General features: G+C 46.7%; 3 protein-coding genes and 1 long non-coding RNA gene across 5 annotated transcripts; 2 read left to right on the forward strand and 2 right to left on the reverse strand.

Moving 5' to 3' along the window:
• Positions 1-13,552: 13,552 nt before the first annotated feature.
• LOC127305550 (uncharacterized) lies at positions 13,553-14,416 on the reverse strand. Its single transcript, XM_051336021.2, has 2 exons — positions 14,278-14,416; positions 13,553-14,182 (listed from the first exon to the last, which is right to left on the reverse strand). The coding sequence occupies exons 1-2, from the start codon at positions 14,404-14,406 to the stop codon at positions 13,568-13,570; spliced, it is 744 nt and encodes a 247-aa protein (XP_051191981.2). The 5' UTR covers positions 14,407-14,416; the 3' UTR covers positions 13,553-13,567.
• Positions 14,417-18,565: 4,149 nt separating this feature from the next.
• LOC127309215 (uncharacterized) lies at positions 18,566-19,737 on the forward strand. 2 transcript variants are annotated; one of them, XR_007857025.2, is made up of 4 exons: positions 18,566-18,675; positions 19,056-19,155; positions 19,253-19,362; positions 19,554-19,737. It is a non-coding gene; the product is annotated as an uncharacterized lncRNA (long non-coding RNA). The 2 variants fall into 2 exon arrangements; XR_011746939.1 differs by having other exon boundaries at positions 19,056-19,362.
• A 4,572-nt stretch (positions 19,738-24,309) lies between these two features.
• LOC127305551 (F-box/FBD/LRR-repeat protein At5g56420-like) lies at positions 24,310-26,996 on the forward strand. Its single transcript, XM_051336022.2, has 5 exons — positions 24,310-24,678; positions 24,822-25,046; positions 25,291-26,181; positions 26,283-26,435; positions 26,601-26,996. The coding sequence occupies exons 2-5, from the start codon at positions 24,945-24,947 to the stop codon at positions 26,961-26,963; spliced, it is 1,509 nt and encodes a 502-aa protein (XP_051191982.1). The 5' UTR covers positions 24,310-24,678; positions 24,822-24,944; the 3' UTR covers positions 26,964-26,996.
• Positions 26,997-51,836: 24,840 nt separating this feature from the next.
• Positions 51,837-54,305, reverse strand: LOC127305552 (uncharacterized). Its single transcript, XM_051336023.2, has 5 exons — positions 53,128-54,305; positions 52,997-53,050; positions 52,777-52,895; positions 52,100-52,224; positions 51,837-52,012 (listed from the first exon to the last, which is right to left on the reverse strand). Exons 1-4 carry the CDS (start codon positions 53,301-53,303, stop codon positions 52,100-52,102), a joined length of 474 nt encoding a protein of 157 aa, XP_051191983.1. The 5' UTR covers positions 53,304-54,305; the 3' UTR covers positions 51,837-52,012.
• Positions 54,306-71,446: the final 17,141 nt, after the last annotated feature.

Here is a 71,446-nt window from a genome sequence, read left to right on the forward strand (position 1 = left end):
AAGGACGTAGTTGTTGATTACATTACGCACCATACTTAATGCAATTGTCTGTTGCTTTGCAACTTAATCTTGGAGGGGTTCGGATGATAACCTGAAGGTGGACTTTTTAGGCATAGATGCAGTTGGATGGCGGTCTATGTACTTTGTCGTAATGCCCAATTAAATCTCACTATACTCATCATGATATGTATGTGCATTGTCATGCTCTCTTTATTTGTCAATTGCCCAACTGTAATTTGTTCACCCAACATGCTGTTCGTCTTATGGGAGAGACACCTCTAGTGAACTGTGGACCCCGGTCCAATTCTCTTTCTTGAAATACAATCTTGCCAATACTTGTTCTACTGTTTTCTGCAAACAATCATCTTCCACACAATACGGTTAATCCTTTGTTACAGCAAGCCGGTGAGATTGACAACCTCACTGTTTCATTGGGGCAAAGTACTTTGGTTGTGTTGTGCAGGTTCCACGTTGGCGCCGGAATCCCTGGTGTTGCGCCGCACTACATCTCGCCGCCATCAACCTTCAACGTGCTTCTTGGCTCCTCCTGGTTCGATAAACCTTGGTTTCTTTCTGAGGGAAAACTTGCTGCTGTGCGCATCATACCTTCCTCTTGGGGTTGCCCAACGAACGTGTGAAATACACGCCATCACAATCTCACCGGCCTGCTATAACAAAGGATTAGATGTATAGTGTGGATGATGATTGTTTGCAGAAAACAGTAGAACAAGTATTGCAGTAGATTGTATTTGATTAAAAGAATGGACCGGGGTCCACAGTTTACTAGAGGTGTCTCTCCCATAAGATAAATAGCATGTTGGGTGAACAAATTACAGTTGGGCAATTGACAAATAGAGAGGGCATGACCATGCACATACATGATATGATGAGTATTGTGAGATTTAATTGGGCATTACAACAAAGTACATAGACCGCTATCGAGCATGCATCTATGCCTAAAAAGTCCACCTTCAGGTTATCATCCGAACCCCTTCCAGTATTAAGTTGCAAACAACAGACAATTGCATTAAGTATGGTGCGTAATGTAATCAATAACTACATCCTCGGACATAGCATCAATGTTTTATCCCTAGTGGCAACAGCACATCCACAACCTTAGAACTTTCTGTCACTGTCCCAGATTTAATGGAGGCATGAACCCACTATCGAGCATAAATACTCCCTCTTAGAGTTAAGAGTAAAAACTTGGCCAGAGCCTCTACGCTGACAGACAAAGAAAAGGTTTTTTTCTACTAGTCTGCAAGATCATAAACAACACATAGGTAATAAATTGATAATCAACATAACATAGTATTCTCTATCCATCGGATCCCAACAAACACAACATATAGCATTACAGATAGATGATCTTGATCATGTTAGGCAGCTCACAAGACCCGACAATGAAGCACAATTAGGAGAAGACGACCATCTAGCTACTGCTATGGACCCATAGTCCAGGGGTGAACTACTCACTCATCACTCCGGAGGCGACCATGGCGGTGAAGAGTCCTCCAGGAGATGATTCCCCTCTCCGGCAGGGTGCCGGAGGCGATCTCCTGAATCCCCCGCGATGGGATTGGCGGCGGCGGCGTCTCTGGAAGGTTTTCCGTATCGTGGCTCTCGGTACTGGGGGTTTCGCGACGAAGACTATGTGTAGGCGGAAGGGCATGTCAGGAGGCATCACGGGGGCCCCACACGCTAGGGCCGCGCGGGCCCCCTCTGGGCCGCGCCGTCCTAGTGTGGCGGCGCCCCGTGGCCCCACTTCGTCTCCTCTTCGGTCTTCTGGAAGCTTCGTGGCAAAATAGGCCCCTGGGCGTTGATTTCGTCCAATTCCGAGAATATTTCCTTACTAGGATTTCTGAAACCAAAAACAGCAGAAAACAAAGAATCGGCTCTTCGGCATCTCGTTAATAGGTTAGTGCCAGAAAATGCATAAATATGACATAAAGTATGCATAAAACATGTAGGTATCATCAATAATGTGGCATGGAACATAAGAAATTATCGATACGTCGGAGACGTATCAAGGGCGCGATTCGATGCAGCGGCGGGAGGCCACCAGCGACGTACACGCCTCTGAAGGCGCGTCGGAGGCCGGTGGCGCGGACCAAAGGCGGCGACGCTGCGACCCGAAGGGAAACGCAGCGGCAGCCCGTAGCTCGATCGGTGGTAGGCGCGTGCTCGGGGACGTGCTTGGTGGAGACGTGTGCGCGGTCGGTTGATCAGACCGACGGCGGTGCTGCACGCGCCATGGCGTGGACGGTGGCGCAGATCGAAATCGATGTGCTGTTTGTCGATGTTGTACCAGGCGATTGCGGCGAAGACGGACCTGCGATGGAGACCGTGCAAACGTAGGCAGCCGGTTGCGACGAAGAAGGCGTCCCATGTGCGCCGCGTGCAACCGTGCCGCACAGTTGTTGGAGACGGACCGGCCGAGGCAGTGACGACGCGGGCGAGCCGGTCGCGGCAGCCTACCAAGGCAGGCGCTGCAGCCAGCCAGCGAGTCGACCGAAGTGGCCGGCGTAGGGCGGAGGATGGAGGAGAGCCAGTGCAAAGTCGACGCCGAGGTTGGAGTAGAGGCGCGTGATGACGGCGGCGGTGGGCGACTCAATCCGATCTATGATCGGCAAAACCAAAAAAGAAAACGTCGGTCGAGCGACCGGCGGAGCAAAAATAAAACCAATCTACGGATTGGAAAAAAAACGACTCGAGGGCAGCGGATCAACGGGCCGGCGGACGAATCCTCATACGGATTGCGCGGCCCCCGGAGTAGATCATGGAGATCGACCTCCCCGGGGGCGGCGCGGCGCGGAAGCTTTGCGGCGGCTAGGTCAAGGAGCGTGCCGCTCTGATACCATGTTGAAGGATAGAGAGATATGCGGAATATGTTGGATGATGTATTGCGCCTCATGGGTGAGTATATATAGTGGTACAAGATTTGGAGGTTAAGATAGCTCTCCTAGAGATATGGTAGGTAGAGATTATAAATCCTAGACTATCTAATATACTTATACCAAATATATCTCTAACACTTCACATCGCCAACCTTGATATCCATGTCACCCAACTTTTTCTTGCTCCAAACACTTTTTTCGCAACGTTCTTCAGCAGGTTAGCTCATAAATTTAGCCGTAACGTCCTCCTTCACATGTAAAAAACTCCAACAGTTAATATAACAGCAAATCTTAAAAATCACTATACAAAGTTAATCAGACCATTTTCCCTCAAAACATGCTAAGTTTCTCGTTTTTCGAATGCTCCATATTACAACAGCTACCCCCACAGCAAGAATTTCCCTTTTTTTCCCAAACTCTTCAAGCCAATTCGAAATACAATGTTCAGCTGAATCAAAACGGAAATTTAAAGCAGAAGTACAGCTAAACACATTCCAAATGTATCTAGCTAGAGGGCGTCGAAAAAAGACAGCCTATATTTATTTAGATGTATATACATCTTATATTTAGCCACCTCTACTACCAAAACAAGCGTCGATGCAGGAGTGAAAAACTGACTATTTTCCGCAATGAATTGTGCGTCGAGCAATTCTTTCAAAACATTGAACTAGCAAGACATCAAAAGAAACATTTTATCAACCATAGAAAACTATCAAATGTCAAAATGCACATGTCTAGCTAAATTCCACTAAGCTTGAGAGTGACTCCAATGACAATGACAGAAATGATGCTTCTTCTAGTGATTGGTAGTTCTTTCAAAAGAAATAAACAAATATTGCTGAGGTATAGATGGCATAACTCACCAGGGCATACTCTACTCTCCATTATGTCAACACAATGACATGTAGGACCAGTTGTCCTCTACTTGGGGCCAAAGAAGGTAGTGGTGTATGCCATCTCACCTATCAATAAGAGCTGCTCTTATTGGCTATGTTGTACTCCATCCGTCCTCAAATAAGTGGATTTTTGAGTTTAAAATTTGTCCATAAAAAGTGTACTCCTATCTTTATAATACACCTTAAAATAATAAAAAATATTTTTCTCTCATCGCATTTAAGTCAAATCTAATTATATTCAACACATATTATATTTATATTCTACATACGCTTAGCTCACTAAAGGTGAAAGAATTAAAGAGACAAAAGATGTGGGTTTACATATTTTCAATGCAAATTTCTATCTACTTGATAATGACACTTGCCACCTCATTGATCCGCGATATCATCTCTTAGTGCATTTTTGATTCATAGAACATGGTAATTTTTTTCTTTGAGTTAGGTTTCACGGGAAAATTAAAGAAATTCGACAACCCAGTCTAACCTCTTTTTCAATTCCTATGCACAAAGAGCGAGACAGAGATCATCAGTTGCATGATAATGATTTAATCTTACGTTTACGTTTATTTTAATTATGCTTTAATTAAGGATTTAAGGATTTCTGTGTTTTTCCTATTCCTACGAATCAAACACGCAAGTTCGCGAATTCCTGTGCTTTTACAACCATATATGATTACGCATAGATTTCTATCGTATTCCTGTATTTTTCTTATATTCCTGCATTTGTGAAATACTCTGAATCAAACATGCCCTGATTGGGTGAGCTTTTGGAAAATATATATCTAAGAATCTGAGATTTCATCGGACGCAAACACTAGCCTCCTTAGAAAATTTCGTTAAACAAATTGAGTTAGGCTATGACATTGCGGAAATGCCTCAGGTACGATATTTTGGGTACGATTTTAGTACGACTAGACTCAGAGGTGATTTGGTCCCGCATACTGACTGCACCTAATTTCAGTCTGGTCGTACCAAAACTATCGTACAATTCAGTCGTACGTATAGCATTGCTCATGACATTGTTGGTGCTTATTCAGCCTTCCAAAACCTAGTTTTTGACAAATTTTTGTGAGATTTCAGTTGTTTTTGGGTGTATATATGTTTCCCGTGTGGATGGCCATGAAGTCCTTAATACCTCCATATTTGGTTAGATAAACTACTGTAATATAAGAACAAATATGCCTTGTACTTTATACTTTATTAGAGGAAATATAACAGTCTCTTTAGAAAAACGTTTGAACTATAACAATCTATTACTACTAGTATTTTAGAGTTTCAGGTGCAAAAATAACTACGGGGAACTTATTAAAAGACTTGAACAACATATTTTTACGTTGCAACGTATAATTTGTGGACATGTAAATCTTACGACCGATACACCGATATGTATGATGCATTGTATCACCCATAGCTTGGTTTTGTGGGGTAAAATGCCATCTTCATTTTCCCCTCACAAGGGGCCCGGTGGTCGTGCCGCCGCTCTGGATCTTCTCTCCCCTCCCATCACCGAACATGTGGACTTCACCCTCGCCAAGACATTGTTCGCTCCTTGCGCCTGACCGCGATGTGGGGTCAGGTGGCATGCACCAACCCCTCTGTTGGCTTCATGCGACGACCTCGCGCCATGTGATTTGTGAGGCCTTCTACGAAGCGGGTGTGGATCTTCCCGAGCGAATGTGATCTATGTGTGCACGGAATTGAGAGGTGATGCCTCAGGGGCACCCCCAACGCACAAACATATACGCGGTCGAATTCAACCATTTGGACCAATGCAAACGGATGATGGCGGTCAATTTAGGCGTTCGTTTTACGTCATCCCGTTGAAGATGCCCAGATGGCAGTGGTGGTGGTGGTGGTGGGGGGGGGGGGGGGGGAGGTGCGATTGCCAACGGCCCTCGTGGGACAAAGTAGGACAAACATAGAGAACGCGGACACACCCTCCGGCTCGCGAGATCAAGGAGAATATGGAGGAAAAGGGTGGACGTGCCTGAGATTTTAAAAAAAAAGTCAAGACAAAAACGGCAATAGTTTGACAAGTGGTTCCCACATGCTAGAAATGTCTCATCGTTCTAGTTTAAGTGATCCTGAGTTTTGCCTTAAAACCCATCTAAACTGCTCTCAATATCTGAAATTTGTACTACTTCCGATCCATATTATTTATTCCTGAAAGAGTGAACATACACTAAAACATGACTAGATAAATGCAAATCAACGACCACTTGTAATATGGATCAAAGGGAGTGGTATACTCGAAACGGACTTATGGCTCTCGGGTGCAATGCACCCCCATAGACCAAAAAAATTATAATAATTTATATAAGTCAAAAAAAAATTGAATCTTCCTGGAAATAAAAGATGATCAAGTTTGTATTCGTAAAAAAATGTTTGGACACGAAATGATTCCTATGGACGCCAGGGCAAAAAAGACAAAATTGTGACAAAAATAAAGTGAATAGTACCTGGTCATGGGGCATTTCAAGTTTGTTTTTTTTACCTAGGATACAATAAAAGTAATTTCCTAGGAAAATATTTTGTTTTAGGTACAATACCTGATCATCTTTGATTTCCAAAAAAAAATTAAATTTTTTAAAACATTTTTTATTTTTTTTTAATTTTTTTCCAAGTATGGGGGTGTGTTGCACCCGAGAGCTCCTTTGTATTTCCCGTGGTATACTTTGGTTGGGTTCTATAGTTGCTATTTGCACTTGTCGATTTTGCACCCACTCTTGCCCCGACGCATGAGCTCCTATCGTGGTCGTCGTCGGCTCGGGGAGAGTGACTTTGGCACGGTGTGTAGCAGGGCATAGGGCACCAGTGCACCACACTCCATCACTCCATGTCTCCATGTGAGTAGTCCTTTGGCCACATGGGGCATGCGCTGGCGCGGTCTCCTCAAGCTAGTGGCCACGAGCATGGCGAGATGCCATCTCCAGGAAGATGGAATTTATCGATAAAAAAAGGGGAAAAAAGTCTCTGACATTTATCGATCGACACGATAGTTTTCTGACTCAAAGCCGCTTAACATGGGTGCATGCATTCGTGTGCTCCTCGCCTTGTACAGGGGACACAGATCAGCTGACATGCACCTTTTGCATGTATCCATACGGTCTAATCCAAATTTAAATATTGCGAAAAAAATTAAAAAAAATCATGCTGATCAAAATTTGAAACATACATCGAGAAACAAAAAAGAGAAATCTGTCATGAATAGTTCCCGAATTGAAATCTAAGTTTCTCTGTAGACTATTCACATCTGAGTTTCTCTTTTTTATTTCTCGATGTATGTTTCGAATTTTGATCTGAAATTTTTAGAGGTTATCTTAATATGTGCTGTGAACATGCATGATTTTTTTTCAGATTTTTTCGTAATGTTTAAATTTAGATTTAAACCGCATGTCACACGGTGATATGCAAAAGGTGCATGTCTTGTCCTTGTGCAGGGGCATCACTGGCCAGAAATAAATCCATGGACGCTGGCAGCTGGGAGCTAGCCGTTGCACAGTCATGAGCAGAAGGAGAGCTCACGAGAGCTCCTCCCTTCCTTGGATTCTCTCGTGTAGCCATGCTATAGATAGGCCTGGCCGTGAGCCCATGCTACCGTATAGATTTTTTTTAAAATTTTTTTTTGACCTAAATGGCTCTTTACAAACTACAAACATTTATGATCTCTTCCAAAACTTTAAAACATCTATGGGTCTTCTTGGCCACGCCATGTTGAATGGTTTGACATGTTGATTTGATCAGTTTTCGTTTTAGTCTAGCCATTTAAAATGACGTGACCTAGTTGTTTCCTTTTTACCTAAAGGGTCTCCGAATTTTTCACAGGGTTTAACATTCTTGAATGGCGAGACTTAACTGAAGTATCCAAACAAACGGGCATGTCTTACCTGTTTTTACCCACCCTAGGCTAAAAATGCATGTCCAGGCCTAGTGACTTAAAAAGACCAAGGATCTATAGAGTTTTTAAAGTTTTTCAACAAGAGAAAAGTGAATTCCTGTTTGGCAAAGGGCCATTCGAATCAAAGAAGTCACCATGTAGCCATCTTTAGCTTCTTTTCTGGTCGATGCCCATGAACAAGCACGTACGGCTACCCATTTAGTATGTGGGAGCAGTAAACTCTTGGAAAGTTATGTTTTTGCCACTTTAAATCATGGCTTTTTTATTTTACCCCATCTTCCTTAATTGAAGGCAAAAGCAAAATAGCAAACAACAACGAATGGGAAAAAGAAAAGCAAAAATTCACCATTTTGATTTTTTCCCAGAGGTAAAAAGAACTCGTGAGAAAAAAAAAAGATTTAGAATGGAAAAAAGCAAAAAAAAAAGACAATAAACAAACAGAAATTTCTCATAAACCAACTCCTACTCAAATGGTATCTAACATGCATCGTGACACTCTTCGCTTTAAGAGCCAATGAATTGATGTAACTATCTGATAGGTGTCGTGGTCTTTCACAGTGAAACTCGGACAAACAACAACAAGACACAAAGGGAATTTGATCTGATCAAGATCAAAATGTCAACCCTAGAAAACAAGCGTTGAACAGAGCGACCAACTGCACGCAAGGCAGAAACAAACCCAATAATTTGGGGCTATCAAGTAATTGGCCCAATAATCTGGCAAGCACGGAAAGTCGCACAGATGGGGCACCTCAAGGTCTTTAGCGGATTTTCGAGGGCCAGCTATTTTGAAAATGTCTGGGGGAGATAATTTTCAAGGCAGGATATTCTTGCCATAATCCAAAGTAGGTTAATTTTAGCCTCCTCCGAGTTCTGCGATGCCAACAAATATGAATAGGGGTCTCTATGCCCTCAAAAAAAGGGGTCTCTATCACACTTTCATTGCAAAAGGTTGTGGGTGCAAATTTGGTTTCATAAACCTTGTTGAATTTTCCACACCTTTTCACTATCGAACACCTTTTGATAGTACTTGATAGTACGGGTTCCTCACACAAAGAACACTATAAAATCTGCGAACACCTACACTAAGCTTTTCCTCTTTTCCCATTTATGAGGGCTTGTCCACCGTCTTTCTAAATTTCCATACAATACTTAGCACACGATAAAAACTCGCTAGTGTTGTCATCAAACAAAAAAAAAAGACTTAGGATGGAAAATGCACTTTCACCAGCATTGAGTAGAGGCGACCATATATAGGCAAGACAACAACGAACCATCGCGGATCAACAAGCAAACATGCACATGATATTGGTGTCCCATGATATGGGGCCTCTTTTTTTGTATGACCTTAAGTAAAATAGAATTGAACCCCTCAATTACAAGGTCTCATACGGTTTTATATATCCAACCCAACCAGACCCACGAGCAAAAAAAAAAACCCTACTAGGACAAGTAAACCGAACCGATCAGAAATATAAACCAATTAAAGATGAAAATGATCAACACTCCTTTTTCTAAATATAAATCAAACCTATTAAAATCGTACTCTTCTAGTGTGCAACCTTTTCATGTGTGACTGGTGGGGCCCATCCCGTGGCGCACGAAGAGATAACACACCACGGTTGAAACATGATGTTTGCTTGAACCTGTTCTTATGGAAATGATCGCTATTTTTTAAAAAAATAACAGTTGTGGTACGTGCAACGTAATGTGTAACAAGCATATGGCCGCCTGAAGCGGACTTGTGGCTCTCGGATGCAACACACTTCCATAGACCAAAAAAATTATAGTAATTTGAAAAAGTCAAAAAAAATTGAATCTTCCTAGAAATCAAGGATGATCAAGTTTGTACTCGTAAAAAAATATTTGGATACAAAATGATCCCCATGGACTCCAGGGAAAAAGGACAAAATTATGACGAATATAAAGTGAATAGTACCTGGTCACGGGATGTTTCGTGTTTGTTTTTTACCTAGGATACAATAAAAGTAATTTCCTAGGAAAATATTTTATTTCAAGTACAATAACTAATCATCTTTGATTCCCCAAAAAATTGATTTTTTTTATTTTTTTAAATATATTTTTAATTTTTCCAAGTATAGTGGTGTGTGGCACACGAGAGCTCACTTTGGCATCGTATCACATTTTAACGATATGAATGATCAAACTTTATAAGGTTCGACTTTGGCCAAAATTTAGATGCAATGTATTTTGGGCAGAGGTAGTACAAGTTCTCAATTTACTCGTTCGCAACAAAATGAAAAGATCTCGCCTCCAATCAACATTTAATCTTGTGATATCTAGGAGTGTTTTCCATATATTAGTCACGGGGCGCACTGATGACTGCCAGTTATTTTGGCTGAGCTAGTGCTGTGGAGTGAGCTTCATGCAGCTTTGTGTGGGCCAGAGGCATTGATTTCTCAGGCCCGTTGCTTTGCCCACCGTGGGCTCTTTTTACCGCTCACCGTGTTGCCATTCTCCTGAAACACTATTTTCAGCTCATGACCAAAAGTAAAGAAAAGAAGCTCGCTGTGTATGCACTCTTTTATTTGGCTGAGCTCAAGATTCTCCTTTTTTTCTAGGCCCACACGTACTTGTGAACCCGGCCGCAGCCAGCTGACGCGTGGGCCAGGGCTATTAATTTTACTCACGGCACAGGCACCAAGAAGAGCTCGGGTAGATCTAGATGTGGTATCCATCGTTTTAGAGCAAGTACAATAAGATTGAGTTAGCAGGCTATAAAAATTAAAATAGTGTTATTTTGCTTAGGTGGATGAGAGAGAAGTGGAGAGAAGAGAGATGGGCTCTCATGCAACAGCTGGCTCTTGCACGTGCTCCTAGGCATTTTGTGAGTATGTGTGGTGGGCCTTTTACACATAAAGTTATCAATCCTTAAAGCCAACTATTGTACAAGTTAGCTATAAGCTAACTATAGCAGGCCTTATAGCCAGCACCCGGCTATACTACTGGAATTGCTCTTAGGCTCACTGTTTACTCCACACTGACACTGGCAAGCTAGCTCACTGCTAATTTAAAATGGTGGCCACCGAGTGGGTGCGCGTAGACAGCTACACAAGGTGCGACGTGGAAGAACCTACAGAGAAAGCAACAAAGTGCAAATGGGTGACCGAGAGCTCGTTCGGCAGCATGCCAGATTGCTAGAACCGTCGCGACACAGCAACAAAGTGCGAATGGGTGACCGAGAACTTATGTAGGATTTGCATTCTATAAGAAAAAACTGGTACAAAGTTATTTAAATTCGTTTTTTTTTTCTATTAAAGGGGCCACACGGCCCCCAATTTCATTGAAGAAATTAAAGTCTGCCATACAAAATAGTGAAACAAAACGGAGAGTCACAACAGAACCCCCTGCTACTCAACAACACCACTACCACACACGGAATCTAAAACCAGAACTTGAAGCTAAACTTAAATTCGTAGGAACGCATTTCATAGGAAGTAATTCTATAAATATTTCCTAGTGTAAATTTTATAGAAATAGCATTACATCATCCCTTTTGGAGCAAAGCCCACCCGTTGTGCACTTAGGGATGGATCCAAAATAATTATTTCAGGTGTTCAAATTCCGGTAGACACAGAAAATCATGAAAAGATGAAAATGGTCCATACCTTTCATGCCAATAAAAGTACAAATTGAGCATTGTGTCAAAGTATCACAAAAGGTTAAGAAACTTGGAAAATTAAGAAAATCACAATAAAACTACACGATTTTTCATATATGGGAAGCAAGATATGAAAACGTCTTCCTTCACTTCACTTGCAAGAAGAATTTCCAATCAATAGATGTAACTTTGATTTTTTTTTTTCACTCAAGTTGAGATAGGTTTGTCAAGGAACCATGAAGTGGTTAGTTCAGTGCAACCGAAAACTTTGACAGGGGTGAATTGTGTGTTGGTGAAATGAGTATACTTGATGGTTTAGCATGGTGCCAAGTCAATCAAAATGAAGAGGGACGGAAGACAAGTTGGTTCGAATTATATGGACAATTTTAAGGAGGTGGAGAATATTTACAAGGTAGGGGTTGTCAAGTTTTCAGCTGAATATTGTTTCAAGTTAGTTCAAGCCTGAACTTGTTTCTTGTACTGGTGTGCATAAAGTATGGTTATTATTGTTGGAGTCCTACATAGTGTTGCAAAACCACATCGTGTAACGCATGCCGACCACATAGATAAATGTGCAAGTAGCCAGCAACGGGTGTTAGACTATTGGAGGGCACCATCCATAGTGGTGCCTTACAAAGTAAAAGGCATTACTAAACCTCATTAGCAATTCTCAATGTCGGCGTTGTACCGTGATTGCTTGGTCGTGTAAGGCTAGTCATAGTGGGAAGTAACATAGAGTAGTAACATGCACATGTTACTACTCTATGTTACTACCTTCATAGTGGTTAGTAACATCAAAATAGTATCATATATGTCTTCATTAATTAGCTTATAGACTCATTGTATCTTGAGAAGTGTGATGTTACAGTAACTAGCTATGTTACTCCATCCTCCTCTCTCCTTATTAACTCACTGCCACATAAGCAAATTTGCTGAGTTGGACACTTAGTTACTAGTGAAGTTACTCCCACTATGAGTAGTCTAACGAAATATATTTATTCGTCTGGATCTCTTAGGATTCAATTGAAGTCCCCACATATTTGTTGCACTCCAAATCTATTGACAACGAGGATTCCGGGAAAGAATATGGTTATGGCTTCTGAGCTGTGAGAAGATTTGTCGGATCGCTCTTCGCCTCATGTGGATTGAAGACTTGCCGACGACATATGTGTTGCACTGGAATCGTCATGAAGTCGCACACAGCACGACCCCGTAAGAGCATCCCCACTCGTTGGCGCTCCCCACGCCCAAATCCGGCGAAATTTTCGTCCGGATTGGAGGAAGATTTGGCGTGGGGAGGAGTAGTTTCCCAGTCGTGTGCTCCCCAAGCGGCGTTTCTCGGGGAAAAAGAGGATGGCTCGGGGAATCCGGACGAAAGAGGAGACACGTGGGCGTGGGCGGTTGGTTTAGCTTCATCCGGAGTCCCCGGGAGACCCCCGGGAAACCGATGATGGCATGAGGAGTCCGGACGAAAATAGGCTCAAATCCGGACCAAAACGAGGAACCGGGGGCCTGACTGGGCCGTTTTTCGCCGTCCGGATGAAAAAAAGTGGCTGTGGGGGGCTCTGTGGAGAGACGAGTGGAGATGCTCTAACCTGATGACGTTTCTTCTTCTTCTAAATGTGCGCAGTTCTGCTCCATCTTGGCGACTACCAATAACCAATCCCTAGTCCCTACACCTTTCTTATTCTAAAAAAAAAACATTCTTATTCAAAGCCCATCGAAAGCCGGTCTTGAACTTTTGAAAGCAGCCCATCAAAGCCCAACGACCTCGCAGCAAAGCTCATCCTGTCTGAAAAAAAAAGCAAAGCGCAACCTCGTCGCCGATGAGCATCACCGCGCCGGAGCTGCCCCCCTCGTCGGCTCGTCCCCTACTGTACGCCGCCTTACCGCCCCGCCGCTCCCCGTCCCGTCCTCGTCGGCCTCCATCTCCGCAGTCTCATCGAAGGCTAAGCCCGGCCGACTGCCGTCGCCCAAGAGGAAATACTCGCCTCTACTCTCAGAGCATGTCTAACAGGCCCCGTATTTTTTCGCCCCGTAAAACAAGAGAATATTCTGTTTTACGGGGTGGGGATACGGGTTCTGCTAGCTCGTCCGAGTTTTCGGCCCCTCAAAACAGGGTTTTAGACAGCAATTTGCACAACAATTTCACATCAAACATAGCACATCCAAAATATATGATGCATAATTCATAGTTTTAACATCACAACGCGATCATAGGCAATGTTCAAGCCACGGAAGTTTCCAAATGTGATCAACCATCAAGGGATCCATCGCCACCGGAGCCACCGCTCGCCGGAGACTCACCTTGATCACGAGCTTGACGCGCAGCCATCTTCCTCGCAATGATGTCCGCCTTGGTCTCCTTCCACCACGCCAGCTGATCCTCGTCCATGCCGTCCGTGCGCATCATCATGATTTCCCTCTCCTCGGCCAAGAGCTCCTTCATGGCCTTGGCTTCTTTGGCTTTGATCATCTTCATGTCAAGCTCCTTCCTTGCTTGCACCTTGGCAAGCTTCACCTCACTCTTCTTGTCGGTGATGAGGAGCTTGGTCTCCAACGTCTTCATCGTCAATGCCTCCTTGGACTTCATGAGTTGATCCAACTTCTCCCGGAAGCTAGCTGCTTCAAGTTCTACCTTGACCCTCTCCTTGGCCTTCTTGTTGCCCTCGGGCTTGCCGGTGTTTCTCCCCCTCATGTCCTCCGCTTCATCATCCATGGTGATAAGTGCCTCCTTCTTGCACTTTGGCTCGTTGTCCCGCAACTTCCATTTAGGAAGATGTTGAAGGATGGAAAAGCAATGTTCAAATTGAAATTCCTTGTTCTTTGAGCCGGCCATGTCCTTGTACCGTTGTTGAGCATACTTGGGCTGCACAACAATAGTATGAGGAGATGTTTCCACATCATCAACACAATATGGATAGCTTGTGATGTTTGCACATCATGAACACAAGGAAAACTTACATAGTCCTCCGGTATGCATCCACTAGGAGGGTTGTCGGCCACTTGATCCATGGCAGCACTCCAACGAGAACAAGCCGGCTTGATGATGTTCCATCGGCCTTCAAGGGAGCGGTAGGATCTGTCCGCCATGCTCTTCGTGCGAGGCTTCACCGGTGGTACTGATCCTCAATGCGCTGCCAATAGCGCTTGCCGCCTTGGTCCACTCCGGTGCACGCATCCATCCCCACCTTGCTCCAAGCACGGACCAAGATGACGTCCTCGATCTCGCTGTAGTTCGCCGTGCGTGGCTTCGGCGTCGACGAAGAACCGGCGGCAGCCGGATCAACCTCAACCACCTCCTCGTCACCCTCATCCTCCTCCTCATCATCAAAGTCTTCAACATTGCACTCCCCATCGAATGCACCGATACCGGCGTCCAAATTCACCGCGGAATCGTTGAGCATGTCCAAGTACGATGTTGTGGACTCACTTTCCAATCACCTTGTCTACGTCGATGGTGGTTGGCGGCGGCGCGGGCGGCGCGGGCAGCGCAACGGCCGGAACGGACGGAGGAGGGGTCGTGACCTTGGAGGGCGGCGGAGGCGCGAGGCCGATGCGGCTGATTGCCTTTGTCCGCACCTTGGCCGGCGCCACGCCCCTCGGCCCGGCGGCCTTGGTCTTCACCCGGCCCGTCTTCTTGGCAGCCGGCGGCGCTTCGCCCGGTGAATCGGCGGCCGCCGCCGGTGCTTCGAAGAATTGCTTCGGGATCCTCTTCCTCTTCGACGGGATGGTGGAGGCGATCATGGCCGACACGACGCCGGCGGCCGGCGGACCTCCGACGGGGACATCAACCACCGCGCCCGAAGGAGGTGTACCGCCGGCGGTAGGCGGCTCTTGCGGACGGTCCATGGCGGCCGGATCCGGCCGGGAAGGGCGCGGGGGAGGAGATCGGGCGGCGGCGGCGGCAGTTGGCTTCAGCGAAATGCTTCCCGCGCAGTGGAGTGGGTGATAGTGGTTTCGCCCACTATCCCCGCTCCCACCCCGCACAAGTAGGGGGCGAGGACCCGCCCCGTACTCGAAAACAGCAAAAAACGATTCGGGGGCCGTTTTTACGGGGCGTGCTAGACGGCCGGGTAGAGCCGAAACCCTCAAATCGGCGGTTATTATACGGGTTTGCCCCTTTTACGGGGTCTGTTAGACCTGCTCTCACCCCGCCGTAGCGCTATGCGGCGGCAGAGAATCACGGGGAGGAGGTCACCGTGGAAGCCTCCGTGCCTTCCGAGGTGAAGTAATTTCTCGCCTATGGTTGCATTTTCCTAGCAAGAGCCTGTTCAGATTTTCTCTGGTTGATTTATGTGCACTGGTCCAGAAGCATTACATTGTTACACTAAAGATTGCGACAATTTGCAAACTCAGTACTATCCTAATACTCCAAAAGAAGATCAAAAAATAATAATAATCGGGAGAACCTTCTGTAGTGTTAAGTGTTGGATAACTGAACATAGTGCATTTGAACATAGTGTTCACCTTTTCTAGTGTGGTTCCTGTGTACTGACATTTTCTTTTGAATATCTTGCTTGTATTGACACTGTTCTCTATTTTAGTTTTTCGTGCTCTTCCACTTTACCTCAAACAAGTCTGTCTACCATTGGAGATAGTAATGTGAATAAACAAATTTTCCTGCAACTGTATCTGAAAAGGATTTGGCTCCCAAGTGTTCCAAGCTCAATGGCTGAGAGTCGGGGCTCACAGAACCTTGGACTGAGATATCTAGTGCACAGGCAGGTAAGGGGATTGCTACACATGAGTTACTATCTTGCGCATCTGCTGGGCTGTTATTCTATAGTTCTCATGTGTGTTGGGAAGTTAAAAGAATTCTGCTGTTTCTTGTATTCTTCCAGAGAGAGAGACCAGCATGGGTCAAGAAATGCAAAGATCAATTTCCCAGTTTCAGGAAACAAGGACGTAGCTAGCAGTGTAGTCTATCTCTTCTGATAAGAAGTCACTCAATACCAATCAAGTGAACGTGGCTTCCCCATTTGTATCTCCCTCTAGCTCAGCACCAATAACCAACATGATACCTGGAATGCCATTCAGCATTTCTACTGTAATAGTGGTTGTCTGAATGCAATAGGAAGCAAGGGGTCTAGTGAATTAATTTCTTCCTGGTAACCAAACAACAGCAGTTTTGTAAACAGCCCACTTGGTAAGATGGCTTGCATTCAGCCAAACCACCAGGAGAATTTGGGGGAGCTCAGAACACTACAAAGGTGGTGGCACCCTTACTCTTAAATCGTCATTATTCAGCTCTGATGGATCAGTTCCAGTTAAGACTGCAGAAAGGAATGAGGCTACTGATTTTGGAAGCTACTCGGCACAAACGAGCTGCACTACTGTGAGAAAAGTTGTTGGTTCCTCAGCTGGGTTAAGTTCTGCGCCATCATTGCCGATTTCTCCAAATAAACCAGTTGGATACTCATCTGCTGGGTTTGGTGCAGGAAACCCCATAGTACTTCTTACCTCCCGTGGATCACCTCCGCCGCAGAAAACCATTGGAAAAACACATAATAACTGGACTCATACGTCAGCGGATTCAAGAAATTTCAAGTTACGACAGTGTTTGATACCGAGCAAAATCTATCAAAAAAATCGACAGTGTATGATCAACAAAGATGTTTTAGTAAGTTTCTCATTGTTATGCCTTGCTGTGGCCTGATTTTAATGTTTGTTATCTTATCTGACCCATCGTGTTGTTGTATATCTTTCATAAGTATCCTGCGATTGAGTTTTCTAAATTTGTTCACCTTGTCCAACCTATTATAACTCATAATTATCCTATTGGTTGAGTTTTTACATATGTGTACCATGTCCAACCTCTCCAGCATATTTTATCCCCTTAAAATTAAATTAGACTATTTATCTCTCGAAACACACGCCTAGACGTGTGTCTTTGTATATTAGAAGAAGACCGTCAAGATGATGGGAAAGTTACAGCGTTGGTAGCAAGACTACAGCAGAAGGCAAAACAAAAAAAAACAAAAAACAAAGAAAACAAGAGAAGAACACAAGAGAGAACAAAACAAAATATATACAAGGCTAACATTCTGTTAGCCTGCATTGTTTGCTCAGGTAGCATCCGGAGGCCGAGCATGGAGAGGTAGACGACTAAGCTCATTGGCCCCAGCCAACAGCCACAACCCGGCTTCATCAAGAATGGAGAGCGAACTTGTTTAATTTTTTTCCTGCCCTTCGATTGTTTCCTGCTAGGACCATATTCTGCTCGTAACTGTTGATAACTGTAGTATACATGTTATCCTCCAACGTATTGAATAACTAAAATATTGGAATTTGGATCTGCTTCGCAGTTTGCTACCACATTGAGCAACTAGCTTCCAACACATGTGTGCTGCATTTTCTCTGTTTTGACCCCATTACGTTCTATTCTTTCCATTAAGCAGATAAATGATTTGCGCCTCACGCACACCTTCGTCCGTTTCTCTTGTTATATTTGTGCCTCACACACACACACACCTTCCTCCCTTTCTTTTGTGCCTCACACACACACCTTCCTCCCTTTCTCTTGTATAGAAGTTTATGCCAAGACATGAAGCTATATTTATTCTTCTCAAATCTCAATGCAGTACAAGCTTGCAATAGAAATATTTCAGATGGGCCCTGGTAGGCTGGCAGTTGAAGATGTGATCTTGTTCTTCCCAATGCCCTACTCTCCCTCCTTTATTGATCTTCTCTCAGGTGGGATAGCGACCATGGTGACTCGGTGGATTGGTTGAGCACAATCAGAAACGACTGTGTGAGTTCCCGCTTCTCTCTTTTCTTTACGTTCACTCTTTAATTTCCCTCCAGTTTGTGTCCTCCATTGAAGATGTTGTATGTATCGTTTGATTTATATCTTGACATAAACTTCTATACATTTAATTGCATGTCAAAGCTTGAGGTTCTATGAATTGAGCAGTTCTCTTGTCAATGTTCACTGTCCCCTTGCTATTATCTACAGTCATGTTATATTATCTGTGCACACTTTAAACCATTTTCTGCACAATACAGCAATATCAATCTGTGATTTAGTCCACCACAAAGCAATGCATAGTAATCAACTGAAGAAGACTGATATATTGACAAGTCAATTATTCCACCACAAAGCATTGTGTGCTACATTAGTACTCTCACAATTATCTAACTGTTTCTCAAAAAAAAAAAACAATTATCTAACTGAGTCATTCACAAGTGTTCATGCATTACAAGCAACCTTCATCTGACTTGAATATTTCCATTCACAAATAGGTTTTTGCATGATGTACCATTACAATATCACGCATCATGATTCTAGACATGAAAATGCACCGCCTTTGTTATGCATTTTCATGTTTTGAAGATTTAACGAGAAAGCAGATGGGGCAGGTATAGTTCTGCATTTCTTATTTGCACACCAGCTATGCATGAAAAATAGTTTTTACCATTCTTCCTCATAATGGGGAAATTTCTGTCCCACAATAATGATATGATAGCTTTTTGGAAGGTGAATATTCCAGTGCCAAAAGTATGGGCAATTTTACATTTCTGGATGGTTTCTTTACTGCAATATTGCTCCATTTTATCTCAGTTTTCATCATGAAACACTGTCATAATTGATTCGAGAAAAAGCCCATAGTTTTGCCGATTTATTTGTTTGTTGTGTTCTAACCACACTTGTCTATTGTTTCACCTTTTATCTACAGTTTTATTCCAGTTTCATCTATATATGTGAGCTTCTTATCTGATTTCCAGTATTTATTTGACAGCCAGACACTATTGTCTAGTGTGTACAATGCGTTGAATTTGCAACTAACAGCAGTGGAGCAACTATCTGAATACCTTTCAAAACAGATATCTGAACTAAATGTAAGTTCTCCTTCTAAGAAGCGAGGGGCAGTGACCAAAGAGTTGTTTGAGCCCATACGACAGATGCAATCAAATTTTCAGACGGTAATCTTTCCAGGTTAAATCAGAGATTTCCATCCGTGGCAGAATACACGAAGGGCATGCTGGGACCTTCCAAGAGTGCTGAACCCTGAGACTGCACGAAGAAGGAGAGAGTCACTGGATAGGGTAAATTATTGAATCCTGACCAAACTTTGCATTTATATATAGTATGCATGTCGATTTGCAAAGCAGATGTTGATCTTTATTTCCCAATTCCCATTTTTTTTCACTTGTCATATGTTTGCTATGTGTCCTCTTTTTTGTGTTCTATGTGGTTGACTGAAAGCAGATCTAACATTTTTTTTTCCTTTTAATAGAGTTTGGCTAGTTTGAGCCTCAGAAAACTACTGTAAAGAGAATAGCGTGGCAACAACCCTCGAGATCAGTACTGATCTTCCGTTCAGGTCAAACAAGAAAATGTTCGATTCTCAAAATGGCAGTTGTCTCCCAGGAAACTGTTAGTGGTAGCCCCAGTTCATCTTTAGTAGAATCATAAACTAGCAGGCTCATTCTCCAACTGGTAAGTTATTAGCCATAGGCTTCAATCGATAATTTTTTTTTTAGAAACGATACTTTGGTGTTTCAAGGAGATCGCGGTTTATGACTTTCTGCTTGTCTTTTACAGGGATGAACAAAACCGTCAGGACCTCAGCACAACTCTTTGGTCAAATGGGTAAAGGAACTGACTGGGCCACCATCTCAAGGCTTGGAGCGAAAGCATCTTGAGTTACCGGGGTGAGTGAAAAAGTGGTGATCAGTCTTCAAAGTTGGTGCCATCTTGACCTTCACCGGCATCATTCAGAAGGATACGAGGCAATATGATCAGCTCATAAAGCCATGCCTAAGTCAAATACTCTGACCTTCAAAACCTATACAACTCCAACTTGATATTTCACCAAGAGGGGGGGAGGATCCCCACCTGAATTATATTGAGAAAAAGGGGCAGACCCAGATGGTTTACAGCAAGGAGATAGAGAGGAGGGTTTTACACTAGATGAGATTTTTACAAGACAGAAAATGGGGCAGCTGAGCATCAGCTGGCATGAAGACGCCCACATGGGACAGAGCGCCAGAGGAGGGCAGCAGCAGGGCAGTGGAACAGCATATGGCTGCCAGCCTCTTGGATGGAGTTGATGTTCTTGCGTAGAAGGTGATCCCTGGTGTGCACGCGAGATTGGACCAAGAGCCACACGCAGGGTGGCCAGCTCCCGCGCACCAGTGGCCGTGAGACAGGGACCGGTAGAGAGCACCGTTGCCGATCAAGGCCAGTGCCTCGCAGCCCATGGCGTCGGTTTGAGTGTGAAGCCGGTGAAGTAGCTTGACTAGTAGGCAGGCATTGTGGACAGCGTGATAGATTCCCTGGCCAGGATGATCGCCACCGCTGACAGGCTCAGCATCCTGTCTCCCTCTACACCGATGATGTCATGCTGTTTGCGAACCCTGACGAGACTGAGCTTGCCACCATCCAATCCTTGCATGCAAACTTCAGCAACTGCAGCGTCACCCCAATCCACTGCAATGACAACGATATCAAGGCCCTGGCTGCAGCCTGCACCCCTTGGCTGCCCCATTGTGCACTTCCCCTGCCATTACCTCGGAATGCCGTTATCAGACAATCGACTGCAGAAAAATGACCTAGAGTCGGCTCTGGAGAAGCTGCAGAGCAAGGTGAGAGGATGGATTCAGGGTTTCTTCTGCATCGATACAAGATTGGTCCTGGTTAAGCACGTGCTCGAGGCCATGCCGGTTTTCAAGATGTCAGCAATCGCAGTGCCGATCTGGCTGTCAAAGGCCATGGACAAAACTGGCAGACTCTTCCTCTGGGCAGAAGGTGACGTGGCACCGTGAAGAAAATGTCTTGTGAAGTGGATAACTGTGTGCCGGCCCAAGCTCTACGGCATGCTGGACATGCAGGCCACCAGCGAAGCGCTGCGTGTGTGCTGGCTCTGGCAGCCCTAGACTGAGCCTGGCAAGCCCTGGCATGGCTTCCCCATCCCCATCGACAACAAGGTCAAGGACCTGTTCGCGGCATCGGTCAGTTTCCACCTGGGGGATGGCCATCAGCTCATGTTCTGGACTGACGGTTGCCTGAGCATATTGGTGCCAACCCTGTTCCAAGCATGCACCTGGAAGAGGCTTACCGTCGCCCAGGCCCTTGATGATCACGGATGGACAATGCACCTGAAGAGGGAACTTTCGCCTCTGGCGCCTGGCCGAGTGGGTGTTGGTGTTAGATAAGCTGCAGGGAGTGGCCTTGCACCCGGATATAGCAGATTCAGTAACTTGGAGGTGGACAGCTGACGGGAACTTCACCCCAGCCACCGCCTATGCTGCTCAGTTTGCCGGTGCCGCCCACACCAACAACATCGACTACATTTGGCTCATTGATGCGCCTACGCTGCAGGATCTTCGCATGGCTTGCGGTTCAGGGCCATTGCCTGACTGCCGACGCTCTGGCCAATGACTGGTGTGTTCTCTGCGGGGCGTTGCTGTCGCCTGAAACTGCGCAGCACCGGCTCAGCGTTTTCCCTATGACATCTCAGGTCTGGGCGCCCACTTTTCATCTAACTCATGTGCCTCCATGCTTCATGCCGACCCAGAGCCAGCAGCTCATCGAATGGTTGTCAACCACGTCGTTCATGATCCCAAGAACCAAGAAGCCAGGCTGGAACTCTCTCTCTACCAGCAGAATGTGGAAAGAAAGGAATAAACGTATCTTGATGCACAGGCTGGAGCAGGGCAGCAGTTGGATTTGGTCAGTCTGCACAAACTGGAGCTGGTCAGCAGGCCAGGTTTTGGGCAGCTAGCACAAACTCGGTCAGGGTTTGGGTCAACCAAAGCTTCACCTCATGCATTTTCACCAGCATCACAATCGTTTTCATTCTCTTTAGCTGCATCGCCCTTATCAACCATGTATGTATCAGCTGCAAAGTGACTAACGTGATAAGGTCAATCTGGAAGGTGGTTTTGGAGCTTTTGTCAGTAATAGCAGTCAAGGGGATACTGATTCTTTTTCACACTGATGTTGTTTTGTACATATAACACGTCTGAAGAGAAAGAGCTGCCTTGTGTTTTTGCCCAATGGCTCGGTGTACTGCGGCCCTTGGTTGCAACTTTTGTGAAAACCTCCTGAAACTATTGTGCCTTCAACAGATTTTCCCTATGGCACTCAAGGTGTTCGCTGGAATGCTTTCGCTTTGAGAGCCTCAGCTCCACCGGCGACTTGCAGCTGGTCAACGGCGCAGATCCGGTGATCTTGTCCTAGAAGACCTGTGACCGTGTTCTCGCTCCAGTAGAGCGGCAACACCATGAGCTCCGTCATTGCCTTCCTTGTCCGCGCGCTCCTTCAACCGGAGGTGATCGCCGAGATCGTCGTTGGTATCCTCCTTGCTCGGCCGCAACAAGGCGCCTCTGCATTCAACGACATGGCCGCGTGGGTGCTGCTGTCCCTCGCCGTCGCCATCTCCGGCAGCGGCGGTCACCTCCCGCTGGGCGCCCCTCTCTGGCGCGGCATGCGTCTACGTATACGTCTGGGCGCTCGCCGTGAAGCCGCTCATGGCCAGCCGCCACCGCCGTCCACGGTCGCTACCAACATGATTGGCATCCACGCCGTATTTGGTGCATTCGTGTTCAGGCTCACTGTCTGTCTTCAAGGAAGGACGATCAGTTCGCCGGGCGCGTCCATCCGACCTGGTGCCGCCCTACGTGGCGTCGAGACACGGATGTTGGGATGTGGCCACCATCCGCCACAAGCAGAAAACATTGCGACCTGCCACAACTCACAACAGATGAGTCAGAACAGATGAGTTCAGGATCTCGCCTGCCAGGCGCGTCAATGATCGCCTTCGCCGCGACAGCGTCCGCCCTGCCCTGCTCGCTGCTACCACGCCCTCAGCCGACAGCGTCCGTACTGGCGTTCATGGACACCACGACTCCATCAAATGCTCGCCCAGCATGCCCATGGCCGAGTACGGCTTCGCCGCCAACGGCATACCCACGATTCCAAGAACCCGTGGCCGGCGCCGGCCTGCGCAACCAAGACGTACGTCTCTCTGCCCGACAACATCGTCGGCTGCTTCGCGATAGGGCACGTTCTGCTCACCATGTGTCGGCGTCGTGCTCGTCCGGGCGCCGTGTGGGTGGCCGCTAAGCTCCCCGGCGTCCAGGCTCGCCACCAACAATGATTGGCATCTTCGGCGCCACCGTGTTCAGGCTCGCTGTCTGCCTTCAAGGAAGAACGACACGGGTGTGGCCACCATCCGCGGAGAAGGCGCGCTCGTGCAGTCGTGCTTGGCATGCTCACGGACACCGCCTTCGCTGCTACCACGCCCTCGTGCGGCATGTCCGTCCTGGCGTGTTCCAGGACACGACGACTCAACCAAACGCTCGCCAGCCCTGCCAGCCCGCTTACAGCCTCACGGCGACCGGCATGCCCGCGGCCGAGCTAGTACGGCTTCGCCGCGACCGGCATGCCCTGCCTTACAAGAACCCGTGGCCGAAGCCGGCGCAAACGCGACGGCGGCCAGTGAGAGTGATACGTGTTCTCATGACACCCATGCGCGTCCTGGGCGATGTCATTGGTTGCACCTTTGTCCATCCACGACAACATCTGAGCACGAGAGCTTCTCCAACATCATAACAAGGAAGGAAGCAGACTGGATACACCGTCTTCTTCAGAAACGTGGGCCTGGTTCACAACTTCAGATCACAGCAGCAGTGGTGTGGGAGTTAAGCCTGCAAAATTTGTATCGCACACGGCTCGACAGTGCAAGCGTATACCGCAGTGAAGCCAGTTGCCAAGGCCAGTTACCTCGTGGATGTGGTCCGACAGAGTCGAAGAGAGCATGGTGCCGGCGAGGGGAAGGTAGGAGCCCAAGACGAGCTGGCTGATTTCCTTCCTTCCTCTTGAGTTCAAATCAAAGCACGTCATCACGGCATGGCATGCGCGTCATCACGGGCGCCGCTGAAGATGCGTGTGCCTTGGCCGCGACCTCGGTCCACCCCTGGTGTTCTAGGACATTACGTCTCTAGCAAGTAAGTGCTCGCTAGCCCTGCCACACCCGACGCCCACGCCCCACGGTGCTTGGCATTCCCGCGCACTGGTACAGCAGCCTCGCCGCGACCGGCATGCCCACGAACCCGCGGCCGCGTCCCCAGAGACCGCAAGAAAGCGACATCGATTCAACGCGCGCGTCCACAACCGGCATGACTCCACTCTCAGTTGCAGTCCGACTTCAACCCTCTTTCGGTTTTGATTTTACAACGAGTTCGAATCCTTCCCGGTTTCAGTCTCCGACTTGGCGCCAACCGCCGCTATAAATCCCCGAGTTGCAGCCAACCAAGGACTCCAGTTTTCAGCGGAAGCCAGGGATCAGTTTATAGAGGAGACATCCAAGTGCCAAATTTCAGCTTCGGCAGATCGACGCGGGAGCCAGCCAGGGGGTGAGTTCCTTGTCCTTTCTTTTCCTCTAGATGTCCTGTCTGTGCAGAACACATCCCCTAATCAAAGTTTTGATTGGGAAAAATATATCAATTATGTACCTCCTGTACAACATCACAATTACATCGAATACCTTGCGTTTCAGTCTCCAGGTTGCCATCGCAAGCTGAACCCAAGCCGCTGTTTATCTGCCCAGGGGACGCTTGGGCAGTCATCAGATTTCGCAGGAGAGCAGCAACTTACAAGACATCAGAAAACCTCTGCGGCAATGGCGAAATCTCATCGCCGGCGTCGGGCCGCCAGATCTATGGGCAAACATTCTGTCAAGGACCTCAGCAGTTCGAACCGAGGGTCCCCCCTAGCCATGCTGGTGAGTTACTTGAGCTCTAGATCTTTCTTTATTTATTTTGGGCTCTTATATACAGATAAAAATAGTAACCATACAAGTAAAGAAGAGTTGTCAACATTTTTTGTTTGTGGAAGATAGCATAATTTCGTTTTTGCTGGTGGAAAGTAACAAAATTACAGTGCATCTTTTCTGGGAACATACTGAAAAACATATCATCCTGAATACTGTAAGAGATCAAGTCTGATTCGTTTGTATGCAAATACAGGAAGAAGACGAAGGGAATCAATTTGATTGGCTCAGCAATTTGCCTGATGACATGTTGCTCAATATCGTGGAGCGACTTGATACCGCAGATGCCACAAGAACCAGCATCCTCTCCAAACGGTGGAAGCAGATCCCTAATATGCTCTCCAAAATTCTTCTAATGGTTGGTCCCACTGACAGCGATCAAGATAGGAGCGATGATGATGTTGCTCGGGCCACTGCAACCATGCTTGCAGCGACCCAGAGCCTTCTGGAACACAGGAGTACAAGTGCTAGTGCATACCCTATTCACCACCTGTGCATGCATTTCTTCTTGGGAGATGAATCCATTAGAATTGGCCGGATTTCTGCCAACACCATAGCAACACACAAGGTTGGCGTGGCCGAGTTCACAATCTTGACCGAGAAGGAAGGTAAACGATGCAGCACTGATGATAGGCTTGCTTACGGCAAAAAGCTCAACTCACTTATTAACGATTCTCCGAACGCATTCAGTTGTCTCACACGACTGAAGCTAGAGAATTTGACTCTAGGCGAATCAGATTTCCCTAAAATTTTCAGATTGTGCAAACGACTGGAGTTCCTCCACTTGGAAAACTGTGATATGGGGTTTCAATCCTTGCTGGAGGTGGAACACCAGCGACTCCGCGAGCTTGAGATTTTCAGGTGTGATTTTGAGAGGGTTGATCTGAACTGGCTGCCAGAGCTCACAACCCTGACTATTTCTTCTTTCACGTCTCTGCATGATCCGTTGTCTTGTGGTTATGTCCCACTGCTCCACACCGTGAGCATCAGAAATTCAGCCCTTTCATGGCAAAAGATGCTCAAATTAAGTGAATTTCTTGGCAAAGCCACTGTAAGCAACTTGACTCTGGGCTTTGAAAAAGAAAAGGTTAGTGACGGTTTCCCTGATGATGCATGTAGCTTTGCCTGGTTGTGGTTCCTATCTTCAGTCTGGTTAACATATTTTGCGTTCTCTCTTACCTTCTACAGATTTGGGTTACACCTGAAGATCCGAGAGAATTGTCGCAGGTGTTCAGCAAACTAAGGCTTATGAATTTGGCTGCCATTTCAAAAGAATGTGATCTGACTTGGACGATGTTTGTTCTGCATGGTGCACCTTCCCTTGAGGAGCTATGCATCCGGGTGAAGTCTTTTGACCTTTTCTCCAAAAAAAATCCTTCTACATGTTAATATTAGATTTAGTACTGTCTCAAAATTCCAGCTTTGCATTAAAATGCTAGATAGTTAAATAAAATTCTTCTTGTATACCGTTGAATCTGAATGTTTGCCTGATGAGAAGCATTGCAGGTTTGCGATTGTTTGGGGGTGTGGGACAAAGATGAGAGGGAGAAGTTTGGGTATAGCGAGGAGAGGAAGGATGTCGGTGCAAAATGGGAAGCATATGATTTCAAGCATTGTAATCTCGCTGTGCTTAGGATCTTCGGGTTTCAATCCAAAGACAAATTTTTGAATTATGCAACAGCTGTCATTAAAGCAGCAGTCAATCTGAAAGACATATACCTGCATGAGAAGCCAGCGTGCAAGGTGAGGTGTGGGTACATCAGCCGGCAAAGTAACAAATACCCGCGGTCAACAATGGAGAAGAACTCGGTTAGGACCAGTTTGAGCATGCATACGCATCAGCTTTTAAGGCTTCACTTCTCCTTATAAGAAAATAAATAATGAAGTTTTGCTTCTGTTGGATGAGAAATGTGTTATGTTAAGTTATCGTATCTTCACATACATATTGTCGACTGAACATTTTGGCAACAAAGTTAGTCTTATTCAATCTCAGTCAGGAAGTGGCATGCATATTGTATCTCAAGAAGGTTGTTGCATTTTATCCTGGGAACTTGTTTCCTGAAGCTGCTTAGGGCTCCTTTGATTTAAAGGATAGGAAAAACATAGGAATAGGAAATGTATAAGATTGGAATGGCATGTCTACTTGAAACATATAGGAAGATGAAGTTTGTTTGATTGTAGCAAAGGAATTTTTCCATGAGGTATGAGCTAATGCTTTTTTCCTATAGGAATTACACCAAAGATTTTTATAGGAATTTTTCCTATAGGATATGTTCCTATGAATCAAACAACATGTATAGGGATTTTTCCCGTAGGAACCAAATCCTACACAATTCCTATGCAAATCCTTTGAATCAAAGGAGCCCTTATTTATTTAGTACTGCTTGGCGAGGATTAGGCCATTAGGGGTATTCAAAGCAAGTTTGAGTTGAAACCGAGGGAACTTGCAGCATGCTGTCTCGTTCAATCTCTTTCAATGATTGCAAAAGCTAGAAAAAAAAAAACTGGTTTTTACAGTTTCAACTCAACCCAATTTTGCACACCCCTAACCAGGCGAATGTGCTTAATGTTTCAAGCTAACATTGACAAGAGACGTGTGTTGGTGATAAACATTTCAGCAGGCACTTCCACTACTAAAAGATAGTCATATTATGATGATTATAGGAGTTTCTATCTATCAATGCATCGAAACGCAAGTCTTTTGCGTTTTCGCGAAAAATGATGACTATAGGAGTTTACAAATAGTACCGCTAAATAACAAATAAAATACGAGCTTTAAGTCGATAATACAGTAATACTCCTTCCATTTTAATGATAAGGCATTCTCTTTTTCGTGTGCTTTTTCTTTGACCAAAAAATATTTTAAATATATCAAAAAATTGGTACAAAATTAACATCATTTGAAAGTGTTTTTAGATACGAAACCAACGATACTAACTACGTATAATATAATTAGAATTTTGTTGCTCATTTTTTCAGTCAAAGTTCGTCTTAGAATATATGTGCGTCTTATTCATCAAATCAAAGGTAGTAACAGATTACTACTCAGAGTGGAAACAATAAAAATAATTGATTACTAATAGTGGAAACATAATATAATTAGATAAAAAGGTAAAGTTAAATCTCCATCTCGAAAGAAAAAAGTCACAGTAAATCTGAAGCCTAAACCAGATAGAGAGTGCAACAACAGCCCTAATCCTTGTTGTAGTCACCCATGTTAAGGTTGCCGAAGAGGTTGTCGATGTCTAGGAAGAAGTTGTCGTTCGCGAACTCATCGTCGGACGACGTCTTATTGCCAGTAGTCACGCGTAAGTGCTACCCAAAAATCTGATTGCTCCTCACCCGTACAGATCTACGAGAGGCAGGGTTCCAGAGGCCTACCGTCCTACCGCTCGGTGCACGCCGAAGGACGGGATGAGGAAGATGAAGCAGCGGCACAATGTACTGGAAAGAGGCGGTCGCATATGGTATCTCGTACAAGCTAGAGTTCGCGTCCACGCTTATATAGTGCGGTTCAGAAAGGTCGTGGGGCGCAGCCCACGTTCGAAGATAAAATTTTGCATGTACATATGGACATCCTATATTCACACACAAGTTTTTGGGGAAAATGAACATTTTATATGGTCTATATAAAAATGATAAAAATGTCTGTGAATAGTCATGTTTTAAACATTAAAATTTATCTTTTTTACATGGGACACAAAAAATATTGTTTTTTTCTGAAAACTTATGTGCAAACATAGAATATCTAGATGTACATGCACAATTTTATTTCAGATTTTTTAATATTTTAAAATGCATTTTTACATAGTGGGTTCATATGCACCCGTGAGCCGAAATGAATATCCCTTCCTTGGTTCCTCTCATATTCTCAATAACGCTTTGAGGATTGTTGAAATGCTAGATGCCTATAGGCCAGTTGTATTATACTATTGGATGAAATTCCATCGCTGACCTAATTGCAGTAGCCCTTGTTCTTTGATTACGTCTTACATGCTCTGTTTTTTGGTTAGGCTGTCTCTTCCGAACTCTTAAGATATGTTGATTTCTTTCGAGTTATATATTTCAGCTAAAAGTGAAGCTTTCAGGTTAGACTTATGGTTGATATGGACAAGCTAATTCAAATGTAAGATGCCAGACAATCTGATAGTGAACATTTTATCGACGTTTGGTTTAGCTCATAGGAGCCATACATGATTTGGGTACCGTTTTGTAGTCTGCACAACTGCAAGTTGAGCTTCTTCTAGCAAGATAGTTGACTTGCTGCCAGATCTAGTCTGCTTGCTCAGTGCATTCTTTTTTTTGAAGTAAGATCACATATATTAAGCAGCAGGCCGCCTCATTAAAAACCTTCCAGTCCCCTTCGGTACCCTGGTAAGGAAAAGAGTGCGTAAGAAACCTGCTGCCTGAAGGATTACATAGTGTTCTTACAATCGCTTGCAATCAAATCCCTAATACACTCTGGATATGAATTGCAAGCCGACCCACTGTGGCCTGACTTAGCTAATTGAGCTAACACATGAGCAGGGCTATTACATAGACGATCTACTTTAGTTACAGAAATATCCCTATAAATTTTCAGCAACTCTCTACCTTCAAGGATTAAGGCCCAGCTCCTTGAAAGATCAGTATCTCCTTCACACAGGGCCTGGACCGCTCTCAGACAATCCGACTCAAGAACTGCCGGCCAACGCTTCAAGGAGATAAGGCACTTTAGTCCTTCTAAGCAAGCTTGGATTTCCGCTTCCTCAGCACTGCCGCAGTTGGGAATAAATTTCCACTCTGAAATTATAACAGAGCCCTCATGGTCACGAACAATGATTCCCAAACCTGCCTCTTTTGAATGAGAGCTCCAGCCGGCATCCACGTTTGCTTTTAGCATACCCTCAGCCGGAGCACACCAAGATGACGTCGAGTCTGCATGGGTGTTTGCAGCAGCTGTAAAAGAAGTCAGGTAGTTTGCAAGAAAATTCACCGAGGCCGTAATAGTAGCTTTGCCATCTCCATGAACGACGTTGTTGCGATGATGCCACACCCTCCATAATAGGAAGAGGACTCGTGATCGCATGTCCGGTTTTAGCTGGTGGAGGACGTGAAGAAGCCACTCCTTTCCAGACACATTAAAAACATCATCAGATGGCAGAGACCAGACCGAACGCATCTCCTCCCGCAACGCCTTTGCCATTGTGCACCGGATCAAAGCATGGTGGGTGTCCTCGTCCTCTATCCCACATATGGAGCAAACAGGATCAATTTTATGAATACGTCTGTGTAAATTGTCTTTCACAGCTAGAGAGTTCGCAGCAGCCCTCCACGCGAAAATACGGACTTTTTGTGGCACATCCGTCTTCCAAATCGTGTCCCAAATGCGACGATCTCCAGTGGGTTCTGCACTAGATTGCCCATAGTCCACCTCCTGGATATTCCGTCTCCCAAGGCGGTATGCCGACCGGACGCTGAATTGGCCATTACTCTCGCCGCTCCATGCGATGACATCGTCAGTAGCTCGAGCAGGCAATTTTATGCTAAGAATACATGCTGCATCCCGCGGGTGGCAACAGGCCCGTACCACCTCCTCGTCCCAGAGCCGAGCGTTATGAGAAATAAGTTCTGAGACCCATCGTTTACGAGAGTTTCCCCGTCGCCCTTCCACTTTTGGGGCATCCGGCCTAGGTAGCCAATTATCTCTGAAATTTTTTACTTTGGAGCCATCCCCAATGCGACATACAATGCCTACCTTGAGAAGCTCCAACCCATGAAGCACACCTTGCCAAGTTTGGGATTGGTTTTGGATAAAAGCGGTGTCCAGGAGATCACCAGACGGATAGTACCGAGACTTGAGTAACTGGGCACATAAACTGTCAGGGAATTTGATTAGCCTCCAAGCTTGGCGAGCAAGCAGAGCCTGGTTGAAGATTCTGAGGTCACGGAAACCCATTCCTCCTTGAGACTTGGGTCTTGTCATTTTATCCCATGAGAGCCAATGCATACGGCGTCGGTTTTCCTCATCACCCCACCAGAAATTCCGAATAATATGCTGCAGATCGTCAATGAGCCCCAAGGGGAACTTAAAGACCCCCATAGCATAAGTGGATATGGATTGCAGAATCGCTTTTATGAGGACTTCCTTAGCTCCCGAGGACATATACTTCTCACTCCAATCACTAGCATGTTTTGAGAACTTTCCTTTAGTGGATTTGAATTTTCCTTTCTTCATTCGGCCTTCAGGCACAGGCAGGCCTAAATATTTTTCTTCAAAACATTCTGTTTCATATTTAAGAATCTCCTTAATCTGAGCTTGTGTTTCTATGTCGCACTGATCCCCATACATGATGGAGCATTTGCCAAGGCTAACAAGCTGCCCTGTACTCTTCTCATAGCGATCAAGAATTGATTTGACAACTAATGCTTGGTGAGAAGTAGCTTCAAAGAACAACAGACTGTCATCCGCAAAGAGGACGTGTGATATACCAGGGGCACGCCGACATATATGAAGCTCATGCAAAGACCTAGATTGGATCTCCTGTCTGATAAGGCTAGATAAACCATCAGCAACAAAAAGGAAGAGGTACGGAGAAAGGGGATCACCTTGGCGGATACCACGGGAGGGGGAGAAGGAGTCCAACATATGTCCGTTAAAGCGAATTGAGTAGCGAACGGTGGTGACACACGCCATCACCCACCGCACCCATTTACTATGAAAGCCCAACTTCGCTAAAACTCCCTCGAGAAACCGCCAGTCCACGCGATCATACGCTTTGGCCATATCCAATTTATACGCACAAAACTTCCTGCGAGCCGCTGACCCTGTTTGAATAGCATGAATGCACTCAAACGCAATTAGAGCATTATCGGTGATGAGGCGCCCCGGGATAAAAGCACTTTGCATGGGGGCGATAATATCCTGTAGAAGAGGCCGCAGCCGGTTCACCAAGCACTTAGAGACCACCTTAAAAATGACATTGCACAAACTGATTGGTCTGAAATCCTTTAACTCTCCCGGGTCATTCTTTTTTGGTATTAGCACAATAGTTGTGTCGTTAACCTCATCGGGCATAAGTCCATCTTCAAAGAAACGTTGGACCGCCAGCACAACCTCTGATTTTAGCAAACCCCAATTCCTTTGCAGAAACCGAGCAGGAAAACCGTCCGGCCCCGGTGCCTTCAGGGGGCCTATCTGAAACAAAGCGTCACTAATTTCTTTTTCCGAGAAAGGGGCACACAGGTTCTCATTCATCCCTTCATCAACACACGGCTGGAGCATATCAGTAATAATGTGCGGATTGATGGACTCATCTCTGGTATACAGGTTTTGGAAGAAGTCTGTAGCTAAACCCTCCATCTCCCTGGCATCACACGTCCAAGAACCATCTGGACGTTTTAGCTTCCGGATCTGGTTCTTCGTTTTCCTCCATGAGGCTCTCCGATGAAAGAATTTGGTATTTCTATCCCCTTCACGCAACCAGGCAACACGCGACCGTTGCATCCACATAATTTCTTCTCTGTATAATAATTCATCCATCTCCCTCTCCAAACCTTCGCGAGCAATCATACTTTCAGTATCCGTGGCATCCTGAAGCGACGCTAGGAGTGCACGTTTCTTCTCCATTTCTTTAGGCACCCATTTAAAGTGTTCTCTTTTCCATGTATAGAGGTTGTTCATTACAGATTGAAGGGAGGAGGCGACATCACCCAGTGACATAGGCATCCCAAATGGGCCTGCCGAATATAGTACCCGGGGTTTACTGAAGGCCCACTACCCGAAGAATAAGAAGATTCGAGAGCCCAAGATGTATTTAAGGAAAAGATAGAGTTGTAATAGGAAGTGTTATTTGTAATCTGGCGGGATGAGTTAGAAACCGTCCCGGACTCTGTAAACTTGTATAGCACGAATCCCTCGGCTCCACCTCCTATATAAAGGGGGAGTCGAGGGACGAAGAATCAATCGAATCATTGTCTGCAAACCCTAGTTTTCATAATCGTCGAGTACTTTTCGGCTGAAACCTTCGAGATCTACTTACCCTCTACTTCCAACTAAACCCTAGCCTACAATCCATAGGCATTGACAAGTTGACACCTTGTCAATTGGCGCCGTCTGTGGGAACTAGAGGCGTAAGGAGCTGATCTCGATGGCACGCTCAAGATCTTCGACATCGTCAACCGCAAGCAACACAATGGATCGAGGTAAACAGATCGCTGCTGGTCTTGTCGATTTTGTTCCTCACCCACCCTCCCGTTTGGATGCATATGCGTATCTGGCGGAGCCCATGGAGATGACGTTCGGAAGGTTTCACTTTCGCGTCGAGAAGGAAGGATCGTATCGTGTCGAGATTCCGATTTCATCGGGATCGTCGGTGGTCGATTCCGATTTTTCAAGCTATGCATCGTCTATCGAGTCAGGAGAAGAAGAAACCTCGGCGACACGCTACGACAGCACCAGAGCAAGAGAGAAACTCGCCAAGATCTTCAACGACATGTCGTTTGAGTCATCTGCGGACTCATATATAAGCGATGGCTCAAGCGATGTCGACAGTTACGACTTCATCGACAAATCTCTGACAGTGGGCAAGGTCTTCATCAATCTCAACGATGATGTCACCAAACCCAGCGTAGATCTGAGTATAAAGTATCATCAGATTTGCGCCATTGAAGATCAAGAGGAGACATCTGAGGCTTTCGACAGTCTGGGAAATCCATACGTCGATCCCTCCAATCTGCGACAAGGCCTGGGCAACAAATACGTCGGGCCAGAGCCGCGAGATAGAGTTCAACTTTCACAAGCAGCGTGGGACAGAGCTGCGAGAGCTATGAACGGCACAGAACCAATGGCTACCACAGCCACACCAGAGGAATTGCAAGCATATCAATATAGGCTCGCACGAGCTGCCAGGGAATTGGAAAAACAGACAGCTGAGTTGAACAGGAGAAAGGAGGCAGCTTCTGCATCCAGCAGGAGAAGGGCAGATTTAAGTCGACAATCTAGAACTACGGGTGATAGCCACAGAGAGGCGCGGAACAGAGCAAGATCAAGGCTGCAACACATACCCGAAGCAGAAAGAGAGCACTTGGTCCAAAACCTCGACATGTCTTTTATGTCGATAGATACAAGAGGAAACATCATCCCTAAGACACCAGAGGCTGGGTATATGGCGACACATGCTTTTATCCTTGCATCTAAACCACCTCCAGGTGATCCAAGGGAAACACTGTACAATATGGCGGTAGCAGGAGTTGGAGCTATGGGGACAGCGTTTGTATCAACGCCTCCCGAAGGAGCGGCAAGGCAAAATAGTCCACGACCTGCAGCAGCAACAGCGGCAGCACCTGAAGGGCCAAGTGGAGCAAGAGACACAGCAGCACAAGCAAGAGTCGACAGAGCGCGGCAGAGCAGAAGGGATCATCGGCAATCTCCGGAGCTGACCGACGAAGATATGTGTGGCTTGCCATGCTTTACAAGGAGAGTCCGGAAAACTCGAGTCCCCTCAGGATTCAAGTTACCCGATAATTTCAAAAAGTTCGACGGCCTTCAAGATCCAGAGGATTGGCTAGTCGACTATCTGGAGACGGTGAAGCTGACAGGAGGAACTAGGGCAACAGCCATGCAAAGCATCCAGGTGCATTTGAGTGGAGCTGCACGATCTTGGATAAAGAAACTCGCTCCAGGATCCATCGACAATTTGGGAAAGTTTCGAGGATGTGTTCGTCAAGAACTTCAGATCCACGTGCAAAAAACCCGCGTCGTTAGAGGAGTTGAGAGCGTGTCGACAAAAGCCAGATGAGCCAATGAGAAAGTACATCCAGAGGTGGAATATCATCAAAAACTCGGCAGAAAATATATCTGACGAGAGAGCAATAGATGCGTTTGTCGCAGGAGTCAGGCGTGGAGATTTTGTCGAGGACTTGGGACGGACCAATCCAAAGACAGTATCCGCGTTAATGGAGATAGCAAATAAATGGGCAGATGGAGAAGACGCCGTCCATAACAAACGGCACAGGTCGCCAGAGGAGGACCGTGGTCGAAACTATCAACCGAGGCGACGATTTCCTCGGTCGTACCAGAACTATGACGCTCCAGGACAAATTTCGGCAGGTTTTCGGACAAATACAGGAGGAAGCAACAGAGATGATTACCAGAGAGGCAATGAACAGCGAGGTGATAACAGGGATGATTCACGCAACAGGCAAAGTAGCGGGCCTAGGTTCCCAAGACCTTTCGTGTCCCCTGAAGAGATGATGAATGGACCGTGCCAGATGCATTTTTTCCTCGACAGCAACGGTAAAAGACAGTCAGGGCACTTGCAGAAAGACTGTCGAAATTTTCAAGCAATGTTGCGATATGCAGAGAACGCTAATGCACGGGCAGCGCAGAGAAATCCTCGAGAACCCAGAAGCGAGATTCACTTGCCGCCTCCTCCCGCGATTACAGACGACAATCGGCATCAGCTCAGAATAGCGGCAGCACCTGCACCACCACCTTATGTTGATCCTAACTCCAATGGAGCAGTGTCGATGATTCAGAAGGGAAGGCCGTCCAATAGAGCTCAGAAAGTAATCTCACGACAGGTGTTTATGGCAGAGAAAATGCCTCCACCAACAGTTGAGTACCTTAATTGGTCAGGACAAGATATCGGCTTCACAATAGCAGATCATCCGCAGCAAGTTCCTCGACCAGGGCAGTCAGCACTTATTTTGCCAGCAGTTATCGCGGGATTTGATGTCTCTCGAGTGTTCATAGACGGCGGCAGCAGCTTGAACCTTATGTATGCAGATACATTGAGGAAGATGAACATATCCTTAGCAAACTTGAAACCAACAGACACAAGGTTCCACGGCATCACACCGGAGAAACCAAGTTATCCATTGGGAAAGATCAATCTCGACGTTCAGTTTGGGACCCGAGAAAATTATAGAATCGAGAGGCTCGAGTTTGAAGTCGTGGATTTTCCGTCGCAATATCACGCTTTGTTGGGACGACCAGCATATGCTAGATTTATGGCGGTGCCACATTATACATACTTGTTGTGGAGGATGCCTGGACCAAAGGGACCAATCACAGTCAAAGGAAGCTTTGCCTTAGCCGATAAGTGCGACAAGGATTTCCACCGGTTGTCAGAAACTTTCGGGATGCAAGCTGAGTACTTGGCGTCAAAAAGCATGACTGATTACGACGTACTGCCAGACGTTGGAAGGCCAAACAAAGAATCAACTTTCAGTACCGAGAAAAATTCAAAAGAGGTGCAGATTCACCCGACAGACCCAAAAAAGACGACATCTATCGCAAACGACATGGATATCGCATAGGAAAGCGCGCTCGTCGAGTTCCTCCGTGAGCACTGGAAAATCTTCGCATGGTGTCCAGCTGACATGCCAGGAGTACCCAGGGAACTTGCCGAGCACCACCTAAACTTGGATCCACTAGCGAGACCAATCAAACAACCTTTGCGGCGTTTTTCGGAACCAAACCGCAAAGCCATGCTGTCAGAAAATCAATCGACTACAAGAAGCTGGTTTTATCAAAGAGATATTCACAGAAGCCACATGGGTAGCAAATCCTGTGCTGGTGCCGAAGAAAAACACTAAGGTCCTTCGCATGTGCGTCGACTTTACGTGCCTCAATAAACATTGTCCAAAGGATCACTTTCCCCTCCCAAGGATCGATCAAATTATCGACTCCACGGCTAGATGTGAACGTCTTTCCTTCCTGGATGCATACTCTGGTTACAACCAGATCAGATTGAAAGAAGAAGACGAAGTAAAGACTGCGTTTATTACACCTTACGGCGTGTTTTGCTACAGAACAATGCCCTTTGGTCTAAAAAATGCGGGAGCAACATATCAGAGGATGATGCAGAAGTGTTTGGCGACACAGATTGGGAAGAACGTGCAAGTATACATTGATGATGTCGTCATAACATCAAAAAAGGGGGCAACGCTGATCGAGGATCTCAAGGAAACCTTCGACAACCTTGATAAGTTTTGCCTCAAACTGAACCCGACGAAGTGTTCTTTCGGCGTCCCAGCAGGAGAACTTCTGGGGTTCCTAGTCTCAGCAAGAGGGATTGAAGCAAATCCCGATAAAATACAAGCTATCGTAACAATGAGGAAGCCAACAAAGTTGAAAGAAATACAACAGCTAATCAAGCGAGTTGCTGCTTTGAGCAGATTCGTCGCGAGGTTGGGAGAAAAAGCGCTGCCGTTCTACGCTTTGATAAAACAAGGAGATAAATTCCAGTGGAACGAAGAAGCCGACAGAGCTTTCGAGGATTTGAAGCGCACAATTTCGACACCACCAATTTTGGTGGCACCAAAAGAAAGGGAACCTCTCCTGCTGTATATCGCAGCCACACCCCAAGTGGTGAGCACGGTGTTAGTTGTCGAAAGGGAAGAAGAAGGAAAACTCCACGGCGTGCAGAGGCCAGTATACTTCGTTAGCGAAGTTTTATCGCCCTCAAAACAAAGGTATCCTCAGTACCAAAAGATAGCATATGGAGTGTTCACGATAGCACGAAAATTGCGCCACTATTTTTCGGCACATCCGATCGTAGTGGTCAATGAAGCTCCTTTGTCAAATATATTGAACAACCCAGAAGCTACGGGTCGTGTCTCCCTTTGGGGAATAGAACTTTCCCCTCGGGACATCACGTATGAAAAAAGAAAAGCAATCAAGTCGCAAGTCCTGCCGGATTTCATCGCAGAGTGGATGGAGTTGCAAAACACAGGACCCCCAGACTTATCGAGAACCTGGACCATGAACTTTGATGGGTCCAAGAGACTAGAAGGGGCTGGCGCAGGAGTAGTACTCATATCACCTGAAGGCGACAAGTTGAAGTACATCCTTCGGATGACGTTCCCTAACGCATCTAACAATGAAGCAGAATATGAGGCTCTCATACACGGGATGAAGATGGCGAAAGCCTGCGGTGCAACTCGACTAAAAATCTTTGGCGACTCACAGTTGGTGGCACAGCAAGTTATGAACCAGTGTGACGCAGTCAATGATAGCATAATGGCATATAAGGAGGTGTACAACGAGCTCGAGAAGTTGTTCGATGGATGCGAAGTAAATCATATTAGTAGATTGAGCAACGACGAAGCCAACGTTCTTGCAAACATCGGATCGCAATGCCTTGCAGTGCCGCCAGGTGTATTCTGGGAAGAGATAACAGAGAGATCCACTAAATCGACAAAATCAAAAAAGAAGGAGAAGAAACCCTCGGGGGCTACCAAGGAAAAGCAAGAGGACGAAGAAGAAGATCAGGACATGGTCATGGTGATACAGATACCGTGGATGCAGCCGTACATATCATACATCCTAAGGAAAGAAATACCCGACGATCCAGTTGAGGCAAGGCGAGTAATTCGACGCTCCAAAGCTTTCACGGTGGTCAAGGAAGAATTGTATAAGCGAAGTATTTCAGGCGTCTTGCAAAGGTGCGTCACACCCGAAGAAGGAAGAATAATTCTGAAGGATGTACACGAAGGAATATGTGGCCACCACGCAAGTAGTCGAGCTATCGCAGCCAAGGTTTTTCGGGCAGGATTCTACTGGTTGACAGCAATCGAGGACGCCAAGGACATAGTAAGAACTTGCGACGCGTGTCAAAGGTTTGCCGCAAAACCTCACTCTCCAGCAGCAGAGCTAGCACCAATACCATTGTCATGGCCCTTTGCTCAATGGGGACTTGATATGGTGGGTAAGTTACACAAATCCTGGCCAGGAGGAAAGGAGTACATGCTAGTAGCTGTCGATAAGTTTACAAAGTGGATAGAAGCGAAGCCGATAAATTCACCAGATGGAGCATCCGCAGTAAAATTCGTAAAAGACCTCGTCTTCAGATTTGGAGTGCCCCACAGCATCGTCACAGACAACGGCAGTAACTTCACATCCCATGAATTCAAAGATTATTGCGAAGAGGTGGGTATCAAGCTGAACTTTGCGTCAGTTGCACATCCTCAAACCAATGGGCAAGTCGAGAAAGCCAATGGCATCATCTGCAATGGCATCAAGAAGCGCTTGTTAGGACCACTGGAAAAAGCTCGACATACCTGGCCAGAAGAACTACCAAGCGTGTTGTGGAGCATCCGAACAACACCAAACACAGCAACGCAGGAAACTCCGTTTTTCCTGGTTCACGGAGCAGAGGCAGTACTACCAATCGAGATAGAGCACAACTCTCCACGTGTCGCTGAATATGATGAAGAAACGTCGAGAAGAGCGCTAGAAGACGACGTCGACGCACTTGATGAAGCTCGAGATGAAGTATTATCTCGGGTAACCAAATATCAACAGGACTTGAAGAATTACCACAGTCGACGTTTGCGGCCAAGATCTTTTCAGGTGGGAGACCTAGTTCTTCGGCTCACGCAAAATTCATGAAAAACTCGAGTCACCATGGCTTGGCCCTTACATTGTTACGGAAGTAATCGGAGGAGGAGCATACAGGATAAAGGACAAGAAGACAGGGGTAGAGGAGCCAAACCCCTGGAACGTGGCGCAACTTAGGCGTTTCTACGCTTAGAGTCGAAATATAGTCCTTGTAAAACTTCAATGTACTGAAACGCCCGCGAGTTTTCAGACGCACTCTTTTCCTTTTTCGGGGCACCGAGTGGGGCCGGAGAAGGTTTTTAATGAGGCGGGCTCGCGGTGCTGCAATATAATAAAGATAGTGACAATATAACTTTTCTTCTTTATCGACATGATCAAAGTCTTTGCTCCGACGAATTTCAATATAGTTCATCGACAACAGAAAAGCCTTGCCTTGGTATTCAAATACCTCGTGAGTCAATAAAAATACAAAATAGTACTCAATAAAAAGCTCGGGGGCTCATATTCCCCATAAATATATAAATGCCTTGGTTCAAAACCTCGCAAATATACAAATACAGTAAAGAGTCACCGAAACACTCGGGGGCTAGACAAACAGAAAAATATAATGATTGCTTTACAATATAGTCATGGATTACAAAGAAGAAATATCTACAAGAAGAAAATAACTAGTCTTGATTCAATATGTCATCAAGAGTAACCCTGTTTTCTTCAGGAGCAGCACCAAGAAAATCGGCATAATGGCCATCGGCAAAAAAGTCGGCGTCCATCCGAAGAAGGTCCTCAATCATTTCTTCGGCTATAGGCGTAACCTTCGTGTTAATCCTGTCAACACCAACTCTCCGACGTTTTACCTTTTGGTGAACCTTCGCGACAACTTGGGTAAGGTCAAGATTCGAGTGGCAGATCTGGAGCATGATAAGAGCAAATCTGGCGCCAGCTACTAGTTGAGCTTTGACAAAATCATGGATACTGCGAGCATCCTTGAACCTTTCCATCAATTCAGGAAGAGTTTTTGGTTGGACGTTCCGAGGAAACATGGAGTTGTAAACCATGGACAAGGTTTTGGTACAGAAATCAAGGAAGTCGCGAGTTTGAGAGGTGCGATCTTGAAATCTGACAATTTGGCGGGTCCTCTCTGGGGTAGCCCAAAACAAAGAACCATGGTCCAGGGAAAGATTAACAAGGAGGTTTGTCCTAGCATTTACCCTCCCTTCCTCGGCAGCAGCATCAATAAAGGCACCTATCAAAACAAAGAAGTGGAAACCTTTAAGAGACAATAGCATGAAGATGAAAGATATCAGAGGATGAAACAGGCATACCCGACATATCTGCACTGGCTTCATTCATTAATTCGAGCATGAAATTTTCTCGAGTAGTCGCCTTTTCAGCCTCGGAAGCAGCAATTTCCTTAGCAGCCACGGCCTCGCGAGCTTGCTGGAGAGCAACTTTTTCGGCTTCAGATGACTTACGAGATTGCTCCATCATCATAAGTGTTTGCTTCTTCGCATACTGAAGTTGTTGTCGAAGTTCGTCCAGTTCTTGCGACAAGGTATCGTCGACAGGTGCAGTATCAGCAAAAGCTCTCCTCGCGCGAGAAGAAGAAGGCGAAACATTGGAAGGAGCGGAAGTTGGAGTATAGTTATCAAATGTCAACTGAAATTTAAACAGGACAACATCAAACGACAAGCAAAGATAGTTTTTCATTAATCTCTCAGAATAATTACAAGGGCATTACAGTGGAGCTAAGGAAATACGTGTCGCCAAATGATTACTTTGGCGACAAGAGCAAAAGAAACAGAAAGAAAAACAGAGGCATGCAACTAGACCTCCGGCCTTGACGAGCTAGGAGTCGACGATGGCTTAATCCCGAGATAGGCCAAGATCTTCTTTGTGTTGGGCTTGGCCGCCTTAATCAGCGACTTCCACCTTGACTGCTCTATTTGCTCGGTGTCGCCAACTTTCATCCAGTCAATAGTCCTGCCATTGCATCGGCAACCAATAGCGGCGATGTTGTTCTCAACGGCAACCTTCATATTTTCTTGGCGCATCTTCAGTCCAAGGTCTTCCGGTGTATTGAACATCTTGGCAAGGTTGAGGAAAGTCGCAGGCTCCTCTTTCTTCGGGAAGAAGTAGGGGAACAATGCCGACAACACGGCGCTAGCATTCGACACACCTTCACGAATCTCGGACCCATGAAGCTCCAGATAGGAAAGTGCGTCAAGGACAGGGTCATTGACAGGATTCGTCAGATCAAAATCCTGGTTTGTTTGGGCTGTCAAGGAAACAAAGCATTAGTGAAAAGACAAGAAACAACGATTCTCATAAAAATAGAAGGGATCAGCAAACTTACTGAAAGTGCGGCGACTCTGAGTTTTCAGGCGCTTGAGGATTCCTTCTTCACGAGAAGCTTGCGCAGCTTTGTGCTCATCTAAGGTAGCTGTAGCATCCTCAAGTTTTTTCTGCAATTCCTCGACACCAGCAGCTTTCGCCTTGGCTTCATCAGCTTCGGCCTTGGCTTTGCTAGCAGCGAGGTCGGCTTTCTTGCGGGCCGCCTCACTTTGCTCAAGTTTTCGAGCAAGTGCGTCGGCGCGTTCGTTGGCCTCTGCAAGTTTCTCTGTCGAGATACGGAAAAGAGAGAGAAGAAAGATCAAAAATCGCGACAAGCAATAGGAATAAAAAATCAAGGACAAACAGCAAGTATCAAAGTCGTTACCTTCGGCTCTATTAGCATATTCACGGTACCCAATAAATTGGGAACCGATGCGGAGAAGATCCTTGATCATAGGCTGTTCAACGTGAACACAGCAAGAGAAACATCGGCATGAAAAAGAGAAAAGGTGTGGAAAAACAAAAAAAAAAAAATATAGATGTCGACAAGCTTACATCATCTAGGAGCAGAGTCGACGAACTGCCCAACTGAGGGGCAGGTTCAATAATCTTTTCCACCCTTGTCCTTTTTGGTGAAGGAGCAAGGGGGCTTGACGGTGGAGTAGTGGTGACGACGTTTTGTTGAGGAGGCGACGTTTCTTCCCCTTCAACTAGCGTGTCTGAGGCAAGTACAGTACGCGACGTGCTTGTCCGAGGAGCCACGTCAGTAGTTGGTACTTCTTCTTCCTCATCACTGTTGACCAAAAAATCGGCAGCATAAAAAGCAAGACAAGATAAATATTTCGAGTACAAAAATAGGGAGAAATAAAGACGACTTACGAGCTGACGAGGGATTCAACATAAGGATCATAAGCTGCCTTCGGATGAGAAGGAACAACTTCTTCAGCCTTAGAGGTGCCAGAATCCTCGGCATCATTCCTTTTCCTTTTGTTCCTTGGAGAAACAGCAGGAGGAAGGGATTGCGTCGATTCACTGGCTTCAGACTCAATTTCTTTGTCACGAGAAGCCGCAGATTTGTGAGAACCCGCGACTTCACTTTTAGGAACAGAAGAACCTTGAGTATCTTCGGCAACGATGGCCTGTTCTTCGACTTCTCCACCCTCAGGAAGAGGAGGAAGGGAAGTCATAGTAGGATGGTTCTGTAAAAATAGCGACAAAAGGAAAATTAAAGAGATGACAATACAATGAGATGCAGAGAAAGTGCGAAACAGGATAAAAACTCGGGAAGACAAAATACCTCGGGGAGTGGATTGGTGGAGCTGTACGGTTCCACGCGACAAGAGGAAGGAACTGGGTCCTTGCCTAGGCGAGAAAGTCTCCGAACCAACTTCTCCAAGTCCTTGGTGGAGAGATCATCGGAGATTCTGTTGGCATCATTTTTACCAGAGTACGTCCAAAGGGGATTTTTGCGAGCCTGAAGAGGCTGCACTCTAATCCTAAGGAAGTAGGCAGTGATTTGAACACCAGACAGCTCCTTGCCTCGAGTGTTTTGAAGCTGACGAATGCGAGACATGAGTGCCTCTGTCGCCTTTTTCTCATCCTCGGAAGCTTCGGCATCCCAGGAACGGCAGCGCTGAATTCTGGCACTTCCGTCGAAAGGGATTATGTTGTGTTCAACGGAGTTGGCGCTTTCTTCGTGAATGTAGAGCCACTTTTTGCGCCATCCTTGGACAGAATCAGGAAACTTGACGTCGAAATAGTCGACATCAGTACGAACACAGATAACAACGCCACCTATGTTATAAGTGACGTTGTGGGAGCCATTGCGGCGGAGGCAGAAAATGCGTTTCCACAGAGCCCAATTGGGAGGGATTCCGAGGAAGCATTCGCAGAGCGTGATGAAAATAGAAATGTGAAGAATGGAATTAGGGGTCAACTGGTGCAGTTGAATCCCATAAACGAAAAGAAGGCCGCGGAGGAAATCATGGATGGGGGTCGAAAGGCCGCGGATCAGGTGATCAACAAAACTAACCCGATACTCCATTGGAGGCTTGGGGTAGCTTTCTTCGCTGGGAAAGCGGATGGCGTCCTCCTTCTTCATGAGGCCGAGCCTCTTCAGCATGTTGGTGTCTTGGTTGGAGATTTTGGATCTCTCCCACTCAAGATCCTCGGCGGCCATCTTGGATTCCGGAGTGCTGTGGCGAGTCAGACGCGTGCGCGGTGGCATCAACGGCAATTGGCAAAGCAATGTATGAGCGTGCGGAAGATCAGAGAGAGTTGGGCGCAGGGGAAGTTTTGCGAAGAGGAACAGATGAGCGGCGCAAGCGAGGGGATGAACGGAGGTTGAAGAAAGGTTTATATAAGAATTGGGTGAAGTAGTGTGACGTTGGATGAAGAAATCGTGTGGTGAGAATAGATCTTCTAGATACAAGGGCAAAAAAGTATTTTTACTGAGATAGGCGTTACCGTACGTGCGCCAGAAAAAGCGGAGGACGTGTGTCCCCCACTTGCACGACGTGTCAGCGAGGTGGAAGCAATGGACCCACAGGGCAGGAAAATCACGACTATTCGAGAAGGATGAAGTAAATTTGATTAAGGGAAGCATGTCGACAAGAAAAGTAAAAGAAGATTGGCGACAGGAAGAATTATTCAATACTTCGGGAGCCTTTGATCAAAAACAAGTTTTTGCCCAAATGCTCGGGGGCTACTTCGACAGAAAGAAAAATTTCGAGTATGGCAATATAGAAATTGCGGGAGCCTACAACCAAGCACAAGTCCTTGGCTGTAGCCTCGGGGGCTACTCCCATCGGGAGCGCTGTTCGCGCACCCGAAGGATTAAAAAAAAAATAATAATAAAGAAGAAGAAGAAGAAGAAAGAGATCATATTGGGAAATAATGACAATATAGCGATAAGGTGGACTAGAATGTTGAGCCTACAACCAAGCACAAGTTCTTGGTTGTAGCCTCGGGGGCTACTCCCATCGGGAACGCTGTTCGCGTGCCCGATGAAATTAACAAAGGAAAAATAGAAAAGCAAGAGAGTATATTTCGAGTTATAATTAACTCTACATATACTCCCATCGGGAGAACAATATGTCATATTTGACTCGATAAAATGTGCCATTCCAACAGCCGGAAAAGCACTCGACAATATATTCTCAGAACGCCGAAGTTGCGATCAATTTCTGAATGCCGCAAATTTGCGAAGGTAAGACCCCAGATCCGTTCTGCTGGGCGTGGCATCGCCAAAGACTGCGCTCACATTTTTATCCGTATCAACAGATACGAAGAAAAATCCTAACGGACGCGTTAGGTACCCGATAAATTTGACTGGGACTCGACAGAATGGTAAGACCTTAAGCGGCACCTGTCGACGTTTACACCAGTATCCCGAGATCATGTCCGGGGACGTGATTTTGAAGTAGGTTTTTGCGGATTGCCACTAGAGCAGTTAACTAGTACCTGATCCGTCAGATGAACTAGCCCCAACTACCGCATCCCCTGTACAATATAGAATTTTATGTGAAGAAATATAAAAAGTTAAAGCTTTCGAGTAAAAATTAACAGTGGAGATTTTCCCTGACTCTACGATTCAAGCAAAATCTCGGGGGCTACTGACATAGGCATCCCAAATGGGCCTGCCGAATATAGTACCGGGGTTTACTGAAGGCCCACTACCCGAAGAATAAGAAGATTCGAGAGCCCAAGATGTATTTAAGGAAAAGATAGAGTTGTAATAGGAAGTGTTATTTGTAATCTGGCGGGATGAGTTAGAAACCGTCCCGGACTCTGTAAACTTGTATAGCACGAATCCCTCGGCTCCACCTCCTATATAAAGGGGGAGTCGAGGGACGAAGAATCAATCGAATCATTGTCTGCAAACCCTAGTTTTCATAATCGTCAAGTACTTTTCGGCTGAAACCTTCGAGATCTACTTACCCTCTACTTCCAACTAAACCCTAGCCTACAATCCATAGGCATTGACAAGTTGACACCTTGTCACCCAGATCAGACCCGGGTACCCGCCTAGACCACGCTTCTTCCACAGCGGCCGGTAGTGAAGGCTCCCTCTCCCAGGCGATTTCATAGCGCCTAATCGGTCTTCCGTGCTGTCTATCCGAATTCAAATCAGGAGACAATAAGATAGGGCAGTGGTCTGAGCGTGAAGAAGCAATGTGCGTGAGCCGATGGCTTGAAAACATAGCTGACCAAGCAGGAGTGGCGACGGCGCGATCGAGCCGTACTTTAACGTTGCGAAAACCCTTCCGTCGATTGTCAAACGTCCATGGAGTTCCCGAGAACCCAATATCATGCAGGTCACAATGAGAAAGCACTTCGCGGAAGTCCATCATAAGCCTTTCGGAACGCGGAGAATTGGAGAAGTGTTCTTCTTGCCACATGGCTTCGTTAAAATCACCAAGCACCAACCATGGTTTGTCCGAACGAGGTTTAATGGTACGCAGTTTAGTCCACATCAGATGACGGTCACACGGTTTTGGCTCCCCATAGACAAAGGTAGCCCTCCACATATGATCAAACGGGCCTCCACTGACATGAACATCAATGTGCCTATTACTATACGATAATAGGTCAACGGAAATATCTTCAGTCCAGTAGAAGGCAATGCCTCCTCCTTTTCCATCTCCCTGAACCTGGTAACAACCTTTCATTCCCAAACGAAAACGCAAATTCTCCACTCTACTCTTACTTTGCCTGGTTTCACAAATAAAGACCAGTCAGGGCTTGTAGGTCTGTACTAAGCAGACCAGCTCATGAACGGTCGCAGGTTGCCCCAATCCCCGACCATTCCAGCTTAATGTCGTCATTGGGCCCGGCGGTCCTCCTCGAAGGAGGCCGCCGATGTTGCCAATTCATTGTTTGTTGCATTTGTCTTTCGCTGCTTAGCCCGGTCTCGAGGGTCAGTGTATGACGGAGGTAGAGGAGGGACAACTTCTGAGCTTCCAGGTAAGCTTAGGTCCGTTTCAGACGGCTCCTTTTCTGAATTATCGTCCACGAGAGCAAGAGCTCTGCGTGCACCAAGCTCTCCGTTATCCACTGTCTCCATGGGTATAGGTTTCACCGGGCTCGATGCTGAGTCCTTTAAGTCATCCCCATCATCTAAAGAAGCTTCCTGAGATGAGCGCTTGCGTGGAGCATTTTGGCCTCCCCGACCAGGACCTCTACCACGGCCACGCGAAGAAACGTAGCGAGGTTCCACAGTTGGCAGATTAGCCCGGCGAACAGCCAGCATGAAATCACCAAACTGGAGTTGCCGAGCCGTCCACACACCATCACCACATTCTTCATGGTTGTGTCCCATCAGACCACAGTGTTTGCAGAAAAAAGGAACCTTTTCATATTTAACAAACAGCAGCTTCTTTCCTTCTCCTTCCACATTGAGTGAGACAACGCGAGTCAGGGGCCTGCTCACATTGACAAGAACACGAATCCTGACATAGTTCCCCTCATAGTACAATTTTGGGTTCATCTGAACCTCCCTTGCTTTTCCGATACGCCTTGCTAGATCATCAACGATATGCACCTTTCGGTAAAGTTCAGGTATACCGTGAATTTGAGCCCATACGTGCAGACCATCAAAGGAGATCTTTACTGGGTCCTCCTTGCCATCATAGTCCTGGATCATCACTGCCCATCCACGGAACGTCCATGGCCCCTGATGGACCACTTTTTTCCAATCTCCTAAGCAGTGCATAGTGAAAACGAAAAGGTTCTCACCAGCCTCCCTGCAGATCGGTTCTCGCGAAAGATTCCAGACTGCCTTCATTTTCCCAAACAAAGCTTCAGCGCTAAAACTCCTAGATGTATGAACCTTACCAATCGCCATCCATCGTGAGGCTTTCTGGTACTCTTTCACTTCTTCCGCCGCAATCACAACATCATCGAGTTCGTCCTCGCGGAGATCCAAGTGCTGCAGGAGGTCGTCGATCGCTAAATCCGCCTCCTGATCGGCGCCAGAACCACCCGCTCCCGAACTTGATGCCATGGCACAAGATCGCCAAAACCCTAGAACAGATGGGAAAACGTGGGGGAAATTGTGTGTATGGTGGGGTAGGAGGATGGACAGGGCGGGTACGACGTAGATGGTGGTGTAGAGAGGGGCCAGGGGAAGAAAAACGGTGGTGTCACAGGTTGGATCTCACGGCGGCGAGCAAATCGCCACCGGAGCAGGGGAACCCTAACGAGGAGGGTATATTATCGATGAATATTTAAACATGTACGCTCAGTGCATTCTTTATTGTCTCCTACTTGAGATACTTACTGCTCTAAGGGCATCTCCAGCGGGCTGACGTATTTTGCAGGCCAAAATGTCTGTGTGTGTTCATTTGTGTCGGCCCACAGACGCGAAAATAATCATGCGTCCATTTGCGTCGGGTGCCTTCAGCGTGCCGACGCATTTCTGCGGGGCAGTTTAGGTTCAGAAAATTCATAACAGAGATTCTAGTCTCAAATGAGCTCTAATTTACACGAAATTATAGCATCAAATTAGCTGAAATTGAGGTGTGCAATAAATTTATCACACTTTGCACATGGTACGGCGGAAAATAGAGTTCAAAAGGGCACAACAAGGCCAGAACGGCATATGAAGTCCAAAAGGAGGCCATGGTGTTAGACATTGCCGCCGCAGATCAGTCGTCTCACGCGGATTTCGGCGCGCCTCTTCATGAACCAGGCCATGGTGTCGTCGTCAACACTGCTCAAGTCATCTAGCATGATCCTTGTGTCCTCTACACGGGTCTTGGTGTCGACGTCCATCCTCCTGGCCTCGGCGTCACGCAATTTGGCATCAGCGTCTGCCATTTTGGCCTCGACGTCCATCCTTTGGACCTCAATGACCTCTTTGGTGAGGTTGAGGTAGATGGTAGCCGCGACCTCTTTTTCGAGATGCTTCTTCTCGTCCCATTTCGCCATGGCGGCTTGATTCTCGGCCATCAACTTCACCAAGCTCTGGGTGAACGCAAGGGCAGCTGCCTCACAGGCTAGATCGGCCTTGGTAGCCTTATGACCCCGGGGACGAGGTGGAAGGGCATGACTGCCATGATCGTCGTCTTCGCCGTCGATGTTAACCGTTGTCCCATTCTTCACAGCTTCATCCTAAGCCGCAAAGCATGTCAGCCACTTTGGCGTGCCCTTCAGCTTGTCCCAGCAATGGACCATATGGAAGTCCTTATGCACTGCCTTGAACCTCTCCAAGGCCCAGGATAGCTGCAATTGGTTAAAGCCCGGATCATGGTTCGCGAATGATGTACATAGAATAGAATGATGATGGTTCGCTCTTGTTTACCACTGAAATCACGCCGCCGCTAATGGGGTTGTTCACAACATGTCCAACGGCGGAGCAGAACTTGCTTGTCTCTTGTTTGATGTAGTTCCATCTTTTTCCGATGGACTCTTCTGTGCGATGGCTTGATATCTGGTAGGGCTCGTGAAGCTTTCTCTTATTGTACTCCTGCATCACCTTGGCCCAGTACACCTTGCCCTTTTGCTGGGCGCCATTAATACAGTCATGGTTGGTCGCCAGCCAGGCGGCGCACACACACTTGTCCTCATCATCGTTGAATCCTAGTGTCATGTGGCTCTCCCCTTCTTCTTGATAGCATCGTTCGTGCTGAGGACATGCCCTCTTGGCGCGACCTCATAGTCGTCGACGCACACGGTTGTTGCCTGCGTGTGCTGGGTGCAGAACAGCATTGCGCCATCGATGTCCTCCCCATCTTGCGTCGGTGCACACTCATCGTGCGGCCCTGTCTCGGCCCCGGCCTCACCAACAAAGCCACCGCCGTAGATCATGTCCTCGATGTCGCTCTCATGCCGTCCCGTCCAATAGACCTATGAATCATCGGACGTCAGACACATGACACACGAGAGTCGCACACAGTGAGAGAGCTTACGTACCGGATCGTCCATCGTCGGGCCGATGGTGCCATTTCCTCAAACAGGCTGCGGGGCACTAGCATGCTCTCCTCCAGCACCTCACGCGTCTTCTGTGTCGCGCCCGGGAACGAGTCAACGCTTCTTGGCGTCCGGTTGAGGTCGGGAACCGACGCCCCGTTGAATTGCAGCGGCGCCCCGCCGGAGGCGAACCTCGACGCCGCGTGAACCTGCACGGGAGCGGGCGTTCCAACACGTAGCTGGGAACTTACCGAGCTCACCGAAGAGGCCGGAGGAGCGACGTCGGCGATCTCCTCTCGCTTGAAGAGCATGTAGGCCTCGACTATGGTCGGATGGAGGCCTACTTACGCGGCGCTGGCTTTCAGCTGCATGTGTCACGCCTGCTGGGTGGCCTCCAGGGCGGCGACCGCTGCATTCCTCTCCTTCAGGTTCCTGCGCCGGCCACGACGCTTCGCGGCCTCTACGCCTTTCTCCTGCTTCGACAACACCTTCTTTGTCGCCTTTGGCTTAGCGTCCTGACCGCCCGTGGCGGCACACGTTGCTTCAGCCGAAGTTGCGGCCTCCATTGTGGCTATGGTCCTGGCTATGGGGGAGTGTGGGCCGGCGGCGGGTGCGAGGGTTCCCCTGAATCCATGGTGGTGGCTGCGGCGGCGAGGACGTCCATCGCTTCTGGACTGCTGGCGCCGGTCTACTTTGATTTTTCGTGCGCGGAATGTCCACTGACGGGAATGTTATCGGCCTCCCTGCCACTGATGCACGGGTCCTACGTAAGTTTCGGCAGACACTCGGCGCAAACCGGGCGCATACTTGGGCCAGGTTTGCGTCGCCGCGGACGCCGTAGTCACTTGCGTTGTCCCACTACAGCAAGACCCGGATGCATTTTCCCTCTCTGCGGACGCAAACTGTCGCTCCGTTTGCATCGTCCCGTTGAAGATGCCCTAACATAACCAATATTTTCTGTGCATTCACTATTGTCATGATACAACGTTCTTAAATAAGGTAATTAGAGTGTCATGTCGTGTCCCATGCTTGATGTTCCTCTTTAATCGGAAACAGGATTTACCTTTACTGAGGACTTGCTTGACGTTCCTTCATCTGTGCAGTTCATATCCGATGGTTCATGAACATGTCAGTAGCTCCTGCAGCCTAGCAGAACTTTCTCTACAGAGTTCACTGTGTACAGAAATCATATGATGCTGTTGACCAATAATGTAAATCATGGTGTTAGCTTTTGTGTTTTCTGTTCACTGTAACGGGGCAAGCAGAATATAAGGTGCACTTCATGTAAATCCCAATTCATAAATGCTTTTGTTTGTCAGTTGAGATACATTTTGTTTGATCAATTACTTTGTTCATTTTTTCAGAAAATTTTAAGTTCTCAGATATTGGGAATTTTAGCATATTTTGACCATACTAGAGAGCAACGGTGCTTTTCCTGCAAGCTTAAATGTACATAGTCTTATGTAAACAAGTCTATTTTAAACCATGAACTTGTAGGGATTATGAGTATTTTTCTTGCAAGCTTACATGTACATATCTTATGTAAGAAGTCTATTTTAAATCTTGAAATTGTAGAGGTTCTAAACTTTGCAATCCTGGTCTAAATCGAACCCACATATGTGTTTAGCTCAGTTGGAAAAAGATAATCCCGGACAGGAATACCAATAGAAGGTCAACTGATGGTGATGGCCAGGACATCTTCCACAATGCCCTTGGTGGAGGCCAGCAGCGACGTCCTCCATCTTCCATGCAAGCATGGACTCTTCAATGGTGGTGGCCGGGGAATTCCTCCATACCAGATTGCCATCGGGAGCAGGACATTCATTCTGTTGCATTGATTCTCGTCAAGATTTGATTTGGCTCTTCACTTCTACACGATCCACGGATCAGTGTTTCTCATATATGGATTCAAAGTCTAAACTGCTCCTTCATCGTTCCCCACATGGAAAATTTAACACAAATACTATTCATCATCTGGATGGGTGAGATCGATTACAGGAAGAGGGAGCAGCAATTTGTTGACTCGGGTTTCAGCAGTTAACAATCATATGTATTTATAAGACAGTGAGTCAGTGACCATCAGGATTCCAGAAGGCAATATTTTGAAACAAATTTGATTCATAATGTGCAAAACAGCAAATTCAACTTCAGGACGCCATAAAAAGACCAGCACGTGACATATGTATCCACCACATTTCATTTCAGTTCAAACACTCAAACATCCATGAGATCATCCACATCACAGAGAGCAGAAATAAAACTGAAGCATTACAAGGCATATAGTTTTTAGTTGGGGACAAAACCATAGACTCATTGTAAAGGTGGCTCATGCTTCACGGACTGCAGGTGCCTGCAAACATTAAGTACACAAATAAGAACAGTGACATCAAGAACAAGATAAGAATGTCAATCAACGCTCAGAACATAGCTTCTTCACCTAGAAAACATGACCATAGATCCTGTCTGAGAGCCCAGCCATAACTGACTCACTGATGCGGATCCACTTTTTCAAGTCCCTCATACGGACACCCAACCTCCTCCAGCTTCCCACACCATGGTCATCTACAACGATGACGAAACAGAGATGCACTAAGATAAAACAAGATTGAAACGAATTGCTTCCTACGCATATTCCAGCTGTCCAATCAAGTCGGAACTCGATCCTCCGCTATCCATCAATTAGTAGGCCCCAATGACCAAGACATGACACATACTAAGGCAGTTTAATTTGCAATGCAACAGCACATGGCGCATACTAAGGCAGTTTAATTTGCAATGCAACAGGACATGGCGAATACCAAGGCAGTTTAATTTGCAATGCAACAGCACATGGCGCATACTAAGGCAGTTTAATTTGCAATGCAACAGGACATGGCGAATACTAAGGCCGTTTAATTTGCAATGCAACAGGACATGGCACATACAGTAGTAATAAGTTGCAGTTTGCATGAAGTACACGGCACAGCCGCACAGGGCAGTTGGCATAGCAGCAAGCAAATTCATCCACAAGATACAAAGTTACAGTAGCACGATTCACATGCGCATGATCAAACAGGCTAAACTAGCGTCGCAGGAAACCCAGCAAAATGGTTCGGGTGCGCGTTAGCCACGTACCTTGCTCGTACTCATTCTCAGTCGGCACCACGGGGTCGGGGTCCGGGGACACGCCGCGAGCCATCTTGTACTTCCGCGAGGCCACCTCGGTCCACTCTTGCTCATCCTCCTCCTCGTCCCTGCAGTGATGAGACAGGAATTGAAACGAAGGGTGGTGGTCAGCTGACGGAAACGAACACTATTCCGGTGGACAACAGCAAGCCGAACGTCCCCGACTCACTCTGGTGCTGGCTTCTCGGCGAACTTGCGGTCGGCGCCCATGGCCATGCGGTACCTGAAACGGCCGCGGTCCCTAGGTCAGGAACGGGGAGCGGTCAGGGCGGATCTGGTGCGTGAGTGGAGGTTACTCACTTGGCGCGGGAGGAGGAGGCGGCGCCGTGGAAGGCCGGCGGGATCTGGGGCGCGGGGGCCGGCGGGCGGGGGAGCGCGAGCGCGGCGAGGAGCGCCGCCGGGAGGGCCCCGACGGCGAGGTCGAAGTCGTCGGCGAGCGCCGCCAGGATGAAGTAGCGGTTGGCGGCGTCCATCATCGCTCGCGATGGGGTTGCTGGGTCGGCGGTGGCGGCGGCTGGATCGGGGGGAAATGGTGGGATCGCGATCTAGGGTTCGCCTTTATGGAGGGGCGAGTGGGACTCCGCTGCGGGTTCGGTTGCCGCGAGGGATGGGCCTCCGGTGGGCGGTTCGACCCGTCGGGCAAGCGCTGGGCCGTGGGCAGCTGGGCTTCACAGGCCGTGGGTGCTCGCTCGCTCGGAGGACTTTGGATCCGCTTCTCTTCCGGCCTGCTGGATCGGGCTGGATCACGGGGACCAAGTCTGGATCGAGAATTTGGGGCACAGGCAGCTCAGCTCGCCGGAAGGGGAAAAACAAGATTAGACCACAAAATCAAACCAAACCAAACCAAAGCGAAAGCACGAGGACCATATTGCAAAATAACCGGCGACTTTCCACCGCACGCCCTTGCTCCCGATCTGAAACCCGGAGCCCAGCTCCAAATCTCAACCCAGGGAGGGAACCTTACCCTTCTTCTTCTTCTTCTTCCCGGCGCATCCTCCGCAGGCAGGTTCAGAGAGCTTCTACCAAAGACTAGGAGCCGGTCGCCGTCGCCGGCGGCTGGCTTCCACCCTTTGGAAGAGGCTCAACCTATATGATTGCTTTGATTTCTGGCTGGTGGTTTCTGTGCTAGAGAGGGTAGGTTGGCAACAGTTTCAGATGGATGCAGAGGGGACGGAAGTCGATCTTGGGTGCTCAGGGTGTGGGTCATGGGGGTGAGGGCGAGAAGTCTCGTGTCTGTGTTTGTGCACAAGGAGACCGTGCCTGGCAGGAACTTGAGCAGGCTTCGTGGTAAGCTCAAGGAAGAAGGGCTGGTTTGAGATGAGGAGGAAGATGATGAACAAGGCTGTGGTGGTGTTCATGGGAGGAAGAGGGACAGGAAATAGGTATGCTCAGCTCAAGGAAGAAGGACTACTCAAAGGAGGATACGGGCGGAGCACCGGGCGACCCCATTATATGGACGGACGGACGAGAGGGTGCCCGGCTGCGCTCAACTTGGACAACCGAAACGGAAGGCAGAGTTTGCGGACGAGACGTGTGGCTCGTCACGTAAACCACCGATCCATACGTTCGCTATCTGCAGGTATATAGGGGCGCGCCGGTATATAGGATCCTTATATTTTGCTGCCAGCTAGAGATTGAGGTTTGGACGGGATATATGCGAAATCAGCGACGTTTTAAACGCGGGGGAAGGAGATCGTTTCAGCTCACCACAGCCGTCCATTGGCAGGTTGCGGCGGTGCCTGGCGTAAAAATGGCAACACCTACATTATGGCCATATAAGAGCATCTCCAGCCACGTCCCTAAAGCGTTCCCTAAAGGGATTTGGGGCGCGCCGGATAAAAAAATTGTTCCAGTCGCGTCCCCAAAAGCCCATTTTTGTCCGGCGCGCTCCCATACGGTGTCCGGCGCCCCGAGCCCGTCACCGTCCCACAGGGGACGCTCCGGGCACGCCGGACACAACGAAAAGCGAGGCGAACCGACGCGGCCCGACGCGTCAGCGGCTTGGAAGCCTAAAACACCGTCGCCTACCTTTGGTCAAGCGACGTTAATGGCGTCCCTGTTTTCCCAGGCGACGCAGGGACGCGTCTCGTCGTGCATGGCCGCGTGGCCGTCCGCGCCGGCGTTATTGCGTGCAACCACCCGCTGCCGCGCTGTTTAAAGACGCCCGGCAGTTCTCACCGCTCACAAACCACCTCGTCGCCGCCGCCTCCCCCCTCCCAGATCTTCTCCTCGCCGCTCCAAAAATGTCGAGCTCGTCCTCCCGCAAGATCGCCGCGGCGAACGGCTTCGGCCGCGGCAGCCTCACCGTGGCGGAGGCGTGGGCGCTGTACAACGCCCGCTATCCAGTCCCGCCGGACATGCGGCTGCCAAGCAGCGGCGGCTGGAGGATGGCCGTGAACGGCGTTGGCGTTCCGCCGCCGCCGAAGCCGCGCACAGACCAATGGAGGGACGGCATCAAGGCCCGTCGGGCTCAACTCACCGCCGAGGAGCGGTTGGATCCGACGTGGGCGGCCAACAACAACGATGCCTGGTGGACGACGTACTTCCAGGCGAAGTACGACGTCGAGATGCACAGCACCGACGGGCTCGTCGGTGGCCCCAATAGCTGGAACAAGGACGGACGCGCCCTGTTCTGGGGCGTTCCGGGGCGCACCCTCGAGAACGTCATCCGCGGCACCCGCAACGGCGCTCCAAGGCTGGAGATGCCGTCGTCACTGCCGCCGTCTCCTCAATGGCAGCCGAGGAGGACGACGTACTCCTCCTCCTCGCACTCTTCTTCCTCAGGACCGGCGCGATCGACGCCGGCCTCGTCTTACCTGTCGGCGCCGTACACCGTCCCCAAACGGGAGGTGAAGGAGGAGCCAGCGACGCCCGTCAACACGAGGCGTGGCGGCAGCGGCAGCCGGCGGCAACAAGGGAGGCGCGGCGGCGCCCTCCTCATCCCGAAGCCGGAGGTGAAGGAGGAGCCGGAGGAAGCGTCGCAGGCGGCGCTGCTGGCGGAGTATGAGCGGCAGCAGCGGCTCATCGCCAGCAGCGACGACCCCGAGGACTGCCCAGGTCTACGGGCGGCGTTCTTGGCGTCCATGAACGACAAGGACGCCTGGAGGGGCGACCTCGACGCGGCGATTGCCTTGTCCATCCGCGACTCCGGCAAGCCGCTGGTGGACCTCACCGACGACGGCGAGGCAGGACCAAGCGGCGCGGTGAAGGACGAGCCCGTCGGCGAGCGCGTCAAGCAGGAGGTCGTCACCGACGACATGTACAACTTCCAGCAGTACTACGACGCCTCCGACCGCCGCAAGTGGTTCTAGATTAGGTTTAGTTTAAATTTAGTCAAATTCCGTTCGAATCTATGTAAGTTTGGACGAATCTTAGTCAAATCTCGTTAAGTTTAAAATTTCCGAATTTTTGTTTGGGGGACGCGACTGGGGAGCGACGTCCCCCAAAGGCGGCACGAACGAAACACGTCCCCCAAACGCTCAATCCGGCGCGGTTTGGGGGACGCTTTGGGGGACGCGGCTGGAGATGCTCTAAATAAACAATATCTTGCCTTGTGCACAAAAATTGTATCCCATAAATTTGCAGTGAATTAAACCGATTTAATGATTTCCAAATCTAAATCCAAATGCTAATTTAGACAACTCTTACTCCTGAGGTATTAGCGTGTAACACAGCTTACTGGTGCTCTATTGGCGCCAAATCACAACTCCGCCTTTTTTTTTGAAATCATAAAGCAAGCTGCCTCATTAAAAACCTTCCAGCCACGGTGCAGAGGGTGATCCGTGCCGGCCTCGACAGCTTGCTGGTCCGTCGCCTGTCCTCCTCTGCGACCAAGCAACGGGGCGCGCTCCTTGACCTCCTTCGTGGTGTGCGCCTCGACTCGGCTCCCGATCGGCGCTCCCTCCCTCTCTGTGGGAAAAAAGACAGCGGCATCCGCACCTCTGGCGTGTACGAACTGTGCACCATGGGCGGCGTCCAGGACGAGCACCATGCTCTCGTCTGGCGTAACTGGCCCCCCTCGCGTGTCCTTTTCTTCGCCTGGCTCATGGTGCGCGGTCGCATACAATGTCGCGCCAACCTTCTCCACAAAGGGATCATCGACCTCGCCGCCAGCGGCTGCCCACTCTGCAGCTACGCCGAAGAAACTCCTGCTCACATCATGTTTGGCTGCCCCTTCGCCCCGTCGCTTCTGGAACTCCATTGGCGTTGCATGCGATGAAGCCTGGCCGGTTGAGGCTGCTGTTACCTGCGCTCTGCCCGCGTACGCGCCTCGCACGACGTCCTCCACTCTCCGCCTCCTGTGCTTCTGGCACCTGTGGAAACACCGGAATGGCGTGGTGTTTCAAGGGCTCCCTCCCTCCCTTTCGCTGCTCTGTAAAAGCTTCCGTGACGATGCCATCTTGTGGCGTGCTAGACTCCCTGCTGAGCTCCGCGGCGATGTTAACCAGTGGCTTACCTACTTCCTCCCCGAACGACCATGATCTCCCTCTTGATTTTTGTCGGTTGTTTTGAGCTCACTCCCCTCATTGGTTGCGTTGAGTGTTGTCTCCCTCCCCCCTGTAAAACTGTTGTCACCACAAAATGGAGGTTCCACCCCAATCTTTGATGAAATGGAAAATATTCAGGCGGGAGCTTTTCGCTCCCCCTGGTGACCACTCAAAAAAAAACCTTCCAGCCCCCTTAGGTACCCTGGAAGGAAAAGAGTGCGTCTGGTACTTGCCACCTAATAAACAAGAGTACAATTACAGAGTTATGAACAGAGTCACATCATTCATAACAAAGGGCAAAATAAAATCAGGTGGATCACCCTCCCAAACCATGTTCTCTCTAGTGGTATAAGCAAATTTTGCCAGTTCATGCGCCACTTGATTAGCTTCCCTATGACAATGCAGAAATGCTATTTCGTCCATCTCACTAGCTTTCTGAAAACAATCAGCAAGAATTGCGGCATATGGGCTATTTATATCAATGATACGTCTCCGACGTATCGATAATTTCTTATGTTCCATGCCACATTATTGATGTTATCTACATGTTTTATGCACACTTTATGTCATATTCGTGCATTTTCTGGAACTAACCTATTAACAAGATGCCGAAGTGCCGATTCTTTGTTTCTGCTGTTTTTGGTTTCAGAAATCCTAGTAAGGAAATATTCTCGGAATTGGACGAAATCAAAGCCCAGGGGCCTATTTTTCCACGAAGCTTCCAGAAGTCCGAAGATGAAACGAAGAGGGGCCACGGGGTGGCCAAACCCTAGGGCGGCGCGGCCCCACCCCTGGCCGCGCCGGCCTATAGTTTGGCCCCCCCGTGCCGCCTCTTGACCTACCCTTCCGCCTACTTAAAGCCTCCGTGACGAAACCCCCAGTACCGAGAGCCACGATACGGAAAACCTTCCAGAGACGCCGCCAACGCCGATCCCATCTCGGGGGATCCAGGAGATCGCCTCCGGCACCCTGCCGGAGAGGGGAATCATCTCCTGGAGGACTCTACGCCGCCATGGTCGCCTCCGGTGTGATGTGTGAGTAGTCTACCCCTGGACTATGGGTCCATAGCAGTAGCTAGATGGTTGTCTTCTCCCCATTGTGCTTCATTGTCGGATCTTGTGAGCTGCCTAACATGATCAAGATCATCTATCTGTAATTCTATATGTTGCGTTTGTTGGGATCCGATGAATAGAGAATACTTGTTATGTTGATTATCAAAGTTATATCTACGTGTTGTTTATGATCTTGCATGCTTTCCGTTACTAGTAGATGCTCTGGCCAAGTAGATGCTTGTAACTCCAAGAGGGAGTACTTATGCTCGATAGTGGGTTCATGCCCGCATTGACACACCGGGACAAGGATGAGAAAGTTCTAAGGTTGTGTTGTGCTGTTGCCACTAGGGATAAAACATTGATGCTATGTCTAAGGATGTAGTTGTTGATTACATTACGCACCATACTTAATGCAATTGTCTGTTGCTTTGCAACTTAATACTGGAGGGGGTTCGGATGATAACCTGAAGGTGGACTTTTTAGGCATAGATGCAGTTGGATGGCGGTCTATGTACTTTGTCGTAATGCCCAATTAAATCTCACTATACTCATCATGATATGTATGTGCATGGTCATGCTCTCTTTATTTGTCAATTGCCCAACTGTAATTTGTTCACCCAACATGCTGTTCGTCTTATGGGAGAGACACCTCTAGTGAACTGTGGACCCCGGTCCAATTCTCTTTACTGAAATACAATCTACTGCAATACTTGTTCTACTTGTTTTTACGCAAACAATCATCTTCCACACAATACGGTTAATCCTTTGTTACAGCAAGCCGGTGAGATTGACAACCTCACTGTTTCGTTGGGGCAAAGTACTTTGGTTGTGTTGTGCAGGTTCCACGTTGGCGCCGGAATTCCTGGTGTTGCACCGCACTACATCTCGCCGCCATCAACCTTCAACGTGCTTCTTGACTCCTACTGGTCCGATTAAACCTTGGTTTCTTACTGAGGGAAACTTGCCGCTGTGCGCATCACACCTTCCTCTTGGGGTTCCCAACGGACGTGCCAACCACACGCATCAAGCAAATTTCTGGCGCCGTTGCCGGGGAACTGAAGAAAAGTTACACCACAGAGATCTCTAACTCCCACGTCAACTTTGCGCCAGCAACAAATTTCTGGCGCCGTTGCCGGGGAGATCAAGACACGCTGCAAGGGGAGTCTCCACTTCTCAATCTCTTTACTTTGTTTTTGTCTTGCTTAGTTTTATTTACTACTTTATTTGCTGCACTAAATAAAAATACAAAAAAAAAATTAGTTGCTAGTTTTACTTTACTTGCTATCTTGTTTGCTATATCGAAAACACAAAAAAATTAGTTTACTTGCATTTATTTTACCTAGTTTGCTTTATTGTCTTGCACTCTATATTAAAAATACAAAAAAATTAGTTATTTTTGTTACCATGTCTAGCTCTGAACCTGTTACTTCTTCGCCTGAAGAATTAGTCTTCACTTTTAAACAAGGGGATGAGGAGAGTTTTAAGGATGCTTGGTCTAGAATTTTTACTTCTTATCGTAAAACTGAACCTCAAATGACTCTAAGTTTGCTCCTTAGTAATTTTTATTTTGGTCTTATGGTTCGCTATAGATATGCTTTGGATACTTTAGTAGGAGGAGATTTCCTTCATTGCAATGGGGATCAAGCTTTTAATGCCATAAAGAAGTTGGTTGCATCACATGATTCAGCTAATAACTTTGATTCAGCCCTCACTAGCATATATAGTAGATTAAATAATCTCGAGATAAGTACATCTCGCTTGAATGATAACTATTGCCACGTTCGTAATCGTCTTGAACAAGTTTTAGTGAACTCTAAACTCTCATTGTGGGATCCTGCTGTTAAAATTGTTATCGGTGATCGAACTCTCCATGCCTACTGTGATATTATGTATGAATTCTGCCTTATGCCTGAAAGTATTTATAAATCTTTGAAACTTTGGGGAGTTGATGAAGGAGGAGAAGAAATAACTCTCATTGATAACTCTACTATAATTCCTAAAGGAATAGCTGCAGGTGTGCATACAACCATTCTTGGAAGGACAATAGCCATTGATTATCTTGTTATTGAAACAGGAAAACTCACACTCGGAAGATCCCTGCTGAAACTATTGGGAGCAGTCATTGATGTTGGAGAAGGCACTCTGAAATTCACCTCTATACCGGGGGGAAATCATATATTTCCTAAACCCAAGGGAAAGAAAAACAATAAGAAAGGTAAGGGTAAAGCCCAAGGTAAGGTTGACACACCATCTCTTGATAATACTTGATACACACTTTCTGCGCCTAGCTGAAAGGCGTTAAAGAAAAGCGCTTATGGGAGACAACCCATGTTTTTACCTACAGTACTTTGTTTTTATTTTGTGTCTTGGAAGTTGTTTACTACTGTAGCAACCTCTCCTTATCTTAGTTTTGTGTTTTGTTGTGCCAAGTTAAGCCGTTGATAGAAAAGTAAGTACTAGATTTGGATTACTGCACAGTTCCAGATTTCTTTGCTGTCACGAATCTGGGTCTACCTCCCTGTAGGTAGCTCAGAAAATTAAGCCAATTTACGTGCATGATCCTCAGATATGTACGCAACTTTCATTCAATTTGAGCATTTTCATTTGAGCAAGTCTGGTGCCATTTTAAAATTCGTCAATACGAACTGTTCTGTTTTGACAGATTCTGCCTTTTATTTCGCATTGCCTCTTTTGCTATATTGGATGAATTTCTTTGATCCACTAATGTCCAGTAGCATTATGCAATGTCCAGAAGTGTTAAGAATGATTGTGTCACCTCTGAATATGTTAATTTTTATTGTGCACTAACCCTCTAATGAGTTGTTTCGAGTTTGGTGTGGAGGAAGTTTTCAAGGATCAAGAGAGGAGTATGATGCAACATGATCAAGGAGAGTGAAAGCTTTAAGCTTGGGGATGCCCCGGTGGTTCACCCCTGCATATTATAAGAAGACTCAAGCGTCTAAGCTTGGGGATGCCCAAGGCATCCCCTTCTTCATCGACAACATTATCAGGTTCCTCCCCTGAAACTATATTTTTATTCCATCACATCTTATGTGCTTTGCTTGGAGCGTCGGTTTGTTTTTGTTTTTTTTATTTTGTTTGAATAAAATGGATCCTAGCATTCACTTTATGGGAGAGAGACACGCTCCGCTGTAGCATATGGACAAGTATGTCCTTGGTTTCTACTCATAGTATTCATGGCGAAGTTTCTCCTTCGTTAAATTGTTATATGGTTGGAATTGGAAAATGATATATGTAGTAATTGCTATTAATGTCTTGGGTAATGTGATACTTGGCAATTGTTGTGCTCATATTTAAGCTCTTGCATCATATGCTTTGCACCTATTAATGAAGAAATACATAGAGCATGCTAAAATTTGGTTTGCATATTTGGTTTCTCTAAGGTCTAGATAATTTCTAGTATTGAGTTTGAACAACAAGGAAGACGGTGTAGAGTCTTATAATGTTTTCAATATGTCTTTATGTGAGTTTTGCTGCACCGGTTCATCCTTGTGTTTGTTTCAAATAACCTTGCTAGCCTAAACCTTGTATCGAGAGGGAATACTTCTCATGCATCCAAAATACTTGAGCCAACCACTATGCCATTAGTGTCCACCATACCTACCTACTACATGGTATTTTCCGCCATTCCAAAGTAAATTGCTTGAGTGCTACCTTTAAAATTCCATCATTCACCTTTGCAATATATAGCTCATGGGACAAATAGCTTAAAATCTATTGTAGTATTGAATATGTAATTATGCACTTTATCTCTTATTAAGTTGCTTGTTGTGCGATAACCATGTTCACTGGGGACGCCATCAACTATTCATTGTTGAATTTCATGTGAGTTGCTATGCATGTCCGTCTTGTCTGAAGTAAGAGAGATCTACCACCTTATGGTTAAGCATGCATATGTTAGAGAAGAACATTGGGCCGCTAACTAAAGCCATGATCCATGGTGGAAGTTTCAGTTTTGGTCATATATCCTCAATCTCAAATGAGAAAATTATTAATTGTTGTTACATGCTTATGCATAAAAGAGGAGTCCATTATCTGTTGTCTATGTTGTCCCGGTATGGATGTCTAAGTTGAAGAATAATCAATAGCGAGAAATCCAATGCGAGCTTTCTCCTTAGACCTTTGTAAAGGCGGCATAGAGGTACCCCTTTGTGACACTTGGTTAAAACAGTGCATTGTGATGATCCGGTAGTCCAAGCTAATTAGGACAAGGTGCGGGCACTATTAGTACACTATGCATGAGGCTTGCAACTTATAAGATATAATTTACATGATGCATATGCTTTATTACTACCGTTGACAAAATTGTTTCATGTTTTCAAAATCAAAGCTCTAGCACAAATATAGCAATCGATGCTTTTCCTCTATGGAGGACCATTCTTTTACTTTCAATGTTGAGTCAGTTCACCTATTTCTCTCCACCTCAAGAAGCAAACACTTGTGTGAACTATGCATTGATTCCTACATACTTGCTTATTGCACTTATTATATTACTCTATGTTGATAATATCCATGAGATATACATGTTACAAGTTGAAAGCAACCGCTGAAACTTAATCTTCTTTTGTGTTGTTTCAATGCCTTTACTTTGAATTATTGCTTTATGAGTTAACTCTTATGCAAGACTTATTGATGCTTGTCTTGAAGTGCTATTCATGAAAAGTCTTTGCTTTATGGTTCACTTGTTTACTCATGTCATATACATTGTTTTGATCGCTGCATTCACTACATATGCTTTACAAATAGTATGATCAAGATTATGATGGCATGTCACTCCAGAAATTATCTGTGTTATCGTTTTACCTGCTCGGGACGAGCAGAACTAAGCTTGGGGATGCTGATACGTCTCCGACGTATCGATAATTTCTTATGTTCCATGCCACATTATTGATGTTATCTACATGTTTTATGCACACTTTATGTCATATTCGTGCATTTTCTGGAACTAACCTATTAACAAGATGCCGAAGTGCCGATTCTTTTTCTGCTGTTTTTGGTTTCAGAAATCCTAGTAAGGAAATATTCTCGGAATTGGACGAAATCAAAGCCCAGGGGCCTATTTTTCCACGAAGCTTCCAGAAGTCCGAAGATGAAACGAAGAGGGGCCACGGGGTGGCCAAACCCTAGGGCGGCGCGGCCCCACCCCTGGCCGCGCCGGCCTATAGTTTGGGCCCCCGTGCCGCCTCTTGACCTACCCTTCCGCCTACTTAAAGCCTCCGTGACGAAACCCCCAGTACCGAGAGCCACGATACGGAAAACCTTCCAGAGACGCCGCCAACGCCGATCCCATCTCGGGGGATCCAGAGATCGCCTCCGGCACCCTGCCGGAGAGGGGAATCATCTCCCGGAGGACTCTACGCCGCCATGGTCGCCTCCGGTGTGATGTGTGAGTAGTCTACCCCTGGACTATGGGTCCATAGCAGTAGCTAGATGGTTGTCTTCTCCCCATTGTGCTTCATTGTCGGATCTTGTGAGCTGCCTAACATGATCAAGATCATCTATCTGTAATTCTATATGTTGCGTTTGTTGGGATCCGATGAATAGAGAATACTTGTTATGTTGATTATCAAAGTTATATCTACGTGTTGTTTATGATCTTGCATGCTTTCCGTTACTAGTAGATGCTCTGGCCAAGTAGATGCTTGTAACTCCAAGAGGGAGTACTTATGCTCGATAGTGGGTTCATGCCTCGCATTGACACCGGGGACAAGGATGTGAGAAAGTTCTAAGGTTGTGTTGTCTTTGTTGCCACTAGGGATAAAACATTGATGCTATGTCTAAGGATGTAGTTGTTGATTACATTACGCACCATACTTAATGCAATTGTCTGTTGCTTTGCAACTTAATACTGGAGGGGGTTCGGATGATAACCTGAAGGTGGACTTTTTAGGCATAGATGCAGTTGGATGGCGGTCTATGTACTTTGTCGTAATGCCCAATTAAATCTCACTATACTCATCATGATATGTATGTGCATGGTCATGCTCTCTTTATTTGTCAATTGCCCAACTGTAATTTGTTCACCCAACATGCTGTTCGTCTTATGGGAGAGACACCTCTAGTGAACTGTGGACCCCGGTCCAATTCTCTTTACTGAAATACAATCTACTGCAATACTTGTTCTACTGTTTTCTGCAAACAATCATCTTCCACACAATACGGTTAATCCTTTGTTACAGCAAGCCGGTGAGATTGACAACCTCACTGTTTCGTTGGGGCAAAGTACTTTGGTTGTGTTGTGCAGGTTCCACGTTGGCGCCGGAATCCCTGGTGTTGCGCCGCACTACATCTCGCCGCCATCAACCTTCAACGTGCTTCTTGACTCCTACTGGTCCGATTAAACCTTGGTTTCTTACTGAGGGAAACTTGCCGCTGTGCGCATCACACCTTCCTCTTGGGGTTCCCAACGGACGTGCCAACCACACGCATCAATCAACATCTCCATTGCAAGCTTGGATCACTTCTAAAGCATCAGCTTCAACTTGGCAAGACGAGCATCTGATTCATTCAAGGAAAACCAAGCCATCAGATAACTCCTTTGCCTCTGCCGTCGCCGCGCTAAGTAGGTTATCAATAGGCCGGTAGAATCCCCCTGGACTTCTCCTTTACTGTCACGCAAAACCCCTGCAACAGCCCCCGCTCCATTAGGATAATAAGTTGCATCAATATTTAACTTCAGATTTCCTCTATTTGGCTTTAACCACTTGATCTCTTTTTCTACCGAATTCTTGTTGGCAGTTTCATAATTTGCAGTTATCACCTTGATTGCAGACACTGATTTTTTTCGGGTGACTAACAGACTCCCCTTTTACTAATTCTCTTCTCTGCCACCATATATACCAGCCTCCGACTGCTATGATTTCATGTAGAGTAACATGTTGTAGCTGTGGTAACTTACTGTTGGGCGATTGGAGAATATGTTCAAGAACCACAGAGCCCGATCTGTCCACCATCATTCTATGCGCGATCACCTCCGACATACCGAGCTCTCCCCAAACCTCCTTCGCTCTTAGACACCCAAACAGAATATGACATATATCTTCTGATCCATTCTTGCATACTGGACATTGAGGTGATACTTTGACATGCCTACTCGCCAAAATAGCCATACCAGGGAGTACCCCATGCAATGCCTTCCATAAGAAAATTTTAACCTTACTCGGAATATTTAAGCTCCATAAGATCTCCCAAACGGGATTAATTTGAGTTGAACCCTGTCCGTCCCTAATTCTCAAGGTATCACCAAATAAATGAATCCATTGAATATAATAAGCCGATCTGACAGAAAAACAGTTATTTTTTGTATAATGCCAAGCCACGAAATCCTCAGTCAGATTTGTACTTAAAGGTATTTTCAAAATTCTCTCGGCATCCGTCTGGATAAATAAGGATCTAATGAGCTCCTCATCCCAATTTGGATCTATAAGCTCATCTACAGTCCTTAGGATAATATGTCCTCTTGGTGTGAAAACCTTCCTTGTTGGGCTTGTGGGAATCCAATGATCGTCCCAAATATTTACTTTTTCACCATTGCCAATTCTCCAAATATGGCCCCATTTAAACGTTTGCAAACCCGCTACAATACTCTGCTAAGTGTATGATGATCCACTCTTTGGTCCCACACTGAGCAGATTTGAATTTGGATAGTATTTAGCTTTGAGCACACGCGCAAACAGAGAATCCGGCCTTTCTAACAGTTTCCAGCTTTGCTTCGCTAACATTGCTAAATTTAAAGAATGTAAATCCTTGAAACCCATACCTCCCATTTTCTTCGGAATGCACATCTTCCACCATGCAAACGAGTGCATCTTCCTGTGTTCGTCCGTGTCTCCCCACTAGAAGCCGGCCATGGCATCACTAATATCCTTACATAGCTATTTTGTAATTTTAAAGACACCCATAGCGAAAACTGGAATAGCTTGTACAATAGCTTTTAACAATATATCCTTACCACCCGTAGACAAGAATCTTTCCTTCCATCCTTTCAATCTCTCAATAATCCTTTCCAGAAGATACACGAAGCTATCAGTTCGGTCCAAACCCACCATAGAGGGGAGCCCAAGGTACCTATCTGAAATTGCCTCTGTCATAATATTCAGTTCTGCACAAATCTGAGCTCTCACATCCACCTCCACATTAGGACTAAAGAAAATACTGCATTTTGCTTCACTTACCAATTTCCCCGAGCTTGCACAGTATTGATCCAGGACCTGTCTCAATGAGGTTGCATTAATCATATTAGCCTTCATCCCGAACACCTTCAATGCCACGAACCTCCTCTCTATGAGCCAAAGCAATAGAAAGACCCTCTGCACAAATAAGGAATAGATACGATGAAAGCGGATCACCTTGTCTAAGTCCCCTTGTAGGAATAAATTTATCCGTCTCTTGATCATTATACCTCACTTTGTATTTGACAGATCTTACACATTGATACGGGGCGACCTTCGGTCTTCACCGCATCATGTGCTTCATCGCCAAGACGGCACGCTAAGGTGAATCTTCTCCTTTACGCGTGCCTCGAATCGCCTATGTGGAACGATATACTACTTCATACTCCGTCATACCTTGATGATAGGAACTCGACGACAAGTACGGAGGGAAGGGAGGATGCCATGGAGACCCGAGGATGCAAGGCCGATGTCACGGAAGCATGGAAGAGAAGGAGAAAGAGGAGCTGGACGCTCCAGGCCAGAACTTCCGCCCGACACAGCCGGAACTTCCGCCCAGACACTGTCAATGACAAGGGATTAACTTGTCAATGCCTACAGGTTGTAGACTAGGGTTTTAGCTAGAAGTAGAGGGCAAGTAGATCTCGAAGGTTTCATCCAAAAAGTACTCGACGATATGAAGATTAGGGTATGTGAGACAATGAATCGATGCTTTCTTTGTCCCTCGGCTCCCCCTTATATAGGAGGTGGAGCCGAGGGATTCGTGATACACAAGTTACAGAGTCCGGGAGGGTTTCCAACTCATCCCGCAATATTACAAGTGTTCTCTCCTAATACAACTCTAGCTCTCCTTAACTAGCAACTTGGGCTTCCGATTCTTCTTATCCTTCGGGTCGTGGGCCTTCAGTAAACCCCGGGTACCATCTCCGGCAGGCCCATTGGGGATGCCTATGTCAGTAGCCCCCGAGATTTTACTTGAATCGCAGAGTCAGGGAAAATCTCCACCTTTATATTTATTCGATAACTCTGAACTTTACCACATATCTTTGCATACGAATTTATATATTGTACAGGGATAATGGTAGTTGGGGCTAGTTCATCTGACGGATCAGGTACTAGTTAACTGCTCTAGTGGCAATCTGCAAAAACCTACTTCAAGATCACGTCCCTGGACATGATCTCGGGATACTGGTGTAAACTTCGACAGGTGCCGCTTAAGGTCTTACCATTCTATCGAGTCCCAGTCATATTTATCGGGTACCTAACGCGTCCGTTAGGATTTTTCTTCATATCTGTTGATACGGAAAAAGTAGCAAACCGACGTCAGAGACGGCGCCACGCCACACAGAACGGATCTCGGGTCTTACCTTCGCAAAGTTTTGCGGCATTCAGAAATTGTTCGCAACTTTGGCGTTCTGAGAATATATTGTCGAGTGCTTTTTCGACTGTTGCAATATCACATTTTATCGAGTCAACGGATGACTTATATTGCTTTCCCGATGGGAGTATATGTATAGTTATTTATATAACTCGAAATATGCTCACTTTTCCTTCTTCCTTCTATTTTCTTTTTTTTTATAATGTCATTGGGCACGCGAACAGCGTTCCCGATGGGAGTAGCCCCCGAGGCTACAGCCAAGGACTTGTGTTTGGGTGTAGGCTCCACACCTTATGTTGCTATATTTTTCTTCTCTCTCGAAGTTTTCAAATCTCTCGGGTGCGCGAACAGCGCTCCCGATGGGAGTAGCCCCCGAGGCTATGAGCAAATACTTGTATTTGATCATAGGCTCTCGCCATTTCTATTTTGTCATTCTTCAATTTTTCATTTTTTCCAAAGTAGCCCCCGAGCATTTGATCAAAAACTTGTATTTGATCAAAGGCTTTCGAAATAATCCACAATCTTCTGTTGTCGCCATTCTTAAGAAGCTGCTTAGCCGAATTTTTTCTCTACAACCTGTAGGCATTGACAAGGGATTAACTTGTCAATGCCTACAGGTTGTAGACTAGGGTTTTAGCTAGAAGTAGAGGGCAAGTAGATCTCAAAGGTTTCAGCCGAAAAGTACTCGATGATACGAAGATTAGGGTTTGTGAGACAATGAATCGATGCTTTCTTTGTCCCTCGACTCCCCCTTATATAGGAGGTGGAGCCGAGGGATTCGTGATACACAAGTTACAGAGTCCGGGAGGGTTTCCAACTCATCCCGCAATATTACAAGTGTTCTCTCCTAATACAACTCTAGCTTTCCTTAACTAGCAACTTGTGCTTCCGATTCTTCTTATCCTTCGGGTCGTGGGCCTTCAGTAAACCCCGGGTACCATCTCCGGCAGGCCCATTGGGGATGCCTATGTCAGTAGCCCCCGAGATTTTACTTGAATCGCAGAGCCAGGGAAAATCTCCACCTTTATATTTATTCGATAACTCTGAACTTTACCACATATCTTTGCATACGAATTTATATATTGTACAGGGATAATGGTAGTTGGGGCTAGTTCATCTGACGGATCAGGTACTAGTTAACTGCTCTAGTGGCAATCCGCAAAAACCTACTTCAAGATCACGTCCCTGGACATGATCTCGGGATACTGGTGTAAACTTCGACAGGTGCCGCTTAAGGTCTTACCATTCTGTCGAGTCCCAGTCATATTTATCGGGTACCTAACGCGTATTCTTAAGAATGGCGACAACAGAAGATTGTGGATTATTTCGAGAGCCTTTGATCAAATACAAGTTTTTGATCAAATGCTCGGGGGCTACTTTGGAAAAAATGAAAAATTCGAAGAATGACAAAATAGAAATGGCGAGAGCCTATGATCAAATACAAGTATTTCCTCATAGCCTCGGGGGCTACTCCCACCGGGAGCGCTGTTCGCGCACCCGAGAGATTTGAAAACTTTGAGAGAGAATAAAAATATAGCAACATAAGGCGTGGAGCCTACACCCAAACACAAGTCCTTGGCTGTAGCCTTGGGGGCTACTCCCATCGGGAACGCTGTTCGCGTGCCCGATGACATTATAAAAAAAAGAAAATAGAAGGAAGAAGGAAAAGTGAGCATATTTCGAGTTATATAAATAACTATACATATACTCCCATCGGGAAAGCAATATAAGTCATCCGTTGACTCGATAAAATGTGCTATTCCAACAGCCGAAAAAGCACTCGACAATATATTCTCAGAACGCCAAAGTTGCGAACAATTTCTGAATACCGCAAAACTTTGCGAAGGTAAGACCCTAGATCCGTTCTGTGTGGCGTGGCGCCGTCTCTGACGTCGTTTTGCTATTTTTTTCCGTATCAAAAGATACGAAGAAAAATCCTAACGGACGCGTTAGGTACCCGATAAATATGACTGGGACTCGACAGAATGGTAAGACCTTAAGCGGCACCTGTCGAAGTTTACACCAGTATCCCGAGATCATGTCCAGGGACGTGATCTTGAAGTAGGTTTTTGCGGATTGCCACTAGAGCAGTTAACTAGTACCTGATCCGTCAGATGAACTAGCCCCAACTACCATTATCCCTATACAATATATAAATTCGTATGCAAAGATATGTGGTAAAGTTCAGAGTTATCGAATAAATATGAAGGTGGAGATTTTCCCTGACTCTGCGATTCAAGTAAAATCTCGGGGGCTACTGACATAGGCATCCCCAATGGGCCTGCCGGAGATGGTACCCGGGGTTTACTGAAGGCCCACAACCCGAAGGATAAGAAGAATCGGAAGCCCAAGTTGCTAGTTAAGGAGAGCTAGAGTTGTATTAGGAGAGAACACTTGTAATATTGCAGGATGAGTTGGAAACCCTCCCGGACTCTGTAACTTGTGTATCACGAATCCCTCGGCTCCACCTCCTATATAAGGGGGAGCCGAGGGACAAAGAAAGCATCGATTCATTGTCTCACAAACCCTAATCTTCATACCGTCGAGTACTTTTCGGCTGAAACCTTCGAGATCTACTTGCCCTCTACTTCTAGCTAAAACCCTTGTCTACAACCTGTAGGCATTGACAAGTTAATCCCTTGTCAGTCAAGACTGAAGATGCTCGCACAGCAGAGCTGTGGCCGGAACTTCCGCCCAGGACCGGAACTTCCGCCCAGGACGGCCGGAACTTCCGCCCCATCGAACCTCAGCCGGATCTCAGCCCCCTTTGGCTTGTAACTTACCCCTTCATCCCCTTGCCTATAAATAGACACCTACCCCCACCTTCATGAGGGAGAGATGATGTTTAGATGAATTGGCTTATGCCTCTATTATCCCTTAGTGGATTTGGGAAACCCCCACCTTAGATTAATTTCTATTGTACCACCCGGGCTCCGATCAAATCCTATTGTATCTCTTTGGTGACTTCTACCAATCTTGATATTTTGCTTGCACTTCTACCTTTGGGTCTTTTGCTTGCACTTCTATTGATTTTGGTCTTTTCACCCTTCTAGATATATAGGATCTTCCATTCGTCGATCTTTTTACGGGACTTCTACCGAAAGGTCTTTTCCTTGCAACTTCTATCGAGTTGGTGGTTCGGGCCAACGATAACAAACCGATTGTGTTGTGTGCGTGTGTTTGTATCGTGTTCTTCACGTTCATCCACTTCCCCGCGAATCCCCCTCCGCAATCACACTCACCCGCGTCAAACCGTGAAGATTGGGCACACCCTCGGGATTAGCCCGCATCATATGGTATCAGAGCAAAGGTTGCCACGGATTTGACCCTCCGATTCCACCAATTTCGCCCAAAAGTTTCCCAAAAAAAAATTCCCCAAAAAATAGCTCGAATTTGGATCTCAGGATTTGTTGCGTTGTTTGTGGTTTTGGTCCACAGATCTGTTGTCTTTGGTGTTGATCTATCATCCCTCCAAATTTCACCGGCTAATTCCACCGTTTACCCCTCTAA

This window comes from Lolium perenne, chromosome 6 (assembly GCF_019359855.2).
Source record: "Lolium perenne isolate Kyuss_39 chromosome 6, Kyuss_2.0, whole genome shotgun sequence".
Lineage (NCBI taxonomy): Eukaryota > Viridiplantae > Streptophyta > Magnoliopsida > Poales > Poaceae > Lolium > Lolium perenne.

What these genes read in the sequence shown, in the direction of transcription:
- LOC127305552 (XM_051336023.2), bottom strand. Translation starts at nt 53,303, where the DNA reads ATGATGGACGCCGCCAACCGCTACTTCATCCTGGCGGCGCTCGCCGAC. An exon ending in GCCGAGAAGCCAGCACCAGA is followed by an intron (nt 52,896 to 52,996) that starts GTGAGTCGGGGA and finishes TCATCACTGCAG; the next exon opens with GGACGAGGAGGAGGATGAGC. An exon ending in TGAGAATGAGTACGAGCAAG is followed by an intron (nt 52,225 to 52,776) that starts GTACGTGGCTAA and finishes TCATCGTTGTAG; the next exon opens with ATGACCATGGTGTGGGAAGC.
- LOC127305550 (XM_051336021.2), bottom strand. Translation starts at nt 14,406, where the DNA reads ATGGCGGACAGATCCTACCGCTCCCTTGAAGGCCGATGGAACATCATC. An exon ending in GATGCATACCGGAGGACTAT is followed by an intron (nt 14,183 to 14,277) that starts GTAAGTTTTCCT and finishes ATTGTTGTGCAG; the next exon opens with CCCAAGTATGCTCAACAACG.
- LOC127305551 (XM_051336022.2), top strand. Translation starts at nt 24,945, where the DNA reads ATGGCGAAATCTCATCGCCGGCGTCGGGCCGCCAGATCTATGGGCAAA. An exon ending in TGGGCTTTGAAAAAGAAAAG is followed by an intron (nt 26,182 to 26,282) that starts GTTAGTGACGGT and finishes TACCTTCTACAG; the next exon opens with ATTTGGGTTACACCTGAAGA. An exon ending in TTGAGGAGCTATGCATCCGG is followed by an intron (nt 26,436 to 26,600) that starts GTGAAGTCTTTT and finishes GAAGCATTGCAG; the next exon opens with GTTTGCGATTGTTTGGGGGT.